At 39.2% G+C, this 61,703-nt stretch overlaps 2 protein-coding genes and 1 pseudogene across 5 annotated transcripts; 1 reads left to right on the top strand and 2 right to left on the bottom strand.

Annotated features, from left to right (window-relative positions):
- Positions 1-2,187: 2,187 nt before the first annotated feature.
- On the bottom strand, positions 2,188-41,073 carry FAM114A2 (family with sequence similarity 114 member A2). 3 transcript variants are annotated; one of them, XM_082836842.1, is made up of 14 exons: positions 41,035-41,073; positions 37,309-37,553; positions 36,648-36,747; positions 36,143-36,235; positions 33,434-33,525; positions 31,888-32,022; positions 31,237-31,395; positions 30,289-30,412; positions 26,752-26,831; positions 18,667-18,789; positions 18,039-18,178; positions 15,047-15,119; positions 5,807-5,860; positions 2,188-3,514 (listed from the first exon to the last, which is right to left on the bottom strand). In XM_082836842.1, the coding sequence occupies exons 2-14, from the start codon at positions 37,537-37,539 to the stop codon at positions 3,413-3,415; spliced, it is 1,506 nt and encodes a 501-aa protein (XP_082692968.1). In that variant the 5' UTR covers positions 37,540-37,553; positions 41,035-41,073; the 3' UTR covers positions 2,188-3,412. The 3 variants fall into 3 exon arrangements, with proteins under 3 accessions (XP_082692968.1, XP_082692970.1, XP_082692969.1); XM_082836844.1 differs by lacking the exon at positions 41,035-41,073 and adding an exon at positions 40,710-40,752; XM_082836843.1 differs by lacking the exons at positions 2,188-3,514; positions 5,807-5,860 and having other exon boundaries at positions 15,064-15,111; positions 18,035-18,178.
- Positions 41,074-41,151: 78 nt separating this feature from the next.
- On the top strand, positions 41,152-58,577 carry MFAP3 (microfibril associated protein 3). The gene is made up of 3 exons (XM_082836027.1): positions 41,152-41,190; positions 51,072-51,535; positions 54,438-58,577. Exons 2-3 carry the CDS (start codon positions 51,241-51,243, stop codon positions 55,229-55,231), a joined length of 1,089 nt encoding a protein of 362 aa, XP_082692153.1. The 5' UTR covers positions 41,152-41,190; positions 51,072-51,240; the 3' UTR covers positions 55,232-58,577.
- LOC309960283 (large ribosomal subunit protein uL30-like) lies at positions 47,793-48,742 on the bottom strand (annotated as a pseudogene). Its single transcript has one exon. The product of its transcript is annotated as a large ribosomal subunit protein uL30-like (transcript).
- Positions 58,578-61,703: the final 3,126 nt, after the last annotated feature.

Below are 61,703 nucleotides of genomic sequence, written 5' to 3'. Positions count from 1 at the left end.
GTATCTCTCCCTTACAAGAGTCAGCCAGTCAGAAACTTAGACGTCTAGAAAATTCAACATTCATGCGTGAGGGTGAAGTTGATCAGTCACTGCAGCCTTCCTTTACCTTTAGCCTAAAGGACATTGTTAGTTCAGACAATATTCTGATTTATAAAACAATTTCCCTGAAGAGTTGATTGGGGAAGTGATAGACATGAAGGGACTTTGGGATTTGGCCAGATGATGTAGTGACAAGAAAGGATGTAATAACAAGGGTCACAAGTAAAACAGGGAGGAACGAGTGACTGGTTGGTACGTGAGGAACAGGTTGCGGTTGAAAAGGGACACTAATGGGCGAGTTTTCCAAATTCTCCTCATGTATTAGCCAGAGAACTCGATGACATATTAATTAAGAGGTTTGTTATTTTTAGAACTTCCTCATTTCTCAAATGCTTCATTCTAAATCATTTATGAAAATGAGCTTCACATTGCAAAGACATAATAAGCGATTTCAACCTTTGACATTTATGAAGAAATATCATGCTTACTGAGAGCCCACTGTGGGTACAATTTTATCTGGGTTTTTCCAACCTGAAGAGTACACTCGCCTTTAAATTCGGAAAACATCTAAAAGTGTAGAAAAATGTCTATTTCTCAACTGATGGCATCAATAGCAACTACTTATAAAACATCTCTCCCTGAAATAGGCCTTTATATAAAAACAAATTCAAAAGAGAGGGTCCTCATTCAAGCAGAACCCACAAAATCTTGTTTCCTGATTGTAGGACTGGAAAATTTACATTTGTGCATCAGCCCTGATTTCAGATTTGTGGTAATGCCACCGATATGAATTACAAATTCACATTTCAGAGACCTGTCAATCTAGGCGTCTAACCTTAAAAAAAAAAAAAAGAACCACCTATCAAAATCAAGTAAGGAAAAAATAGCTTGTCCTTAACATGTTTCCAAGGTACTGTATAAAGGAAAAAGGAACAAGAATTAGTTCATGGAAATTTCTATTTCTTTTAGATCAAATTAATAAAGTCTCTTTTAATCACAGCCTTTAAAGATCCCAACAGTAGGAAGAGAAACATTTAATCCAGTAAAACCTGAACATTTAACCTATCAAGGTGTTAAGTGAATTGGGAAGGGGAGGTAGCACATACTATGACACAGCAGTAAATCTTAGGTACCAAAAAATTTAAAGGAATTAGCACCAGAAGAGTAGGTATCATCAAGAAACTACATCATGTACTCACCCCAAATGGAATAATGAAGCATGCACCATCCAAAAACCATCACCATAATCCAACAGGTTCCAATGAGTCCCCTGAATCTACCTATTCCACCTATCAATGAATGTTTATGCTCTTACTTCCCTTACTCTACTGAATCAAAGAACTTTCATTCTTTTTCATTATATTCTAGGTGAAAGGTAGGTAACTGTTACTCAGAATTCATTGGTCCTTTCATCATTTCATTGGTGGTCTCCTAAATCCACTAAAACACATGTGAGTGGGTAGGCAAACCTGATGAGAGGGATAAGAGAGAAAGAAGAGACAGTGACTCACAATGGCCTTTTGTAAGGTCTAATCTAAAACAGGTGAAACTGAGGGCTGCAATCTGGACAGGCATAAAAAGTCACTGTTCTATCCCCCACATCTATACCCCTCTTCTTAAAAGAAAAACCTTAGATGTGTTTCCAGATCAAAGAGTAAAAACTGCAAACTGCCCTTATATGAGAATCTGAACAGGTAGTAGGTAGTGTGGCCAGTTTCTAAACCTTACTCAAGAAATACCACCCTCAGGGATCCAGGTTCAGACACAGCAACTGGGCCTGAGGCACAAATTAGGGCTGGGGACACCAGCTTTACTTACCACAACACAACTGTTTTTCTGAAATTACAGAATTACTCACTTTGGGAAGGGTTAAATGTTTCTATAAAAAGAAATATTCAAAACCTTTTCTCATCATGTTAGAACAGAATATAAGCAGAGTAACATTTTAGTGATGTTGGTGTATCTTTTTAGTCCAAATCTACTTATTTTCCTCCTTGCTAACAAACTGCCCCCTACCCCACATAAGGTGATCACATAGAAATAGTCTTGATATCAACCTGTTATAGGTTCGCTTTGCTATTTCTGTGGTCTGAGAAGATATCAGGGCTCACATTTGCAAAACTAAATAAAAGGATCAACTGACATGATTATTATATTTTATTTAAAGATTTTAAAAGATAAGGGGCAGAGCTCATAAAAGTTACCTGAATCATTAAAACCCACAAAGTTGGAGAATTTTTTTTTAAAAGAGTGGATACCAAAATAGCTTTCAGGAAGAAGATAACCTATAAGTCTTTTAGATTGTTGAACAAAGCAAAAGAAGGCTTAAGATATGAAAGATAAAAGTTATATTTATAAACATGCTAAAGAATACATTAAAAGAAACAAAAAAGAATGAGGAAAAATAAACTGTCTTAATCTTGTTATACATAAACATCATTTCTATGGGACTCTACAGTCCACTTCAACAATATTCAAACAACAAAATCCCCATCATTGAAAGAGCTTCAACACTCCTTTGGAGTTGGCTATTACAGAATTTATCCTGCATATCGGGTATGCATGAAAAACATCCTGGAGACTCAGAATATCTGCAAACATGAAACTGTTTCTCTAAATTGCATTTATTGGTCATGAATCCCGTAAAGGGGGGTCAACTACAACTTGAAGCTTGTCATCTTGAGGTGGGAAAGCAATTTGAAGCCAAAGGGCACCTTGCTATAGTTCATTCATGTGGCTCTAAGTATATTCTATAAGCTTCTCTTCAATGCCAAATATCTACTGAGAATTAAAGAGGAGATGAAACTTTCTAACCAATTCTAAGAATTCATGTAATAAAGGGTAATCATTACAGAGTTTATATATACTCGGTTTTCTTAAAGCCATAGATTTTATTATAGAGAGGAGAAAGAAAATGGCATTAATAGATCAAGCACATGAATTCCAGAATACTGAATTCCTTTTCCTCTTGCTTAACAACCAATTACATCCATGGACTGCAAAATTACAGCCACTGCAAAATTTTTAGTGTTTTGCATCTTGTCAAAGAAAGACTAATATTTTTGCCTGAGTGTCCCCTTAACCTTATGAGCTATTATTTTTTAACTTTGTATAAAACTTCTTTTCAAATAATTTATTAATTATAACAACTGGGAAGAGCAGTGTGAGGACCTGAATACTTCAACCAAGCACTGAAGGCAACAAACTTCCTTAAACATGCTCTTCTGCCTGGATTTTTATATATTAAAATAACCTTTCTCCCTCACTTCTCCAGTGGTACCCAGAAAAGAGTGGCATTTGTTGGCCATCACAAGTCTCAGCTAGAATCTTCTCTGTTCTTCAGTGTCCTGACAAAGGCCTCTGGACCTGTAGCTCATGCCTCTGGTAATTCAGTCTTGTTCTCAATAAGAGAGATCTCCAGCACAGGTAGAAGTAGCTGAAAGGCATCCTGAATGTAGGAAGCACTGTTTGATGCCTATAAGGATAGGGATTGAAAAATAAGAAAAAGAAAATACTGCAGTCACTTAAAAGAGAAAATATATTATAAGACAACAAAAAAAAACAAATTAATTTTTACAATCTAACTATATCTGTAGCCTGGCAAATAAGAATACATACTTAACCATTTCACTAAACTTATAGGGGAAAGAATGATCTAGCTCTTTTTTGTTTGTTTGTTTGTTTGTTTTGATCTAGCTCTTAAAATGATATGACAGCACCAAAAAAGAATGTCACCATTTTTGTCCAACTTGCCCATTAGAGTGATAGCCATTCTTTGGCGTCTTGCTCAAATACGGCATTCAAAGCTTATTTATTCCTTGATTGAATGGGTAGATCCTATCAGAGCATTTTAGTCAATTACTCAAAGAGGATTTCAGAAGGCTATGAATCCTACATCAATAGGATTTCTAGTCCATTGTGATTGTTCTTCTTCCATGGACTCAACGTAATCAGTGAACATGCGACAGGTGCTCACAAAGATAAAGAAGGAATACTGCTTTTAAAGATGATAAAGTACAGATATGTTTCTGTCTACTACAAGAGACATATGAAAAACTTGGAATCATTATGCTCAGAGTTTGCCAGACTTCATTTATATCTGACAAGTTCTGACTTTCCAGAAGCATAAGAGTTCATTACCTTAAAATAAAAATGTATAATTTCAAGGACAAGAGTGTTTCAAATCTGTAAGCAAGAACAACCAACTAATAACAAAAGGGTAACCATATCAAGTGAGCTTACCTTGTTTTGATTTATCAATGGCAAGAACCCCTGTTTAAACTTCAGTGTGATGTTTGATACCAAGTTTTGCAGCCAAAAGAGACCTCACAGCACATCTAGTTAAATCTCTTATTTTGTATATAAAGATAACAAGATTGCCAAGAAGGTAAACCCCTGGTCCATGGTCATAGTGCAAATCAGGGGAGACCTAGGACAGGACTGGGCTCCTGGTTTGCAAACTTCTTTCATCTCTACCACTCTGCCATCTACTAAATCATACACTTATTTTTTTAAAATTGCTTAAGTGATCAGAACAATTTCCCTGACTATTAAAGGAAAACTATGCAGTTAAGGAATGAAAGGCATTTCTTCATCGGTAATTTTAAAAGAATCTAAAACTAAAGAAGTAACACTCTGGTGGCAAAAATTTTTTTTCAATTCATATTTAAAACCTAACTGATTATCAAATATATTTTCTCCCCTCAGACTTAGATAAATATGTTTTAAACAAATCATCAAACATCTAAATTTCTGCACAAAAAAAGATAGTTCTTTTTTTTTTTTTATCTTTCACTTTTTCTGCCTTCTGTGGTTTTCTCTTTTTATCAATATAAATTTATTTATTTATTTTTGGCTGCATTGGGTCTTCATTGCTGCACGCGGGCTTTCTCTAGTTGCGGCGAGCAGGGGCTACTCTTCATTGTGGTGTGCGGGCTTCTCATTGCGGTGGCTTTTCTTGTTGTGTAACATGGGTTCTAGGCATGCAGGCTTCAGTAGTTGCGGCACACAGGCTTAGTAGTTGTGGCTTGCGGGCTCTAGAGCACAGCTCAGTAATTGTGGTGCACAGGCTTATTAGTTGCTCTGCTTCCCGGACCAGGGCTCGAACCCACGTCCCCTGCATTGGACCAGGGCTCAGACCTGTGTCCCCTGCATTGGCAGGTGGATTCTTAACTACTGTGCCACCAAGGAAGTCCTAAGATAGAGTTCTTAAATCATGGAATCCAGAAAGCATCATACATGGCAGCAATATAATCCATCCATGGACTTAAACCACCTACCTTCTTAAATCTAATGAACTGACACGGATTATGTAAACACAGGTAGCTTTTTGACATAATAAAGCAAATTTCTGCGCAAGAAAATGACAAAATGTTTTGTTTTCTTTTGTTTTGTTTTGTAACTAATCTCCTCTGCATAAACCTTACTCCTTTGAGGAGCACTGCTAGCCTATTTGTAATTTTCAGCGCATCATGTTTACTAGCTAGTCTCCAGAAGATGTTTCATTAATGAGAATTGTCCATTAATTACAAAGGGGTAGTACTAAGTAATGACAGCCTACCGCTTCTTCCACTGCACTTTACCTGGCACCTTCATCTTTATGGTTTATAATTAATTAACAGGAAATATGATAAAATATACACCATTTTGGTCATATCTGCATCAACACGCTAAACTAGTGAAAAAAACAAAAAATGAAAACTTAAAGAGTTATTAATACATAATGCCCTAGAAGTTAGAGACTTAAAAAACAATTAGTACTACTAACCTCTAGAAATACTGCAGTGATTAACGGATTAAGGACGTCTGCCTTTTCCTTGACCTAGAACAAAGGATAATGTGTTAAGCGAGCATAGCACATTAAAAAACAATAGGTAAAATATGATGATTGGTTCAAGATGGCGGAGTAGAAGGACATGCTCTCACTCCCTCCTGCGAGAGCACCGGAATCACAACTAACTGCTGAACAATCATCGACAGGAAGACACTGGAGCTCACCAAAAAAGATACCCTACATCCAAAGACGAAGGAGAAGCCACAATGAGATGGTAGGAGGGGCACATCACAATAAAATCAAATCCCATAACTGCTGGGTGGGTGACTCACAAACCAGAGAACATGTAACCACAGAAGTCCACCCACTGGAGTGAAGGTTCTGAGCCCCACGTCAGCCTTCCCAACCTGGGAGTCCGGCAATGGGAAGAGGAATTCCTAGAGAATCACACATTGAAGGTTAGCGGGATTTGACTGCAGGACTTCGACAGAACTGGGGGAAACAGAGACTCCACTCCTGGAGGGCAGACACAAAGTAGTGTGTGCATCAGGACCCAGGAGAAGGAGCAGTGACCCCAGGGGAGACTGAACCAGACCTACCTGCTAGTGTTGGAGGGTCTCCTGCAGAGACGGGGGTGGCTGTGTCTCACTGTGAGGACAAGGACACTGGCAGCAGAAGTTCTGGGAAGTACTCCTTGGCGTGAGCCCTCCCAGAACCCGCCATTAGCCCCACCAAAGAGCCCGGATAGGCTCCAGTGTTGGGTCGCCTCAGGCCAAACAACCAACAGGAAGGGAACCCAGCCCCACCCATCAGCAGACAAGCGGATGAAAGTTTTACTGAGCTCTGCCCACCAGAGCAACAGCCAGCTCTACCCACCACCAGTCCCACCCATCAGGAAACTTGCACCACCAGTCCCACCCATCAGGAAACTTGCACAAGCCTCTTAGATAGCCTCATCCACCAGAGGGCAGACAGCAGAAGCAAGAAGAACTACCATCCTGCAGCCTGTGGAGCAAAAACCACATTCACAGAAAGATAGAAAAGTTGAAAAGTCAGAGGGCTATGTACCAGATGAAGGAACAAGAAAAAACCCCAGAAGAACAACTAAATGAAGTGGAGATGGGCAACCTTCCAGAAAAAAACATTCAGAATAATGATAGTGAAGATGATCCAGGACCTCAGAAAAAGAATGGAGGCAAAGATACAGAAGATGCAAGAAATGTTTAACAAAGACCTAGAAGAATTAAAGAACAAACAGAGGTGAACAATATAATAACAAATGAAAAATACACTAGAAGGAATCAATAGCAGAATAACTGAGGCAGAAGAACGAATAAGTGACCAGGAAGACAGAATGGTGGAATTCACTGCTGTGGAACAGAATAAAGAAAAAAGAATGAAAAGGAATGAAGACAGCCTAAGAGACCTCTGGGACAACATTAAAAGGAACAACACTCACATTATAGGGGTCCCAGAAGTAGAAGAGAGAGAGAAAGGACCCAAGAAAATATTTTAAGAGATTATAGTTGAAAACTTCCCTAACATGGGAAAGGAAATAGCCACCCAAGTCCAGGAAGTGCAGAGAGTCCCATACAGGATAAATCCAAGAAGAAACATGCCGAGACACATAGTAATCTAATGGGCAAAAAATAAAGACAAAGAAAAATTATTGAAAGCAGCAAGGGAAAAATGACAAATAACATACAAGGGAACTCCCATAAGGTTAACAGCTGATTTCTCAGCAGAAACTCTACAAGCCAGAAGGGAGTGGCATGATATATTGAAAGTGATGAAAGGGAAGAACGTACAACCAAGATTACTCTACCCGGCAAAGATCTCATTCAGATTCGATGGAGAAATCAAAAGCTGAACAGACAAGCAAAAGCTAAGAGAATTCAGCACCACCAAACCAGCTCTGCAACAAATGCTAAAGGAACTTCTTTAAGTGGGAAACACAAGAGAAGAAAAGGACCTACAAAAACAAACCCAAAACAATTAAGAAAATGGTAATAGGAACATACATATCAATAATTACCTTAAATGTGTGAATGGATTAAATGCTCCAACCAAAAGACACAGGCTCGCTGAATGGATACAAAAACAAAACCCATGTATATGCTGTCTACAAGAGACCCACTTCAGACCTAGGGACACATACAGACTGAAAGTGAGGGGATGGAAAAAGATATTCCATGCAAATGGAAATCAAAAGAAAGCTGGAGTAGCGATATTCATATCAGATAAAACAGACTTTAAAATAAAGAATGTTACAAGAGACAAGGAAGGACACTACATAATGATCAAGGGATCAATTCAAGAAGAAGATATAACAATTATAAATATATATGCACCCAACATAGGAGCACCTCAATACATAAGGCAACTTCTAACAGCTATAAAAGAGGAAATCAACAGTAACACAGTAATAGTGGGGGACTTTTAACACCTCACTTACACCAATGGACAGATCATCCAAACAGAAAATTAATAAGGAAACAGAAGCTTTAAATGATACAAGAAACCAAATAGATTTAATTGATATTTATAGGACATTCATTCCTAAAACAGCAGATTACACTTTCTTCTCAAGTGCGCACAGAACATTCTCCAGGATAGATCACATCTTGGGTCAGAAATCAAGCCTCAGTAAATTTAAGAAAATTTAAATCATATCAAGCATCTTTTCTGACCACAATGCTATGAGATTAGAAATCAATTACAGGGAAAAAAACGTAAAAAACACAAACACATGGAGGCTGAACAATACATTACTGAATAACCAAGAGATCACTGGAGAAATCAAAGAGGAAATCAAAAAATACCTAGAGACAAGTGACAATGAAAACATGACAATCCAAAACCTATATAGCATGCAGCAAAAGTAGTTCTAAGAGGGAAGTTTACAGCAATACAAGCCTCAAGAAACAAGAAAAATCTCAAGTAAATAATCTAACCTTACACCTAAAGGAACTAGAGAAAGAAGAACAAACAAAACCCAAAGTTAACAGAAGGAAAGAAATCATAAAGATCAGAGTAGAAATAAATGAAATAGAAACAAAAAAACAATAGCAAAGATCAATAAAACTAAAAGCTGGTTCTTTGAGAAGATAAACAAAATTGATAAACATTAGCCAGACTCATCAAGAAAGAGAGGGAGAGGACTAAAATCAGTAAACTTAGAAATGAAAAAGGAGAAGTTACAACAGACACTGCAGAAATACAAAGCACCCTAAGAGACTACTACAAGCAACTCTATGGCAGTAAAATGGACAACCTGGAAGAAATGGACAAATTCTTAGAAAGGTATAACCTTCCAAGACTGAACTAGGAGGAAATAGAAAATATGAACAGACCAATCACAAGTAATGAAATTGAAACTGTGATTAAAAATCTTCCAACAAACAAAAATCCAGGACCAGATGGCTTCACAGGTGAATTCTATCAAACATTTAGAGAAGAGCTACCACCCATCCTTCTCAACCTGTTCCAAAAAATTGCAGAGGAAGGAACACTCCCAAACTCATTCTATGAGGCCACCATCACCCTGATACCAAAACCAGACAAAGATACTACTAAACAAGAAAATTACAGACCAATATCACTGATGAATATAGATGCAAAAATCCTCAACAAAATACTAGTAAACAGAAACCAACAACATATTAAAAATATCATACACCATGATCAAGTGGGATTTATCCCAGGGATGCAAGGATTCTTCAATATATGCAAACAGATCAATGCAATACACTATATTAACAAACTGAAGAATAAAAACCATATGATCATCTCAATAGATGTAGAAAAAGCTTTTCACAAAATTCAACACCCATTTATGACAAAAGCTCTCCAGAAAGCGGGCATAGAGAGAACCTACCTCAACATAATAAAGGCCATATATGACAAACCAACAGCAAACATCATCCTCAATGGTGAAAAACTGAAAGCATTTCCTCTAAGATCAGGAACAAGACAAGAATGTCCACACTCACCTCTATTATTCAACATAGTTTTGGAAGTCCTAGCCACGGCAATCAGAGAAGAAAAAGAAATAAAAGGAATATAAATTGGAAAAGAAGAAGTAAAACTGTCACTGTTTGCAGATGACGTGATACTATACATAGAGAATCCTAAAGATGCCACCAGAAAACTATTAGAGCTAATCAATCAATTTGGTAAAGTTGCAGGATACAAAATTAATGCACAGAAATCTCTTGCATTTCTATACACTAATGATGAAAAATCTGAAAGAAAATTAAGGAAACACTCCCATTTACCACTGCAACAGAAAGAATAAAATACCTAGGAATAAACCTACCTAGGGAGACAAAAGACCTGTATGCAGAAAACTATAAGACACTGATGTAAGAAATTAAAGATGATACAAATAGATGGAGAGGTATACCATGTTCTTGGACTGGAAGAATCAATATTGTGAAAATGCCTATACTACCCAAAACAATTCACTGATTCAATGCAATCCTTATCAAATTAGCAATGGCATTTTTTACAGAAGTAGAACAAAAAATCTTAAAATTTGTATGGAGACACAAAAGACCCCGAATAGCCAAAGCACTCTTGAGGGAAAAAAATCAGAGCTGGGGGAATCAGACTCCCTGACTTCAGACTATACTACAAAGCTACAGTCATCAAGACTATATGGTACTGACACAAAAACAGAAATATAGATCAATGGAACAGGATAGAAAGCCCAGAGATAAACCCATGCACCTATGGTCAACTAATCTATGACAAAGGAGGCAAGGATATACAATGGAGAAAAGACAGTCTCTTCAGTAAGTGGTGGTGGGAAAACTGGACAGCTACATGTTAAAGAATGAAATTAGAACACTCCTTAAACACCATACATAAATATAAACTCAAAATGGATTAGAGACCTAAATGTAAGACCAGACACTATAAAACTCTTAGAGGAAAACATAGGAAGAACACTCTTTGACATAAATCACAGCAAGATCCTTTTTGATCCACCTCCTAGAGTAATGGAAATAAAAACAAAAATAAACAAATGGGACCTAATGAAACTTAAAAGCTTTTGCAAAGAAAACTACAAACAAGACGAAAAGACAGCCCTCAGAATGGGAGAAAATATTTGCAAATGAATCAATGGACAAAGGATTAATCTCCCAAATATATAAACAGCTCATGTAGGTCAATATTAAAAAAAAAAAAACCCAATCCAAAAATGGGCAGAAGACCTAAATAGACATTTCTCCAAAGAAGACATACAGATAGCAAAGGAGCACATGAAAAGCTGCTCAATATCACTGATTATTAGAGAAATGCAAATCAAAACTACAATGACGTATCACCTCACACCAGTCAGAATGGGCATCATCAGAAAATCTACAAACAACAAATGCTAGAGGGTGTGGAGAAAAGGGAACCCTCTTGCACTGTTGGTGGGAATGTAAATTGATACAGTCACTATGCAGAACAGGATGGAGGTTCGTTAAAAAACTAAAAATAGAATTACCATACGACCCAGCAATCCCGCTACTGGGCATATACCCAGGAAAACCATAATTCAAAAAGAGTCATGCACCCCAATGTTCATTGCAGCACTATTTACAATAGCCAGGTCATGGAAGCAACCTAAATGCCCATTGACAGACGAATGGATAAAGAAGATGTAGTATATATATATATACAATGGAATAATACTCAGCCATAAAAAGGAACGAAATTGGGTCATTTGTAGAGACGTGGATGAATCTAGAGACTGTCATACAGAGTGAAGTAAGTCAGGAAGAGAAAAACAAATATCGTATATTAATGCATATATGTGGAACCTAGAAAAATGGTACAGATGAACCGGTTTGTAGGGCAGAAACTGAGACACAGATGTAGACAACAAATGTATGGACACCAAGGGGGGAAAGACGTGGGCGGTGGTGGTGGTGGTGGTGTGATGAACTGGGAGATTGAGATTGACGTGTATACACTAATATGTATAAAATGGATAACTAGTAAGAACCTGCTGTATAAAAAAATACATTAAATAGAATTCAAAAATTCAAAAATAAATAAAGTATGACTCCACTTTGAAACACACCCACACATACCCAAATATAAATATAAGCATAGACAAAGTCTGGATCAGACTCAAGAAGGGCTTTAAATTTCCTTCTATCCAAATTGAGAGTGTATGCCTTTGTAGTTTTTTTGTTTGTTTGTTTTTGTTTTTCGGTACGCGGGCCTCTCACTATTGTGGCCTCTCCCGTTGCGGAGCACAGGCTCTGGACGCGCAGGCTCAGCAGCCATGGCTCACGGGCCCAGCCGCTCCGCGGCGTGTGGGATCTTCCCAGACCGGGGCATGAACCCGTGTCCCCTGCATTGGCAGGCAGACTCTCAACCACTGTGCCACCAGGGAAGCCCTGCCTTTGTAGTTTTTACTAACTTTAAAAAGTATATTCATTTTGGAAGGGAGATAGAAATGGTATATTTGACCACAAAAACTTTAGAAAAATTTTAAAACAAAATATACAGATATGAAACACGCGCTCAAAATACTCAACTCGTTTTTAAGATGGGCTGTTTGGAAAATGTGGAGACAAATAATGCAAATTTAATACTTGCATGTGTTAGCATCTTAGAGTTGACTTGCTGGGTTAAAGTATCTTTATGAAACACATGGAAAACTTTAGTCTCAGAAGATTAACTTCAGGAAACCCAGAAGCTCTTTTAAAGAAAATACTAAGAGGAAAAGAGAAACTATATCACAGAATTTTCCCTTATAGGAAAAATCTAAACTCGAAGTGAGAAGAATTAATTTGGGCCATGCTCTTACCTAAAATAAATTTAAGGGCCCAGAATAACTTTGCTGCCACACTGACCCTTATACCCTTAACTACGAGCTGATTTTTTTTGAGGTATAATTGACATACAACACTATACTAATTGCATATGTACAAACTAATGATTTACTATCTGCATACATGGCAAAATGATGATAATAAGACCAGTCAACATCCATCACTATACACAGTGAAGTAATTTTTTTTCTCATGATGACAACTTTTAAGATCTACTGTCTTAGCAACTTTCAAATAGGCAATACAGTATATTAACTATAGGTATCATGACATACATGACATCCCCAATGCTGTACATGCTGTACGTTATTTATTTTATAACTGGAAGTTTGTACCTTTTGATCCCCTTCACCCATTTCACCCAGCCCCCACCTTTGCCTCTGGCAACCACCTATCTGTTCTCTGTATGCATGAGTTTGGTGTACTACAAAGTGATTTTTATCTGTCCATTTAAAATGCCCTTGATTTTATGCCAATTCATGATTACTGATGTCTGAATCATCTTCCATAGTTCACACACCTTCAGTAAATTTTTACAATTCCTTAAAACAGAACAAAAAAACTTTAGCTTTAATTACAACTCTCCTACTGGCTGGCAACTGCAAAATGTGAGAGTTGCCATAGTCTAAGTAAGGCGCTGCCCCTTTAAACTAGAATCCAACTTTGGGATTTTTATCTTATCAAGGTCTACATTCTCAGTACAGGTCTTGAGAGCAAGCAGCACAAAATATACTGAAGACTGTATAAAAAAGAACAACGAGTTGCAAAATTCAGTTAGACATAGACAAACTGATCCTAAAATTCATATGGAAATGCATAGGGCCCCCAATAGACAAAAAAATCTTGAAAAAGAAGAAGAAAGTTGGAAGACTTACACTTCTTGATTTCAAAACTTACTACAAAGCTACAGAAATCAAGACAGTATGGCACTGGCATAGGATACCACAGATCAATGGAACTGAAATAAGAGCCCAGAAACAAATCCCTATGACTATGGTCAATTGATTTTAGACAAAAAGGGCCAAAACAATTCAACAAGGAGAAACTTTTCAACCAATGGTGCTGGGACAACTGGATATCCACATGAAAAAAAAAAATGTTGGGCCCCTACCTCACACCATACACAAAAATTAACTCAAAATATATAATAGACGTAAACATAAGAGCTGCAACATAAGACTCTTAGAAAAAAACATGAATAAATCCTCATGATCTTGGGTGAGGCAATGATTCTTTAGATACAATACCAAAAAACAAGTGATAAAAGAGAATATTGACAAGTTGGACTCTATCACTATTCACTATCAAGAAAGTGAAAGGACCGCCCATGGACTGGGAGAAAATATGTGCATATCATATATCTGGTAAGGAACTTGTATCCAGAGAAAATAAAGAACTTCTATAACTCAATAATAAATAGTAAATAATAAAAAGACAAATAATTAAAATCAGAATAAATTATAAAATAAAAAACCCAATTTATAAAATAATAATGAAAAGACAACCCAATTTAAAAATAGGCAAAGGACTGGAATAGACACTTCTCTATAGAAGACATACAAATGGCTAACAAGCATGTGAAAAGATGCTCAACATCATCAGCCATCAGGGAAATGCAAATAAAACCCATAATGAGATAACACTTCATACCTACTAGGTCTGGTAAAAGTTTAAAAAACAAAAACGAAACCAGACAATAGCAAGTGTCAACAAGGATGTGGAGAAACTGGAACTCTCATACATTGCTGGCAGGGGTGTAAAATGGTGCAACTACTTTGGAAAACAGTCTGACAGTTCCTTAATGGTCCATATTACCCATATGACCCAGAAATTCCACTCCTAGCTATCCATCCAAGAGAAATAAAAACATACATGCATGCTCATAGTAACATTATTCATTACAACCAAGAAGAGTAAACAATCCAAATGTCTATCAACTGATGAATAGATAAATGTGGTATATATCCATATGATAGAATGTTATTAGGTAATAAAAGGAAATACCGATACAATGTGGATGAACGTCAAAAACATTATGCTAAGTGAAAGAAAACAGACACAAAATACCATAATATTGTATGATCCCATTTATATTAGATGCCCAGAATAGGCAAATCTATAGACAGAAAGTAGATTAGTGTTGCTTAAGGCTAGAAGAATGTGGAGGGGAAGGGAATGGTAAGTGACTGCCAATGGTATGAGGTTTTCTGGGAGATGATGAAAACGATCTAAAATTAGATTTTGGTGACTGTTGCATGGCTCTGTAAATATATTAAAAACCATTGAAACGTACACTTAAATGGGAAAAATTTTATGATATGTAAACTATATCTTAATAAAGCTGTTCTAAAAACAAAACAAAACAGACATTAGCCCAATAAAAATCATGAATTCTTACCCCAGCAGTTGTTAGGCAGGTGGTGAACTCTTTAGACAGAGAGGACAACTCTTTACACAACACAACTGTCATCCTAGGAAAGAAGGGAAAAAAGGAAAAACAGGTCCTAGGTCCCCATATATGTTCCAACAGGTCCTAGGTCCCCATATATGTTCAACTACATATATGGGGACCCATGTTATAGGAGGAGAAAGTTCAGTCCTTAGAGAAATACTTTTCTACAAAATTCTCTAGAAAATACTATGCTTTCAAATTAAATCAAAGGAAATACCTAAGATACATTTTAAGGAGACAAGGTCGTACTTAAAAGATCCTACATTCCATTTAGAAATATAGTTAAATTAAATATTTATTCATTCATTCGACAAATACTTACTGAAAGGCTTCTATGTACCAGGTACTTCTGAGCACTGGGGATATATTAGTAAACAAGCAAAGCACCAGTTTTCATGAATACTAACTTACTTGCTGATTGACAGGGATACTATAAATATAGAAAGAGATGGATGTTTGTATATGTTTATAGTTATATATGTATACATTTATACACACACAGAAGTATACATATATTTATATATATAATATGTACTAGATGGTGATATGTAAGCAAGTAAAGAATTCGAAAATGTAACAGGGAAATGCAAATCAAAGCCACATGAGGCAGCAACATGGATGGACCTACAGATCGTCATACTGAGTGAAGTAAGTCAGACACAGAATGACAAATATCATATAGTATCGCTTATATGTGGAATCTTAAAAAAAAGAGTAAAAATGAACTTATTTACAAAACAGAAGTAGAGTCATGGATGTAGAAAACAAACTTATGGCTACCAGGGGATGTGGAGCGGGGGGGTGGTGGGGGTGGAGCGATAAACTGGGAGGTTGGGACTGGTGAATACACACTACTATATATAAAATAGATAACTAATAATAACCTGCTGTATAGCACAGGGAACTCTACTCAATACTCTGCAATAGCCTACATGGGAAAATAATCTCCAAAAAAAAGAATGGATGTATGTATATGTACAACTGATTTACTTTGCTGTACAGCTGAAACTAGCACAACATTGTAAATCAACTATACCCCAATAAAAATTAAAAAAACAAACAAAAAAACACATGAGATATCATCTCACACCTGTCAGAATGGCTATCAACAAAAAGAACACAAATAACAAATGTTGGTGAGGACATGGAAAAAAGGGAACCCTTGTACACTGTTGGTGGGAATGTAAATTGGTGCAGCCATTGTGAAAAGTAGTATGGAGGTTTCTCAAAAAACTAAAAATAGAACTACCATATGACCCAGCAATTCCACTCCTGGGTATATATCAAAAAAACAAGAACACTAATTCGAAAAGATACATGCGCTCCAATGTTCACAGCAGCATTATTCACAATCGCCAAGATATGGAAGTAACCTAAGTGTCCATCAACAGATGAATGGATAAAGAAGATGTGGTATATATACACAATGGAATACTACTCAGCCATAAAAGAGAACGAAATTTTGCCATCTGCAGCAACATGGACGGACTTGGAGGGCATTTATGCTAAGTGAAATAAGTCAGACAGAGAAAGACAAATACTGTATGAAATCACTTATATGAGGAATCTAAAAAGTACAACAAACTAGTGAGTATACCAAAAAAGAAGCAGACTCACAGATATGGAGAACAAACTAGTGGTTACCAGTGGGGAGAGGGAGGGAGGGGCAATATAGGGGTGGGGAAGTGGGAGGTACAAACTACTGGGTGTAAGACAAGCTCAAGGATGGGGAATATAGCCAATATTTTGTAATAACAACATGGGGAATATAACCAATATTTTGTAATAACTGTGAATGGAAGGTAACCTTCAAAAATTTTATAAGACATTTTTTTATTAAAAAATAAATTAAAAAATAAAACAAAATAAAAATCCTACCCTTGAGGAGGTTAAACTGATCAATGTAATAGTGAATTAGAGTTAGAGAAAAGAAAAAAAGAATGAGAAAATGGTAGAAGATAGTATTAGATAGGGTGGTGAAAAAGGACCCTCTAAGAAGTAAAGGAAATTCAGTGAAGGAAAGAGCCATGACTGGAAGAGCATTCCATGCAGTGGAAATAGCTAGTTTTCTAAAGAATAGTCTGCTTTGGGATTGTGAATCCCTCATCCTAAGGATGTTTAAGACAAAACTAGGCCCCTTCTTACGGGATGTTGTAGAGGGGCAGTGAAACCGTAGGTGAAGAAATGGCCGAGAGAACATCAAGGGTCCCTTCCAATCCTAACACACTAGACACTCTCACTCATGTTTTTTCCTCCAATGAAAATTCTCATTATTTAATTAGGAGATTTATTTAGAAAACAGTTAAGAGTTTTTTTCCTCCTGTGACTACCTACATTCTATCATTTTTCAAATTTTTGTTCAAAACCAGCAATATACTGGAAAAATACGGTTTGAAACTTAGATAGACCTGGGTTTAAATCCCAGTCTGCACAACCGGGGCATAATTTACTTAACTTCTCTTATGTTTGTGTTTCCTCATTTTTAAAGCTGGACTGATTATTTATCTTGAGGGTTGTTTTTAAAGATTAGAAATGATACACATAAATCCCTTAGCATGGCACCTGGCATATAATTAGCACTCAATAACCAACAACTGTTATTAAGAACTGAGGTTATTAGAACTACTTTCTGTTTTCACTTAAGCAAAATTCTACTTCAATTAAGGTCAGTGATCTGAAAAAAAAAAAACTAGTTTTCCGAGTATGAGTTGGTTAATAAAAAAGGGCAGATTTATAATATAGATTTATGGCTCAATGAAAATAAACAACACCCTTGGCTACTTATTAACTAAAACCCAAAATGAACAAACCTCTAAGATGTGAATGGTGCAATGTGAACAGCATCTTACTGAGAGGAAAGTTTCTAAAACTTTGGAAAGAAACTGAGAAAGCTCTTTCAGCAAACTGTATCATTTAGAGGGATACTCATTACACTTACTGGGAAAGGGCTCTGCTCCTTTCTATGGCTGTTACTTCCTGCTTCCTGCCATGCAGAACCAGAGCCGCTGTTTTGTGAAACAGTTCAATTGAGCAGGCAGTCAGTTCTGCTAGGCTCCTGATTGCAAATGCATGGATATCCTGGACGGAAAAACAAAACAAAGCATAACAACACAGAGCATTGTTTTTTTTAATACAAGAGGAAATGACACCACCTTGCTTCTTCCATACTGAAGTATACAATATCTTGAAAGCAACAGAGACTAATAGCTGCCCTTCAATAAACCTCCTCTTCTTCCATAGTAGCTATATAATTTTATAACTGGGCTCATAGCTATAAAAACAGAGGCTCCCCTGAAGTCAGGTGTGACCATGTGACTAAGTTTTAGCCAAAAGATTTGAATAAAAAGTGTCATGTGCAGCTTCTGGGAACCTTCTCATGACACCACATACATGCACCCTTTGTCTCTTTTTCTTCACTCCTTGCATCCTATAGTCTAGAACTAAGATGTTGCGATCTTGGATCACAAGGTAGAAATTATGGATAGCAGTACAACAAAATAGGTGCTTACGTCCCTAATTGCGATACCACATTGAAAAAAAAAAAAAGCCTTAGTTGTTTTCATTACCTCTATTGAATTGTTATTGATTTGCTCAATTTTTTCTGCTTCCAACTGTTTTTTTCCTTCTTCCTTCTCTTCTAATGGTTTGGCCAGAGATGTCCTGATCCATTCACAGGCTGTATTTCTTGCCTAAATAAGAAAAAGATTATAGTTGGCCCTCCATCTACACAGCTTCCACATCTTCAGATTCAACCAACCACAGTTTAAAAATATTCGGAAAAAAAAAAAAATCCAAAAAGTTCCAAAAAGCAAAACCTAAATTTGCCAAGTGCTGGCAACTTAAATAGCATTTACATTGTATGTACAACTATTTGCACAGCATTTACACTGTATTAGGTATTATAAGCAATCAAAAGGTGATTTAACATATACCAGAGGATGTATGTAGGTTATATGCAAATACCACACCATTTTATATCAGGGACTTGAGCATCCCTCAATTTTGGTATCAACAGGGGGCCCTGGAACCAGGATACCTCTGAGGATATCAAGGGATGACTGTACAGTCCATCAGCAATTCGATTCAGCTCACCAAGATTACTGTGCACCCACCAGGAACATTTTAGCATCATGGAAGTCAGTGTTCTTGTTCTCACCCAAACAAACATACCATCTAGCTTTTCAGTACTTAACTTACTAGATCTCCTTACAACACTTAACATCTGTGACCACACATTCCCTCTAATCCTTTGGCTTTTTTTAAACTGAGGTGTACCTTACACACAGTAAAGTGCGCAAATCTTCAGAGCATGACAGGTTACATGTGTATATGCCTGTGTAACTGTGACCCAGATCAGGATACAGAACTTTCCCGTCACTCTAGGAAGTCCCCCATACCCCTTCTTAGTCCCAAATAGCAGCCTTGGCTCTCTACTTATCTCACCCTACTCCCTCCCCTCTCCAACGATCCTATTTCAGTAATTTTAACTATTTCCTACCTGCTGCTGATTCCTGAATCCTTATTTCCAGCACTAACTTCTGAAAACAACATATTCCAACTCCCTTCTGGACATACGCATCAGGATATCCTATAGGCATCTGTCTCACATATAACATGTGCAAAATTTAAATTCATCATCTTTCTCTCCCTATCCCTAAATTTTTCATCCTCTCTTATTCCCTTGAGCTTTAGAAGAACCACCATATACCAGTCATCCAAGCCAAAATACACGAGCCATCCTAGATTCTTCCTTTCCAATCACCAAGATAGTCTGATTTTACCGTACGTATTTCTCCACTTTGCTCTTCCTCTCTATTACCACCACTTAAGTTCAAATCTACTCTATGGCAAGAGCACTCTGATTGGTCTCCCTGCTTCTGATATGGCTCCTCTTAAATCCATCTTCCATAATGGTACCAGTGATCTACCTAAGCCCATAGCTGATCACTCTGCTTTTCTTCAATGGCTCTCCATCCACTAGATCATGCTCTTTGACATGATCTAAAAAATGCCCATGACCTACTCTACCTACTTCTCTAGCTTCATCTCTTACCACTTCCCACTTTATGATCTGGTAATAATGACCTGTAATATGCCTGTTCTTTGTTCATGGTATTCCCTTAGTCCAAAGTGTCATTTCCATTTTTTTTTCCCCTAAATCAAGGCAACTCATTTTTTTTTTCAGTCCTCCACCCAAACACTGTCTGCTCCAAGTAACTTTCAAAGGCATCCCAGGAGATTGGGCACTTCAACAACCCTTTTCTGTACGTCCACAGTCCTCTAAGTACACCTTCAACTTAGTACTTACCAAAATACACTGGAATTAACTATGTGTTATCTCCTAAATAAACTACATTATTACAGAACAGTGGTAGTATCTTATTTGGATTAGTGCACCCAGATGTTCCCTATAGCGTTGAGAGATATCTACTGTTTTTACCTAGTTGGCATATATATCTCCTTTCTTTTGGTAGTAAGTTCTAGATTTTTCTCAGTTCATGTGGTTTGGATGGGGTTACTTTCATCCTCTGACTCCAAGGGTTGGCAAATGATTCAGGTTTAGCTACCAAGAAATTAATCCCCCTGTCTATACAGTAATTAGTTCATGGATGGAAAAGTGACCCAAGCTAGGTCAATGGGCATCAGCCTCAGGACATGTCATAAAATTACTGGGAAAGGGAAGTCCTCTTTCTGTTGGAGTTACTCAACTGGAAAAAGTCTCCTGAAGCTGCCAGTAATCATCTTACCATCATGTGGAAAAGCATCCCTAAGAATGAACAGAAGAAAGCAGAGTCAAGAGATGGAGAAGGGACAAGTTTGTGGGTGGAGAGCCATGCCTGAAGCCAGTGTTGCCCCTTAGTTTTCTAGTTCCATGAGCTAATAAATGTGCCTTTTTCTTAAGCCAGTCTGACTTGAGTTTCTATCATTTGCAACTGAGAAGAGTCCTGGTTTCTAATGAAATGTTTACTGTCATTAAATTAAGTCATCCACTTGACTAACTTTATATACACAGAATGTGTTCAGAGCTGTAACCAGGCAATAGGAATCCAGAGAAGACGTTGAGAGTCATTCCAACTGAAAACTGAGAGAATCACAGGCTTTATTACAGACATAGTATTGGGGCTGAGCCTTTAAGGATCAATAAGTGGGGCTACACCCAAGGGTACAACATGAATGAGCTAGAGCACAACCTATGAACCCAGACAAAAAACAGACATTGATTTACGTGAGATGGAAAAAAGAAGAAAAATAGAGAGATATAAGGCCACATAAAACAAAAAGAAATCTGATACTATAAATTTAACTTACTTGGAGATATTTTAGTAGGCATAATACATACTCAAAATAACCTCTCTAATAAATATATTAAGTTATTATAATCTATTGTGCCAACTCAATGTAATTTATCATCCCTTTCAAAAAATACCAATGCTTGGGACTTCCCCGGTGGCTCAATGGTTAAGAATTTGCCTGCCAATGCAGGGGACACAGGTTCGATCCCTGGTCTGGGAAGAACACACATGACGCGGAGCAACTAAGCCCGTGCGCCCCAACTACTGAGCCTGCGCTCTACAGCCCACGAGCCACAACTACTGAGCCTGCGTGCCACAACTACTGAAGCCCACGCACCTAGAGCCTGTGCTCCATATAAGAGAAGCCACTGCAATGAGAAGCCCACACACTGCAATGAAGATGAGCCCCGGCTCGCCGCAACTAGAGAAAGCCTACACACAGCGACAAAGACCCAACGCAGTCAAAAATAAATAAATAAAATAAATTAAAAAATAACCAAACCAAGGGCTTCCCTGGTGGCGCAGTGGTTGAGAGTCTGCCTGCTGATTCAGGGGAAGCGGGTTCGTGCCCCGGTCCGGGAGGATCCCACGTGCCGCGGAGCAGCTGGGCCCGTGAGCCATGGCAGCTGAGCCTGAGTATCCGGAGCCTGTGCTCCACAACAGGAGAGGCCACAACAGTGAGAGGCCCGCGTACCGCAAAAACAAACAAAACAAAACAAAACCAATGCTAGCCACCCTCCACACTCAGAATTCAATCTGGAACGTCCCACTGATGAGATCTAGAGACTTTGGAATTAAAAGGCACCTTTGAGCTTAGCTTCTCCAACAACATATTTTCTTTTTCCAGCTGAAAAAAATGAGGCCTGGAGAACAAATGAGATTTGCCTACATCACATGTGAGAGTCACAATAAGAATCAGAACTGTGTTCTCAGACTTTTGCTTCACTGCTTTTCCCCTGCATCATACAGACTCTCATATAAATTCCTGGAAATAATCAGGCCCTGATCCTTAATCATTCTACATCTTAAGTCTCAACACCCAAAATATAAACAATACAAAGGGGCTTCCCTGGAGGCGCAGTGGTTGAGAGTCCGCCTGCCAATGCAGGGGACAGGGGTTCGTGCCCCAGTCCGGGAAGATCCCACATGCGGCAGAGCGGCTGGGCCCGTGAGCCATGGCTGCTGAGCCTGTGCATCCGGAGCCTGTGCTCCGCAACAGGAGAGGCCACAACAGTGAGAGGCCCGCGTACAGCAAAACAAAAAAAAAAACAATACAAAGATTGCTTTTAGAGAATGACTAGGACTACCAGATAGGTAAGGGGTTACTTTTTAAAAACAATTTATTTATTATGATGACCTATTTGAGCAGAGAAACTATGTCTCTTTCATTACTGTTTCCCTAGCACCTAGCAAAATAAAGGTTTATTGTATATATGTTTATCGAACATCTAAATGTATAACATACCGAGCTAGCTTCTTTAGGACCATAAACAGTGAGTATTTACTATGGGCCAGGCACTTTTAAGAGCTCTGTGTGTATTAACACATTAAATCCTCACAGGAACCCTACATTATCCCTACCTCACAGACAGAGAAGCTGAGGCACAGAGAGGTTAAGCAACTTGCTTAAGACCACACAGAAAGTAAAAGATGGCAAAGCTGGGATTTTAAGAACTGATAAAGCACAGAGCCAGCCTTGAAGAAATTTAAGTTTTAGAATGGGAGGTAAGATACACACATTTAAAAACAAACAAACAGGGGCTTCCCTGGTGGCGCAGTGGTTGACAGTCTGCCTGCCAATGCAGGGGACGCAGGTTCGTGCCCCGGTCCGGGAAGGTCCCACATGCTGCAGAGCAGCTGGGCCCGTGAGCCATGGCCGCTGAGCCTGCGCGTCCAGAGCCTGTGCTCCGCAACGGGAGAGGCCACAACAGTGAGAGGCCCGCGTACCACAAAACAAAACAAAACAAACAAACAGAAACCAATGATAATTTTATGAAAATACATTTGCACACAGTTAAGTGAATAAAGTGCTGAAGAATACATATATCAATAGTAATGTTAACTTTTATATAAGAAGGAGATAAGAAAATATATCTGCTTGTCTTTAAAATATATCTGCTTATCTAAAAAAGAAACACAGGAAGGATATGCTGGAAAACAAGAAAGTTTAATATCTAAAAGGAGAGGGGAGAGTGAAGTGGGTGGGAATTGAGAGGAAGTGACACTTCTGAATATATTTGTTGTACAGTTTTGACTTTTGAAAACATATTAATACTCTATATATTCAAAGATGAAATTAAATTAACATGGGGAGACAATAAATATATCATAAATTTTTTTATAGTTTGGTTTTATAGTAGTATGGGCAAAGCAAGGGAAACATTTCAGATGCATTACAGGACAAGGGAAATTAGGAAATGCAGTAATGTTGTTGGGAGACAGAGTTCTTACTATGAAAAAGAGATACAAATGTATAATGGGGAGAGGCAAGGAAGAACCTGTAAGAATGGACTGAAACTGGAGTTATCAGTGTGAACTCATGATCTCTAAAATATGTATGTGAGCATATACATGGACATGGAGACACACACACACACACACACACACAGGTGCACGTATGTGTACTTGAATACATTTCCTAGGCCAACAGGGCCTAGAAGCAAAGATACCCCAAGCGATGAGCACACCTGGCATCCAGGTTTTGTCCTGTAATATCAAAAAGGAACCATGGCTCCTTGAAGAAAAGGTTCATTCTGGAGAGAAATATGGAAGGTACAAGATCTCGTTATGCCAGAAAATAAGGAAATATTCAAATAACGGGGGCATGTCACACAGGATTCAGCCTGAAGGACAATTAGAACAGCAAAATAATTAAGGACAGTAATGAATTACAAACAAATGGGGGAAAAAATAGAAACCCATGAGACCATATCAATAACAAACAGATAATAAAGAGATAAGGGGAGAAGGGAGAGCTCTTAATTCTAAGTAGAATGCCGAGAGCTCACTGGTAAATGTGGAGCATGTACTGGGATTGAAATAAATCATCATTCAGCAACCATCACAGTAAAGACTGGTGCAGCAAGAATCATGAATAGTTGCTAAATCTAGGATGCTAAATTATGAGGAGCAGGATATTTGTATGGTCTTAAAATGTCTCCCCACAGAAAGCTCATTAGCAGCAAAGGAACAAAATCATAACTATACAGTGAGAAATCAGACAACACATCACCAATAAGGGACAAATGGACATCGTGTGCCTCTAGATATGGTACCCTGTGCAGGATACAACATCACTTACAAGAATGCATAACCTGATTTTAATCATGAGAAAACACCAGAGAACACTCAAATGAGGAATACTCTACCTTTATAAAGGGGGAAGGGGCTTGTATTTCTCAAAAATGTCAAAATCATAAAAGACAAAGCAAAGCTAAGGAACTCTTCCAGATTAAAAGAGACTAAAACAAACAAAAAAACAAAACAAAGCAAATACAGATTAAAAGAGACAAAGTACGTGACAACTAAATACAATTCGCAATCATGTACTGGCTCCAACATTAGAGGAAAAAACTGGATATGAAGGACATTATCATGTCAATTGACAAAACTGGAATGTGGACAACAGATTAAATAAAGTATGGTATCAATGTTAAATTTATTGCAGTTGATAATTCGTGTGGTTATAGAAGGGAATATCCATATTCTTAGGAGATACATATTGAAATATTTAGGAGTACAGGGCTATAATGCTTACATTTTACTCTCAAAAAATAGTCCCAGGGACTTTCCTGGTGGTCCAGTGGTTAAGACACCACACTTCCAGTGCGGGAGGGCATGGGTTCTATCCGTGGTTGGGGAACTAAAGATCCCGCATGCCACATGGTATGGCCAAAAAAAAAAAAAAAAAAAAAAGTCCCAATAATAGTAATAACTTGTGTGTGTGTGTCTATGGGGGAGGTGGAGAGGAAGGGATAGGAAGAGGGAAGGAGAACATATTTGCAAGCACAAATGATGAAGCAAATGCAGTGAAATGTTAATAGGTGTATCTGCATAAAAGCTATATGAATGTTGTTTGTACTTTTCTTGCAACTTTTTTCTAAGTTTGCTATTACTTCCAAAACAAAAAACACTATATAACACAAGCTAGAAAGTGCCATAAAGTGCTACAGACAAGATGAGGGAGAGGAGCTGCTGACGCAAGGTTCTGAAAAGCTTTCTTGGAGAATGCAGTGTTTTTAGTGGGCATGGGAGAGCAGGGTAACTTCCCTGAAGCATCCTATTCCTTACCATGGGGTACGCAAGAGGTGACTCTGATGACTATACAATGGCTATCAGCTCTCCCTGGCCAGGAAGCAATGTGTGCTGCTGCTAACTGATCCTAAGATATTTCTCGAGAAGAGGGTGAAGAGGCAGCAAGCAGCCCAAGACCCAAAGAATACTGTCCCAAGAGCTGGCACTGGTGTATATGCTAGGTGGGTACTACCCTGGAAACAGGATCTCCCGACGCACTCTGAGCTTTGACTGAAGACAGCTCAGGCATCACTACCAAAGACCAAGGCTCAGGCCATGGACTCTCTCATTTCCACAAGCTAAGTGGTCATTATCTGAGTTACTGGGCTCTGGGAAATGGCAAACTCCAGCTACCTAAAGGCAGGGGCCACATCCCATCATCTCAGAATCACTCAGAGCCCTGAGAACAGTGAGCCCTCAATAGAGAACTAGCCCATTGGTATCATGATGGCTGATGAGTGCTGCCAACTTTAACTGACCAATGCTATGGCCTAACTTAAGCTTTCAGACAAGCAAAGCATTCCAAATGGAAACAGGTGAGGATGGCAGATGTGTTGGGGGGCTGGGGGTAAGGGGGTACAGTGTGAGTTTAGCACACTAACCTGCGAGACCAAGAGGGAGACAGGAGGTATGGAACTCAGAATATACCCGCGGTTTTGGTGACATCCTTGCCAGGAATTTACAACCTTACATTCTTTTTTTTTTTTTTTTAAAGTTTTATTTATTTTATTTTTGTCTGCGTTGAGTCTTTGTTGCTGTGCACAGGCTTTTCTCTAGTTGCGGAGAGTGGGGGCTACTCTCCGTTGCGGTGCGCAGGCTTCGCACTGCAGCGGCCTCTCTCATTGCTGAGCATGGGCTCTAGAGTGCACCCTCAGTAGTTGTAGCGCACGGGCCTAGTTGCTCTGTGGCATGTGGGATCTTCCCGGACCAGGGCTCGAACCCGTGTCCCCTGCATCGGCAGGCGGACTCCCAACTACTGCGCCACCAGGGAAGCCACAACCTTACATTCTTTATCCACTAAATATATATGTAAAAAATTGAAAATCAGCAAGAAGGAAAACTTACCCTAGTAAGCTTCTCTGGTTTGGAGGAGACATGCAGCTGGGAAAATACCTCTGTTATCTCTTTGGTAAAGTCTTCATCCCCTAGAAAAACAAGTCCCACATAAAACACTGCAGAAAGACTGGTGAGGATCATTGCAGGGAGAGAGAAGAGGAATGATAGTAGCAGCTGTAGCAGTAAAAACAGCAGAAGCAAATTATATGAGCAAGGTGCTTTAGTGCTTACAGAATCCTTTTATGTATATTTTACTGATGAATTCTTCCAATAGGCTTCTAAAAAAAATGCGGCATTATCCCATTTTCGAGATGAAGAAACTAGGGCTTGAAGAGGTTAATTTATATCCCCAAATCTCATAACAAATAAGGAGTCAAACCTTGGGCTTCCCACCCCCAGTCCACAGCCTATGCTCTTTGGATTACATCCTAGAAGTATGAATGGAAAAGTGATGAAAGCAGAGTACTAAGTGGGTAAGAGGCATGTGCTTCCAAAGAAATGGAATTTAAGCTGGGACATAAAAAACAAGTACAAGTTAGCCAGGAGAATGGAAGAGCTTCAGGCAGAGAAAACAAGTACAAAGATCCAGAGGTGAAAGAAAGCGTGGCAAGAAGTTTAACATGGTTGGGAGTGTCCTAATGGAAGAAAGAGAAGACGGGTAGAATGAAGCTAGGAAAGTAAGCAGGATCCAGGTAATAAAGGGCATCATAAACCATGGTGAAGAATTCAAACTTTTATTAAGAGAATGAGGAGCTGCTGAATAGTTTTATACAGAGACAGGTAAGTCCAATTAAAATTTTAGAAAGATCACTTTAGCTCCTGGTGGGAATGAAATAAAAAGAGAAACATGAAGGGAGGCAAGAAGCCTGAGGCAATATTCCAGGATCCAGATAAGAATAAGGGTAGGTTATAAGAAAGGAAGAGGATTCCAGAATGTTGGAAGGATAGTAAGGAAGCTTTGGAATAAGCGTGATGAGCGATGATGTGGAACATGGAATACTTAATACCTGAGAAACATGCAAACAAACAGGTGAGTCAAGATCAAAAACAATCAACACATCCAAACAAATGACAGGAAATGGCTCTTTTCCTCTCTATTCATCTAAATTCTATCCAATCTCCTCTTTGAAGCCCAGCCCAAGTTTTCTCTCCACCAAAGACTACAGAGAGAAATCCTGTACACAGAAATCTCTTAGCACTTACAATCTATGTGAGTATTTCTTAGACACCAGTTCATGGTTACCAAGGCAAATTACTAGTGCTTCATACATGCTTTCTCCCCAGAATCCTTAGGAAAAAAAATCTGTCTTGGTTCTTCTCTCTCCATCTGCTCTTCTGTCCTCTCTCGGCATTCAAGGCAGAGAATTCAAAGGGTTTAGTGATCCCAGGTATAACATAGTTTGGGAAAAGCTGATCTCACTAAATGATACAACTGTGACCTATATAACTCATGTAAACAACTCCTAAATCATATTCTACTAAAAACCTGACTCTCAGGAAGGCATTTTGCTTTCCCAGTTAAGCTCTAAATTATGTGAGACAAGGGATGGATCTGAATCCAAGTGGGATGCAAGCACCTCAAAGGGTTCACAAAAAATTGAGTGCAGGAGGAAAAAAATGCAACTTTTACTTGTAGTCATTTATCTCATTCTTCAAGAAGTACTTTTTTAGGATGTACTTTAGAATGTAAATAATATATTACTATGGTAGTATATGTGTATAATTTATACACATTCAAATATACACATATTGGGTCTAAGTGCTCAAAAACCTTTTACTGCTAAGCGTTGATCAAAAAATGTTTGCATTTGCAACATGTATAGACCTGGAGGGTATTATGCTTAGAGAAATAAGTCAGATAGAGAAAGACAAAAATTATGTTATCACTTATATGTGGAATCTAAAAAATAAAACAAATTAATATTTAAAAAAATAATAAGGTAAAATAAAATACAGGGGGAAAAAATGGAGATCCTTGTCGTGTACTCCCCAGAGACTTGAGCATAAAAAGCAGTTGTTGCATTAGAATAAAGCATGTAAGGATGGAAGGGAGACAGGGTTAGTGCTTTGGAGGGACTCAGGAGAGAGGCTGGCACCTCAAGCAGGAAGTCTCCTAAAAAAGTGAAGGCATTGAGTATATAAGATAGAGGGACAAGGGCTAAGGATGCTGATAGAAACTGAAGATGATCAACATCACCAGAACTAGGTTCTGTGGTTTTCTCTCCCCTCTGCTACCACTTTTTTAAAAAAAACTTCATTGAGATATAATTAAATACCAAGGTCAGTGTTGCATTCTCAACCAAAATCACTGCAGAGGGCCATTGGGAAGGGTGGCATGCAGCACTCCAGTGCTATCTTTGCAGAATCCTGATCTCAGGCAAACAGGGAATAAAAATATTATAGACACAAATCCATCTGTTTAGAAATTCCCTTAGAGTCCTCTGAATGGTATTTAAAGATCAGGATTTCTGATCACTATGTGAAGCCAGATGTCAACTAAATTAAACAAATCCTGTTAGGCACTATGTACAAATAACCTTAATTAAGTTCATAAATAACCAGGGATTGTCACACCAATTAAGAACAATGGAGCAACTTAAGCAAATCAAAATTAATTTATAGGTTTCCTGCTAAGTGAGACTTTGAAAAATGAGCCACACATTAAACATAATATTTCATTTAGTCCTTATAACAAACTGAGAGGAATTAGCTACCTCTACTCACAGTTGAGGAACCAGACACTCAGGGTTAAGTAATTTCACAAAGTTGCATGGCTTAATAAATGGCAGATCTTGATTTAGAACCCAGGTCTAACTCCAAAACCCATCCTTTATCCACCATGCTTATTGCCTTCTCAATACCTCAAGACAGCTTTAAAAACTCATATTCAAAGACCATTTCATATCAGGACTCTTTTACATAGAGTAAGATACCATTTAGCAAGATATTACATAACCAGACAATTGGTTTCAGAAGATGTGGTATATATACACAGAAGGGACTACTACTCAGTCATAAAAAGAATGAAATATTGCCATTTGTACCAACATGGATGGACCTAGAGATTATCATACTAAGTGAAGTCAGAGAGGCAAACACAAATACTGTATGATAGCACTTTTATGTGGAATCTTAAAAAAAATAGTACAAATGAATCTATATACAAAACAGAAACAGACTCACAGACACAGAAAACAAACTTATGGTTACCAAAGGGGAAAGGGGAAGGGGGGATAAATTAGGAATATGGGATTAACAGATACAAACTACTATACATAAAACAGATAAGCAACAAGGATTTACTGTATAGCACAGGGAATTATATTCAATATCTTGTAATAACCTATAATGGAAAACAATCTGAAAAATGTATGTATATAATTGAATTACTTTGCTATACACCTGAAACTAACACAATACTGTGAATCAACTACACTTCAATTTTAAAAAAAGAGTTAATGTAATTGGAGAGATTTATTTCGAGGACAATCACTGCATATAAACACACCACATCCCTCCCACTCAGATGCTGGATTTCCATGTTACCTTTCTTCTCTTCCTCCTCTTCCTCACAGAACTCTGCTAGGGAAAATGCTTCTTTGAGTTGCTCCAATTCACATTTTAGAGTCTCCAATTCTTCTCCACTTAGAGAATTAAGAATAGATTTCACCTGAATTGATATAAAATAGTAAGTGGGAGTATGAGAGAAAAAGAAAAACATTCTCAAATGAAGAGGCTATGGATCATATTAAAATTAAAAGTATGAGTTCACAAGCTCTTCCTCAAGAACCTTAATACAAGAGGCAGGTCATCAAAGAAAGGTACGGAGAATTGTGCTTCCAAAAATAATATAAGCCAGAAATGTCTGGAAATTATTAGTGCTTAACAACAGCTTAGAAATTAGGAGGAAATGGAATAGTCTTGAATCAATTAAATGCTAACAGGTAACTGTATCCAAACTGGCAGCTTAAGCCAAAGAAACTTATAAAAAGAAAAAAAAAAGAACAAGATGAAGGAAAAATAATAGATATGCTATTAAGACCTCTTTGTTAACCTGTCCTTTTTTTTTTTTCTTGCGGTACGCGGGCCTCTCACTGCTGTGGCCCCTCCCGTTGTGGAACACAGGCTCCGGACGTGCAAGCTCAGCGGCCATGGCTCACAGGCCCAGCCGCTCTGCAGCATGTGGGATCTTCCCGGACCGGGGCACGAACATGTGTCCCCTGCATCATCAGGCGGACTCCCATCCACTGCGCCACCAGGGAAGCCCAATCTGTCCATTTTTGTTTAAATTTAGAGAAACAACACTTGACTCATTCTATTTCTAGCAATTAGTTCAAAAATTAGTTTTTTTGTTTATTTTGGTACAGTATTTTCAGAGTCTCAAGCCTCTACCTGACATACATTTCATCCTCCAACTGCACAAAAGGAAAAGAAACTATGCAGTGTGCTTCTGCTTAAAGACTACTCCAGTTGAAATTTTTGGTTTGGAATTACCTTTATTTCACTTTCTCGGGAGAGCATCTCCAGAGCTTCTAGATGTGAAAGGCCTTGAAATTCATCAAAGAGTAGCCCATAATGAGTTTTCTTGTCCGTTTCCATGGTAACCTCATTGATGGTCCATAGCTCTTCTTTCTCCTTCGCCTCTCTTAAAACCTGAAAGAGATCAAGGCATTACACTGCAACAAGTAACAAGAGCTTAAGGGTGAGTTCTGAAAGTCAAGGGAAGCAAACTGAGACAGGTAACACTGCCCTTTCATTCTTGGAATTGTGATTCAACTCGGATAGGCTCAGGAGCTACAGGGAAAATATAATCACATAATTTGCTCCTAGACAGGGTAAATAACACCCCAGGAACCAGGTGTTTCTCTGACAGTGGTTTAACCATTAATCTAATAACAACCCTGAAAGGGCTTGGCATCTTATATTGCACTGACAAGAGGCTCCTGTAGAAAGGAAAGAGGAGGAAAAAAAAAAGAACTGGGCATTTTTCTAAGCATTAGAGCTGTGCATCCCCTTACCAAAAACAAAACAAAACAAAACAAAACAAAAAACACTGAAAAGTCCTCAAAAGGAAATAATAAGAAGGTCCCAAATTACCAAAGGCAAAAATACAGATCAAAATACAGACAGGAATGCAAACAGTACCTGAGACAGTGTGGAAGTCCGGTTCATCAGACCCTTGGTTCTTTTAAATCCAGGATCCCCTTCTGCTATTACATCCATTGTCTTTTTCCCAATGAATTCTAAGGCATCCAAACCCCCACTGATAACACTCTTTCCCTAGGAAACACATGCAACCTCATTACAATAATACTGAAAAAAGACACCTTCATGTTTTCATTTAATAAAATAGTGGCTAACAATAGCAACCACCGGCAAGAACAAGGAGCAACTAAAACAATCATACAGTGCTTGTGGAAATGTAAAGCAGTATACCCACTTTGGAATATTATTTGTCAGTATCTACTATAGCTGAACATGTGAATATCCTATGACCCAACAACTCCACGCATGGTTAAATATTCAAAAAAATGTGTAGAGGTTCATCAAAAGACATACAAGAACATCCATAGCAGTACTATTATAAAACCTAAAAGCTGGAAACTACCCCAATACTTACCAATCCTGGAATGAGTAAATGTTACATAGTCACTCGATGGAATACAACAAAGAAAATGGAATACACCACACAAACTATACCGTGGATAAATTATATAAACATAATGAGTGAAAGAAACTAGATACACTAGAGTACATTCTGTATGATTCTGTTCATATAGCAGGGAAAATTAATCTATGATGCCAGAAGACTGGATTGTGGTTATCTTAGACGGCAAGAGGGGGAGGCACAGAAGACTGGGAGACAGCACAGGGGAGACATCTGATATACCACCCTGCTGTGTCTTAGTCTGAATGTGCTCATGTCGTGAAAATTAAAACTGAACACTTATGATTTCACTCATCTGTATACAGATTATACTTCAATAAAAAGTTAAAATTAAGGGCTTCCCTGGTGGTGCAGTGGTTGGGAGTCCGTCTGCCGATGCAGGGGACGCAGGTTCGTGCCCCGGTCCGGGAGGATCCCACATGCTGCAGAGCGGCTGGGCCCGTGAGCCATGGCCACTGGGCCTGCGCGTCCGGAGCTGTGCTCCGCAACGGGAGAGGCCACGGCAGTGAGAGGCCCGTGTACCGCAAAAAAAAAAACCAAAAAAACCCAAAAAAAACCACACAAAAGTTAAAATAAAAAAGTACTAGCTATCTATCCTCATGTAGGAAAGATATTAAGCTTCCTATTTAATCCTTTCAAAAATGTTTCTAGTCATCTATAGTTTTATAAGTATTTATCATAAACATCTCATTTTCCCTTTGCCTAAAAGATATAATTATGACAAAAATATTTTTGTAAAGCAGAGATGTTTTTCTAGGGCCACCAAACTAAGAATTCTTAGTCCATAAAATATTAGGTACATTGCCTCTCTATTACTCTGCATTTCCTGCTCCCTCTTTTACTTCTTTTAAGTTTTCAAGTTAGCTCTCACTCTACCCTAAGATCAAAGTGAATGATCTTCAGCAATTTGAACTCCCATAAGAGGAATCAGTCCCCATGACTTTTCAAGGAAAAGAAAGAGAAAGAGACAAAAACCCATTATAATCATGGAAGGAAGCAGGCCACCTTGCAATTTTTACTCACTGTGCTCTGAACAGCAGTAGAGATGGTAGAGAATACCCCAAATGGCCCACTCATTGGAGAGGAGTTTTCCTTCTCTTTGGCATTTGTCTCTCCTATAGTGGGGAAGGGATGTGTAAATATGAAGAGACAGTCCGTAAATAGTTTTGCTTTATTCGCATCTATATGAATTTTTAAAAATTAGACTTTATTTCCAACACACAAGGCCTTAGTACTTTTTGTTTTATTATTTTAAACCATTTGCCTATTTTAAAATAAAAGTTAAGGCAGTTTTTCATTTTCATTTCAAAAACAAAATCCAGTCTTTTGAACAACCTATGACATATATAACAGACTATATACTGTGTGATTCCATTCATATGATCTTCTGCACGGGTAAAACCACAGGGTCAGAAAACAGATCAGTGGTTGCCAAGAGCTAAGAATAGGTGGAGGGGAGTGACTACAAAGGGGCATGAGGGGATTTTTTTTGGGGGGGGGAATGAAAATATTCTCAAGTCTTGTCTATACAAATATAAGAAATATTCTATATCTGTATAATCACAATGGACTGTGATTACATAGCATAAACAGGACAGTATGTTTGTTAAAATATGTAAAACTATATACAGTTGGCCCTCTGTTCTATGGATGCTGAACCCGTGAATACTCATTTTACATAAAGAACTTGAGCATCTGAGGATTTTGGTATCCATGGGGGGGCTCCGGGAACCAATCCCCCCATGGATATCAAAGGATCATTGTATCTAAAAAGAGTGAACTTTACGTAAATTATAACTCAATAAATGTGACTTTTTAAAAATCCAGTCTACTTTAAACTTTATCCTGGAAAATTATGCTTCTTCACAGGATTCAGACATGCATTACAAAGATTTGTTTAAAATCTGTTCTATTTTATTAACACTAAAATCTCTTACAGGAGATCAACAAATAATCTATTGTAGGGAGGACTTCTGCTTCCAACTATGATGGATTATCTGGTGTCAGACTTGCCTTTCTACCATAGCATCTAGAAAACTGGACAAATATAAGAAACAATTATCTCCAGACATTGGACTACGGACCGTACTGTACTATGGTTCAGGAGAGAAGAGAAACAAATGATGAGAACTCTATGATTGGCTTGCTTTCCAGACCACAGCACAGGGAGGGGAAACCCAAGCAGAGCATGGCAGTCTTATTAAGTAGAAGAGACAGAGACTGGAATCTAGGAAAGCTGAAGCACCTGGAATTTGCAGGTCAGAGTACAAGCATACCTCATACCTTGTGCATGAAGCACAAGCACTTTATTGTGCTCTGCAGATACTGCTTTTTTTTTTTTTTTTTTTTTTTACAAACTGAAGGTTTGTGCAATCCTCCGCTGTCAGATAATGGTTAGTATTTTTCAGCAGTGAGGTATTTTTTAATTAAGGTATGTACATTATTTTTTTTGACATAATGCTACTGTACATTTAATAGCCTACAATATAGTATAAATTTTTATATGCACTGGAAAACCCAAAAAAGAATTTGTGAGACTCGTTTTTTGCGATATTCACTTTACTGCAGTGGTCTGAAACTGAATCCACAATATCTCCAAGGTATGCCTGTACTGGAGAGGAGGGAGATACAGAGGTAAAGAGTTCCAACTATCTACACAGGAGTGCCCTTGAGTCTTTGGCTGAATACTACGCTGTTCCTGCACTGGAAAACTCCACGATACTGGGCAAAGAACTGCCATGGAGCTGTAAACTAAACAATGCCCAAAGCTCATGCTAGGCTGAGAGACATTTGACTTCCAACCAATCAAGTAGAGAGACCTAGTTAAACACCTGGAAATTAGGTAGAGACCTCAGAAGGGTCAGAGACTTGGTAGTTGATCTAAACTAGCACTTAACAATAACGGCTACTCTAGAAATCCCCCTCAAGAAGTTTAAAATCGAGACCAAAAGATCAATCTAAGCTACAAATATCTTAACTGCCTTCCAAACAAAACTCACACCCTTTAAAGGACTACAAAATCCACTCAGCAAGGTAACATTTCTAATGTGCAGCATCCAATCAATGAAATGAAAATGTTATCTCTAAGCAAGAAAAAAAAATGGTCAATAGAAACAGATTCAAATGACAGAGATGACAGTCAGGGACACTAAAATATATACATGAGGAGGTGAGAAATGGAAGACAAAAAAAGAAACAAATGGAATTTTTAGAGTTGAAAAATATATCTAAAATTTAAAAGTCACTGAATGGACTTAACAGCATTAGACACAGCAGAAGAAAAGATCAGTAAACCTGAAGCCACAACAAAAACTATCCAAACCGAAGCACAGAGAAAAAAGGCTTAAAAAAATGAACCATGGAACAGCACCAAAACTAACACATTAAAACATTTTTTCATGCCACAGTAGATTCAAATTCAGCTAACTCTTACTGGGCTCTTACTCAATTGTGCCAAGCACAAAGCGAGGCAATTTTTACAATCTACATTCATGGCTTTACTTATTTAATGTTTGTAACAGTCCTCTGCAATATAAAATATCACCCAATTTCATAGATGAGGAAAGTAAAGAGACACCTGAGTGGTTAAAGCCAAAGATTCCAAATCCCATTTCTCATCAGCCCCATGATGCCCTGAATATCAGACAGTCAAAAAACATCTACTGAAAAAAATAAGCTTAACTATTCCATTTCAGTTTATAATTCTAGGCCTTAATGTCTCCATATACTGACCTGTTGCATACTGGACTTCAGATGAAATTTCACTGGGACTAGGGATTCCAAGGGAAGTCTCTGCCTTCTCAATGACATTTGAAATACCTTGTCCTAATGAGAAAAAATAACATTTTTATATTTGAATTTATTTGCTACTAGTCACCAAAACTGAAGAAACAAGTTGAAAATTAAAACCACAGATTTTAAAATTCATTACAACCAGAAGACATGTTATTTTGACGATATATAACTCATCTTTGGGAGTGTATCCTTACTAAAGGAAAAAAAAATTGATTCATTATCACCAACGAATAGTTTTATATTAATTCCTAAATGTCAACCTTCTAATGAAATACGTTACCAACTCTAGTGGCAGTATAAATCAGCCCATCATTACTAATGTATCTTCAAACTATAAAGCCTTTTGAGTAATCATGGAAGAAGAATGATTAACAAAGTCGTTTTGAACACAGATCTGTAGCAAAATGCACACAAAAATGAATAAAATGACTGATGACCTTACCTACTGTGGCTACTGTAGCTGAGGCTGAGGAGAGCAAGGACTTGCCCCAACTTCCCCAATAGCCCCATCCGGTCTGGGGTACATCTTTGGAAACAGTCTCCTATTTTTCCCAGTAGCCAGAAAAACAAAGGCAAAGAAAAATGGAAAAATTAGAGGAAAATAAGAGTGCATATACAAGGTAGCTAATTATTGGCCAAAAGTATGGGTGAACAGATACATATTAGTTAGCTCAAAAAGTGTATTGCTTGGCTGACAGATGTATGTTACCTTCAATGTAAGCACCACATAGCAAAGGCAACCACTCATAAAAGCATTTATAGAACTGAGAAAATTGTTTTATGGTTATAAAAAGAAAGAAATAGGTGCAATCCCAATTTGGTATTGATTCCGTATTCCTTTTAACCCTAATACTTTTTTTTTTTTTGCTGTACGCGGGCCTCTCACTGTTGTGGCCTCTCCCGTTGCAGAGCACAGGCTCCAGACAACGCAGGCTCAGCGGCCACGGCTCACGGGCGCAGCCGCTCTGCGGCATGTGGGATCTTCCCGGACCGGGGCACGAACCCGCGTCCCCTGCATCGTTAGGTGGACTTTCAACCGCTGCGCCACCAGGGAAGCCCTAACCCTAATACTTTTTAATCTCCATTTTTAATAGATACTTTACTTTGCCTGCAGCCTGTGATGTCTGAACAGGGAGAACGTCTGAAGTCTCAAGGTCACTGGAAGGTTTGGACTCTGGTCTTTTCCGAGTAGAAGCTACAGGTTCTGATTTACTCTCTGACTTGGCACTTTGGTCAACTGACTCAAAATTCTTGGTTGGCTCACAGTTCTCATCTTCAAGGATGGAAGTTGCTTCAGTTATCACTTCAGTCTCAATATCATCTTTATCCGACATGATTAGATCATTGCCTGGTAAAATAAAAGCCCCCCAACCCCAAAAAATTAATTATATAAGCTTGTTTTTGGTAAAAGTAACTTGAATAAACTTTTTGAGATTATTGAGTCACATGCAGGTGTAAGAAATAGTACAGAGAGATCTAATATACCCTTCACCTAGTTTCCCCCAAGGGAACAATTTGTGTAACTATAGCATATCACAACCAGGATGCTGATAAGATACAATCCCCCAACATTACTCAGATTTCACCAGTTTTACATGCACTCATTTGTGTGCGTGTAATTAGTTCTATGAAATTTTATCACATGCACAAATTCATGTGATACAGAATAGGATTACCACAGTCAGGATACAGAATAATTCAATTACCAAAGTCAGGATACAGAATAATTCAGTTACAAGGATCCCTTGTGTTATCTATTTTTAGCCATGTCCCACCCTCCTCCTAACCCACAGCAACCACTGATATTCTCCATCTCTATAATTTTGTCATTTCAACATGTTATATAAATGCAATCACACAGTATGTAACCTATTGAGATTTACTTTTTTCACTCAGCATAAGTCCCTCAAGATTCATCCAAGTTGTTGTACCACTAGTTTCTCCCTTTTTATTGCTGAGTAGTGTTTTTTGGTATGGATGTATCTCAGTTGTTTCACCATTCACCTGTTGAAGGATGTCTGGGCTGTTTCCAGTTTAGGGCTATTACGAATAAAATGGCTATGAACATTTGTATACAGGTTTTTATGGGAATATAAGCTTTCATTTCCCTGGAATAAATGACCAGAGTGCAATCGATAGTATTTGCTTAATTTTATAAGAAGCTGCCATACTCTTTTCCAAAGTAGCCATACCATTTTACATTCCCACCAGCAATGTATGAGTAATCAAGTTTCTCTTCATTCTCACCAGCATCTGGCAGTGTTATTTTTCATGTGAACCATTCTGATATAGGTGCACTATGACAGCTTAATATGGCTTTAAGCTTTAAGCTGCATTTCTCTAATGGCTAATGATATTGAACATCTTTTCATGTGTTTATTTGCCATCTGTATATCCTCTTCAGTGAAACAGCTATTTTTATCTTTTGCTCATTTTCTAATTGGATTTTTTTTTTTACTGTTAAGTTTTGTTTTGTTTTGTTTTGTTTGCGGTACGCGGGCCTCTCACTGTTGTGGCCTCTCCCGTTGCGGAGCACAGGCTCCGGACGCGCAGGCTCAGCGGCCATGGCTCACGGGCCCAGCCGCTCCGCGGCACATGGGATCCTCCCGAACCGGGGCACGAACCCGTGTCCCCTGCATCGGCAGGCGGACTCTCAACCACTGCGCCACCAGGGAAGCCCTACTGTTAAGTTTTGAGAGCTCTTTTTATATTCTAGATTCAAGTCCTTTGTCAGATATGTGGTTTGTAAACATTTTATCCCAGTTTGTAGCTTATCTTTTCATCCTCTTCATAGAGCTTTTCACAGAGCAAAAGTTTTTAATTTCAATTTATCAACTTTTCCTTTTTTGACATTTAAAAAAAATCTTATTACTCATTAATCATTCCTACCTCAATTTTTCAGAGAGAAGATTATGAAATTTAAGCTACCAGAATAAGATTTACATCAGACCAGCTTTTGAACAGCGATGTTAACAAATTCAATTCCTTCCAGAAGTACAGCTCTTTGACAATTAAAGTCAAGATATTATTAGTGTTTTTACAAGGAGGAGATGCTGGTTTCCAGGATAACCAAGTATTACCAGGGGAGAAATAAACGTATCCCACACATACATAGACACACACATACACCCAGACCTCGGTATGTATAAGCACATGTTTTTACCAATATATACTAACCACAAAATTAGACCCAATCCATCAATGCCATCAAAACATTTCTAACATACTAAAAAAGAGACATACTAACAACTAAGGCAGCCTGGAAGTAGCACTATAACTGAGGTACACACAAAATGTTAAAAGAACAGAGAGCAAGGAAAAGTATGCTAGGATCAGGAAATAACACTCATGAACTTTAAATACTTCAAAAAAGCATAAAATAGTGATCACAAACTGGGATTTTGAGTCCCAAATCCAGCCTACAGATTTTTTTGTTTGGCCTGCACAGTGCTTAAACTTTTTTCTATACTAATTGGTAACATTTAAAAATCAGAGTTTGTTTACAAATAGAAATTTCTAACTTCCGTTGTAAAACTGAAAGATCTGGCGACACTGGGCCCACATTCGACTTGTTAATAACTAGCTCATGCCAAATATTTGCTGGGGATCTTTTAGACAGGGTAGAGTAGTGCTCTCTAGTTCCCCGTAATCTCTACCCAAATTCACTTGACTCGTTTATGTTACCTGATTAGCCCCTGTAGGCATCTGAACTTGTAATACCTGCCTTAAAGGGCACTTAGGATTCTGACAGATGAAGATGCCAATGAGAGAATTCAAGGGTGTGTAAACAACACAGGGGAAATCTCAAAGGTCTGAGGTATGACAGCGTGGAATACAGACAGATACCAGGAGTAGTTAATACGGCAAAGAGAATGATGGGGAGGCGTAAGGCTAGAAAGGTAGATTTATATAACATCCTGGATCCTAGACCATATGGTATATGATATACATACGTTTCCGAAACACATAGAAAAAAAACAATCTAGATACAACTATCCATAAACATAAAAACCAACTGTGAAACACTCATTCATTTACTTGCAAACATTTTTTTTGACTACCTGTTGCATGCCAAGCTCTGGAGACTGAGAACTAATTTAAGACACTATTTCTGCCCTACTTACTCCAGAGGCCAAATAGGAAAGGCTACACAGTTCCTGCACAAAGTTCCATCGATGTTTCGTGTAGCTGAAACATTGATGGAATATTTTTTTGCTCTCCTTATGCTGTCTCCAAGTTACAACACACGGTAATATGCATGTAACATACACATTATATACTATATATAATATGTAGTTAGGCTGACACTCTTCCAACTCTGTACTTGAGTGACTGTGAGAAGTCAGTTCACCTATCTGCGTCTCCGTTTCTTCATCTGTAAAACGAGGAGAGTACTACCTACTTGCCAGGATTCCTGGAAAGACGAAACGACCCGGTGCATGTGAGGGGTTCGGAACGGAGCCTGGCACGTTAACCCCTCACGGGTAAAAGCTGCTGTTAGTACCTGGTGGTTGTCTGGAGGGAGCATTACTATTTTCACTAATATAACGATTTGTCTCGAGATGTACAAAATCCGTTCTCCCTTCTTCCTAATTACAAGAACAGGTGCCAAACCGGAGTTCTGGTGTAAACCTGTGCTCCTAAGTTCTCCGACGCTGACAACGACGAGAATTCCTCACGCAAGCGGAGCGCTTCAATAACCAGAGCACTTCCGCAGCCTCAGCGTCCACCGCCAGGCGCCCGCCCCCCAGCCCCAGGCCGCTTCCTCCCCTTCCGCGGCGACCCCGAGACCCCGCACCCGGCCTGCCTCCTCCCAGAAAGCCCCGTACCCAGCCCGCCGCCTTCCGCACCGCCACCACAGCCGCAGAGAAGCCACTCCCTACTGCCCCGGAAGTCCTCCTTCACGACGGAGAAGGCCTTGCCTACCTGAGAGAACTTCCGGGTCAAGCAGCCGGTCCAGCCGGAAGGAGCTTGGCGAGGGTCCGGTGAGTGAGGGGTAGTCCGCGGTCGTTGTCTAGGGCTGGGGCGGGGTGGGGGTGGGGGTGGGTTACTAGCGGTGTCGAGGCGTGGGTTTGAGCGGTGGGTTGGGGTACAACGTGAAGGAGGGTGGGGTATCCGCTGCCCTTTTGCAAGCCTGGCCTGGGCTGCAGGAGTTCGGCCGTCGTATATTTACGGAGCTCCACATACCTGCCAGGCACTTCTTTGGGCGTTTGGGACATACTGGTTTACGAGCGACTGTGGCTTTGGTCACAAGTAGTTGACAGCCTAGCGGAGGAGACCGACTGTAAACAGGTCAACAAACAAACACGATTATCTAAGACGGTAGTGAGTGCTTTAAAGAAAATTAAGCAGAATAAAGTGACGGAACGAAGCGAGGGAGTAAACCTTTTGAAGATCTGGTGAAGAGTATTAGAAGCAGAAGGAATAGCAAGTGCAAACGCCTTCTTGTGGGAACAAACCGAGCCAGGCCAAGGAAGAGGAAAAAGGCTACTGTGCGTGGAGCAAAAAGAGGAAGATGAGACCAGAGACTTAAACTGGCCAACCCTTGTAGGGGCTGTGAGCCAGGAGAAGGATTTTGACTTTTATTTGGAAAGCAGTGGAAAAGCACTGAAGGTTTCTGTGCCCAAGAGTGACATGCTGTGATTTATGACTTTAGGTTACTCCTGACCCTTCATCAGAAAGATGCACCTCTTCACTTGCCCTTGGACAGTGGAATGCATGAAACCCAAAATGACGGCCAGAAAAGCATTAGAGACACCCTCCCTGTAGAGATGTGAAAAACTAAGTCCCAGAGAGGTGAAGGCACCTGGCCTTTTAAGAACCAACGTCTTCCAACTCCATTTAATGCTTTCAGAATGACCATTTTAATGTCTATACATAATTGTCACTTCCTAAAACTCTTCAGATGGTTTCCTTTGCTTTGATGGTGCTTCTCTAAATTTAGGGGCATCAGTATCACCTGGGAGCATGTTAAAAATGCCTGTCCCCAAAAAAAACAAGAACACTTTAAGTATAAAATAGGTGTTTTCCTCTGATTTTCTGTTGTAATGGAAATGCATAAAATTGGAGGTTTAAGAATAGAATCTTGGCAAGCCACTTAACTGTCTTATCCTTAAAATACTGCTGATGATAATTATAATAGAAAGTGTTCAAACTTTTTGGTCTTAGTATCCCTTGACACTTTTAAAACTTATTGAGAACGTCAGAGAGTTTTTGTTTGTGTGCTTATAACTGTCAATATACCATTTTTCCCCCTCACCCCTTCCCTCGCCCAGAGTTCCCTCATACCCACCCTCACCCAGCACTCCCTGACACCCTCCCTCTCCCAGAGTTCCTCAGTATGCCATTTTATATATCAAAACAGCTTTTCAAAAATTGTTAATTTATTTAAAATGATACATTCATTACATGTTAACATAAATAGCATTTCTATGAAGAATATTTTCCAAAAAAAAATTATGGGAAAGAATGGCATTGTTTTACATCGTTACAAGGTTTTTTTTAGTATCTGGCTTAATAGAAGACAACTAGATTCTCATATCTCCTTCTGCATTCACTCTCTTGTGATAGCATTCATTATGTAGCCTCTGGAAAACTGCACCATATTGTGTGAGAATGAGAGAGAAAAGAGCAAATAATTTTCTAGTATTAATACGAAACTCATTTTGAAAAAGTCTCTGGGACCCCCAGAGGCCCCTGCACCACACTTGGAGAATTGCTGAATTACAGTAAGGTTTTGAAAATCAAAGATACATGATTTGTAAGTCATTAAAACTACATGCACGGCAAAGATGCAGATGCCCAAGAAATCTACATCTTTATTTTTTTAATAAATTTATTTTATTTATTTATTTTTGGCTGTGCTGGGTCTTCGTTGCTGTGCGCGGGCTTTCTGTAGTTGCAGTGAGCGGGGCTACTCTTCGTTGCAGTGCACGGGCTTCTCATTGCAGTGGCTTCTCTTGTGGAGCACGGGCTCTAGGCGCGCAGGCTTCAGTAGTTGTGGCTTGTAGGCTCTGGAGTGCAGGCTCAGTAGTTGCGGTGCACGGGCTTAGTTGCTCCGAGGCACGTGATATCCTCTCGGACCTGGGTTCGAACCGGTGTCCCCTCCATTGGCAAGCGGATTCTTAACCACTGCACCACCAGGGAAGTCCCACATCAGGCACTGTAACGCCAGAGTCCATGTTCCTGACCACATAGCCATGATGACACTGTAACTTTGATCTTGCAAAACTGGAAGAATTGTACTGTGTGGCTATCGTTTGAACTATGTATATACTGGACAGGTAGATCTGAGCATGAGAGTGAGGAGTTCTTTTTTAGTTATACTGAGTTTGAGATACTGGGAGGGTGCGGGGGCAGGGGGAGGTTCAGACTATAGAGAAAAAAATGGGCAAGGAGATCATAAGTCTAAGCTTGTCATATCTATGTCTTTGTGTAGCTTCATAAGCAAATGCTTATGGCAAAAATGATCAAAGTCAAGGGCATAACAACTAACCATGGTTTGAAGCACAGCTTCAGCAAATACAGAGGGTGTTCCTCAGTGTACCAGAAAATATGCTGACATTTGAGCCAAGTGCCCAAAGGCCAGTGATGAGGTGTGTGATGGCTCTAAGATGCTGTTGGGAGCATAAGGGCTATTTAGAAACTTTTTGGAAAATGACCCTCAAAATGATGATTTCTGTTTGCGTATTACTAACCTTTTAATGTTATCTATAGCAGTGGTCGAGTATAAGCACAACAGCTTTACATTTGTTCTCTGAAAGGATAGAGGAGTGCTAACAGCCTGCTCTTCATTTTTTTTTTTATCCCCTTTGCCAATTCAAAATGCCACTCTGACCATTTGTGTGCCTCGTGTAAGGAGCTTCTCCATTTTTCAAGTGTAACAGTGCAGGCTGAGGAGAGTGGATAAGCTGTAAATACAGCCTTGAACGCCGTTAGCTATGGAGAATGAACCGTTAATATCCCAGTATACTTGGAGCAAAAACCAATACCATCTGGGCATCAGTGTTTTTCCTTCCTTTGAATTATCCCAGAACTATTTCTGCAAACAGCTGTTTCCTCAGCCAACTTAATATTGAGCCACAAGAATGGAAGTTAGCCACATTACTTCCTTATTTACTTCTGTTGAAAATTGGAAGAGAATGGAAATATTTCTTCTCTCAGAATTTGGCAGGAACAGCAACAAGGCAATCTGTTAGGGATGATAGCTTAGGCGCTTTTCTTTCTTTTTCTTTTTTAATGATATAGCCAATATCCAGAATGATTCTGGAGGGTAAAATCATCTACATTTCTGATTATTCATGATCCTAGAAAAGCTAACGTTTTAGTGTACCTGAAAGATGAAAAAGCAGTTAGATTAAACTTAAATATCACACTTTTCAGTTATCCTATTCATGCTGAAGAAAGGTAATAAAACATTCTACCAAGTAACTTCATCCACAAGCATAGCATAGCCCCTTTTAACTGTTTGCAGGAAGGTGGCACTTTGATTTTCCTTTTTGAACTCTTTCTTCTTAGCCTCCAAATGTCAGCTGCTCCATTGAGAATAGCAGGCATGATATTATGCAAAGTCCCAAACTTTTAAGTGAGTTGCATTTCTAAAATTCATGAAGTCCTCCTTTCTCTTGTGTTTTCACAGCACAGTTACACTTCTCTTCAGTACTTCTCTTGTATATAGTTAGCTGTCTCTGCCCCTGCCTTCCAGGTTTTGCTGAACTCAGTCTTTTTTCTCCCACCTGACCGTTTCTCCATTTCCTTCATTGTTTGCACAGTCAGCCTTCATTTTTGTGGTTTTAATTTTGAATAAAATTAGATAAAGATGTTTATTTCTTTTAACATCTTTATTGGAGTATAATTGCTTTACAATAGTGTGTTAGTCTCTGCTGTATAACAAAGTGAATCAACTATACATATATCCCCATATCTCCAAGGTGTTTATTTCTCAAAAAAAAAAAAAGGGCTTCCCTGGTGGCGCAGTGGTTGAGAGTCTGCCTGCCGATGCAGGGGACACGGGTTCGTGCCCCGGTCCAGAAGGATCCCACATGCCGCGGAGTGGCTGGGCCCGTGAGCCATGGCCGCTGGGCCTGCGCGTCCGGAGCCTGTGCTCCGCAATGGGAGATGCCACAGCAGTGAGAGGCCCGCGTACTGCAAAAAAAAAAAAAAGTCATATTGAAGCCAGGAAGTAGAATTCTATCAGGAGCCGGAGCAGCATGTGTGAGTCCCTCTTTCTCTTACCCTCTGCAGCTCTTTCCACCACCAGCAGCCCCTATCTCCTGTCTCCTCTCTCTTTCCCTTCTCCACCCCTGTTGTCCTTTCTCTAACCTGATTGCCTCAGCTCCCTATAAGGCTTCTCTTCCTCAATCCAAATTCCAAGAACAAGATTCTTCTTAGCCAGTGGGTTGACTTCCTCCTGGGCCCAAGAAGGCAGGGCTCCAAAAAGGGAAACACGGGCTAGGTAGATCACAACAAAAGCTCTCTACCACAAGCTCAGGACACATTAAAAACAATGTAATATAATGGTTGGGCTCCAAGGTCAGTTTACAATTCCTGTTTGATTCATATAATTGTAAAATATTTATTTGCAATGAGAAAAAGAGGAGTGTGAAATTTAAAGACTGAAATTACCTAGTGGTGTTTCCCCTCCCCCCTCCATGATTTTTAAATGGTTGCATGGTATTCCAAGTAAAAGTGTTTTATTTATCTTAAATAATGGCTTTGATGTAAGGTGTAGATTTCAGCACCTGAAAGGACCATCAACAATAATAATATCTAGAGCTTATTCAGTGATTATTATTACCAGACTCTGTGTTTTTTATATACTGTCTCATTCAGACCTTGCAATAGTCCTGTGAAAATACATGCTATTATTTCCCCTGTTTTAAAGATGGGGGGACTGAGGCACAGAGAGATTAAATCATTAACAAAAGTCGTAAGGCTGGTTAGAGTCAGAGCCAGGATTCGAGCCCGGGAAACCTGGTTCCAGAGTCTGTACTCTGAACTTCTCTGCTACCCTGCCTTTATCAGAGGCCAGCAAGTATGATGTTCCAGGGTAAACAATCCAGAATGTAATCTGAGTAATAGTTCTCTCGTATTGGAAGTGTTCAGACAGTCTGGAGCAGGGCTGTTGTAGAGGAAATGAGGAAGTATATTAGTGATTGCTAGTCCATGGACCCTCTGCCTCAGAATCACCAGGGAGCTAATTAAAACCCATGAATTCCAAAGTCCAAACGCAGAGGTTCTTATTCATCAGGTCAGTAGGTCTGGGGTGGAACCCAGTAATCTATATTTTTAACAAGTTCTCTAGGTGATTGTGATATTCAGCCTGGCTTGGAAACTCTGGACTTGGTAATCTTTAATTGCCACCATTATCTCCTAGGACTAGATGGTAAATGAAGACTTTGAGGGTTAGTGGTTGGTTCAAGTAATGCGTTTAGGCATTATGCCTTTAGGATCTTTCGAGATTACAACATTGGTTCTTTTTGTCTCAGAGAATATAACAAGTGCTAGTAAATGCATGTGGGCCTGAATAATTATGATCCCTGTCGTATACCATTCTTCAATTTACAAAGATCCATAACATACTTGATTATATTCAAACTATTCTCTATCAGTAAGTATTTATTGAACATGTGCGAGTTACGAAACATAGCATCAAAAAAATACAGTCCCTGTGCTTAAAGGGCTCATAGGTGAGATGGTGTAGACTGCCTGGTAGTACAGAGCAGCATATACTAGAGCCAGGTGAATAGTGTAATGGTGAGGGCTACAGGGGTCAGGGAATAGCCATCCTGCATCCAGGTATACTCTGGATCCATATGGGAGGAAGAGCCAGGCCTTGAGAGGAGGCTCAGGGAAGCTGCATGAAGAAGGGATTCCATTCAGCAGTAACACTGCCAGGACACTATTGCCCTACAGCCCTGTCACGTGGAGGCTGTCACGTGGAAGCTGTTCATTCCCCTGAAGCTCCTGATCTCAGAGCAGGAAGAGTGAGTCCATTTCTTCTATTTCCAGTGTCTTCTACCTTAGCTGCCTTGATCCTGGGGGGACATTAACACCCCCTTACATGAGGTACCCCACTTTTGAGCCTCTCAGTTCTTTGACTGCTTCCCCTTGGACAACTATCTCTTTCACTCACTTCAACCTGCCACTCTAGTTCCCAAAGTCTACCTCCAGTTTTGCTGTTGGTCGAAACTGCTCCCCTCCAGAATCAGGAATCAGACCCATTACTCTCTGACTACAACTTGTAGCTCTTTTTCCTGAACACCTTCTAACCAGTGACCCCTCTGCTTTTTCCCTGCCCCCATCCCTTTACCTAGATGGCTCTCTTGCATTCTCGATTCCCATTTATCCTCAGGCCCTATTGCACACCTTACTTTCTCAGGGAGGCTTTCTGCGACATGGTTAGCTCTCCATGTTGTGTACTCCTGTGGCATCCTGTACTTTCCCTTGGGTAGCATTTAGTGTATTTTGTATGTACTTAGTGTCTATGTCCTCTACCTGACTGAGCTCCATGAAGGCAGAGACGGTGTCTGTGGTAGAGTAGGTTGGCACAAAGTAGGTGCTCAGTAGACACAGTTGAATAGATTAAAATGTATACCTCTGGTCTAAAATAGTAGGTTCTAAACTCTGTAGTAAGAAGCGGTGGGGAGCAAAGGAGTGGCAGAATAAGAAATGAGGTGGTATTAGAATAAAGTGGAGTTCTGGGAGGTTTGTTTTGTTTTTTTTCAGTTTGAAAGCAGTCACTGTTTATTAACTGACCAGATTACAAAAATAATCGTGGTAGATACTTTAGTTCATCCTTCTAATAAGCCTGTTGATCTGGTCTTCCCTGTTGCCAGCATCTCCACCTTCTACAAAATGGGTGGTCTTTTTCTTCATTCCACCTCGTGGAGAAGACAATTTGAAGGGCCACAGGAAGTTGTTTGCTTCTTTGAAACGTTTTCCAACGGTATAGATCTCATGAATCAGATCCTCCATGCAGATAATACCGTATTTGCCAAGAGATCGAGCAATCAACACGTTATCCATCAGGGCAATTCGCTTCTTGTTGATTTTGCCATAACCACGCTTGTAGATCAGTTCATTTACTGACTTCAGGTTTGGGTACCCCCATGCAATCAATGTATGGTTCCACGATTCTCATCATGTTAATTGAAGCCTCCTCGTGCTTCACAAAGATGCCATTGAAAATCTGACGGAGGCGAAGAAGCTGCAACACCTTTCAAACCTTTGGGCTCACACCATTGATACCTCTGATCCTGATGACAAATGCCAATTTGGGTTCCACGGGTACGTGGAAGTTGCCAGCTTTTCTTGCCATCCCAGCCGTTCGAATTTCAGTTCTGTACATCTGCCGGTATTCCCTGTGATAGTGCTTAGCTTTTTCATAGATCAACCTCCTCCGTGCCTTTCGAAGCATCTTTTGGGCAAATTTCTTCCTCAGGCACTTGATCTTAAGCTCTGTGAAATTCACTTTTTCTTAAGGGTTTCTGGCACAGCAGGAACCTTCTTTTTCTTCTCTTCTGCACTCTCCATGGTTCCAGCCAGGAGAGAGCTGTTTTGTTTTTGTTTTCTCCACAAAGAGAGCAGGCCTCTAGCTCAGAGCCTTCAACAGGTGGCAGTATCTCTAGAAGTTAATAACATGACTTTGTTTGCATTGTGCTTATGTGTACAGTTACTTTTATCTACAGATGTGATACAGACTTTCCTTTTAACATAAATGTATGAAAGAAAAATGAGTTTTTTTAAGAAAAGCATAACTAATAATAATTTGGTTCATGGATATAGCAAAAAAAAAATCATAACGGTAGAAGAAATGAATGAAATTTGGGAAATGCCAACTTGGATGAAGCCACAGGTACTCGTTATGGAAGTCCTGGGGAAAACTTGGAGCGCTTTTTCAGCACACTCATTTCCTGTCACTGTTGAGAACCACGAGTCTAGAATAAAGGACAAAAATCACATCTGCCAATTGTAGTGAAAAAGTTGGGAGCTTACATATATCAAGCCCTAGCACAGTGCCTGGCTTACTTCAGTCATTTAATAAATGATATTTCCATTGTTTCCACCCTCCACTCCCTCCTAATAGAGACCAGGATTCTCCTGCTAACTTATAGTATGCTCTTAAAGAGCAAGTCACAGTGAAGAGGTTAGACCAGATCACTTCTATAATCCCCTGCAGTGCCTAAGTGCTTTGTTTCCTTTAGTGTCATTTTAGTGGGGTTTTGGAAAGAAATGGAAACAAGCACCTGTGTTTATCTATTTATGTATAGCAAATTCTGAAGTTCTTTGTTTTACTCTAAATAGTCCATACTTAAATTTGAAAGAGAAAATTATTGTCATCATCCAACCATCCTTTCAAGGTCTAATGAAGATTAAGTGATATTTACAACTTAATGTAATTTAGACTTTGAGTAGTTTAATGGCAAAATACAATGATCAATTGATTTTTATGTTGTATGATCAAGCAGCTTTCACGTGAGTATACAGGGGAGTAAATGTCATTTCCAAAACTAATTATTTTGGGCCCTCATAAGAAATAAAGGTAGGTGTTTCATCCCATATTTTATAGAAATAGAATTTGAAATATTTCTTTAAGAGTCAGTGATTTTAGGGGCTTCCCTGGTGGCACAGGGGTTAAGAATCCTCCTGCCAATGCAGGGGACACAGGTTAGAGCCCTGGTCTGGGAAGATCCCACATGCCGCAGAGCAACTAAGCCCGTGTGCCACAACTACTCAGCCTGCGCTCTGGAGCCCATGAGACACAACTACTGAGCCCACGTGCCACAACTACTGAAGCCGTGCACCGCAACGGAGAGTAGCCCCCACTCACCGCAACTAGAGAAAGCCCGCGTGCAGCAACAAAGACCCAACGCAGCCAAAAATAAATAAATTAAATAACTAAGTTTTTTTTTAAAGAGTCTGATTTTAAAAGAGGAATCAAATTACCAGGAAGTTCATCATAATCACATAGATTCTTAGACTGGGATATCATTTTGCTTTTATTTATGATATTTTACTCTTCTTTTAAATGTGTCTGACAATCTTTCCCTGTAGTTTACATCTGTATTTCTACCAACTAGACATTTAAGGTGTCAGTTCCTCCCTTAGCTAATTTTATAGACTTTGAGCTAGAAATCTGGTATTCTTACAAACTTAAATATACTGAATTTTGTTTCTTGATATTGAAGAAATTATTAAAGGAAAATTCTTTTGTCTAACATTCTTGCCCAAGAGGGAGGTTCTATAGCCTCAGAAGTCAGTAACTATTTATGTACATGTAGTAGTGCAGTTTTCTTTCTGATGTTAAAACAAAAAAACTACTTCAGGTAGCCCTGTATTATTTATATCTTATATGTCTGTATACTTGAATTACTCAAATTTTGAGCTTCATGGTTATGATTATAATGTACCAGTTGATTTAAATTATTGATATAACAGCATTTGGTAATGGTACAGGTGGAATAAAAGATCATTAAGCTAAATATTTTAACCTTCATTGGCTCCCTGTTGCTTGGAGTTTGTCAGAGTGAAATAGAATCACAGCATTTCAGAACTAGAAGGGCCCTTAGGGATTGTCTTATCCAGTCCCTCATTTGACACATGAGAGAACAAGCGCAGCTACTTGCCAAGGACCTACAGCTAGTTAGTAGCAAAGCTAATACCAGAATCTAGGTCTGCCGTTTCCCAATTCAGTGCTCTTTCAACCGATTCCGTTGGGATTTTTAGGTGGTGTTCTCTCTGTTTCACTCCCTAATGTTGATGCCAATTATTCTAATCAGTTTCACATCTGTTTATTTTTAGGACATAGAGTTTCACCCCGTTATGAGTCTTTCCTGGTTAAACTTTATATCTGGCTTTCTTTTAGGTTGGTCTCCACTCATCTCTTTTAATCTTGAAGACTTCAAAATATACCTGGATCTACCATTTTTTTTGAAAACTCCAATACCAAGCAATCAATGACCCACCGTGCTCTTGTTATAATATAGAAGCTTTTCAGTTCTCCAACTCTAAACAAGATTTTCTCCCATTTTCCCATGAAGCCACATTGTTGTTTATTCACTTTAGTTGTGAGTGTTACTGTGCCAGCTGCTTTTGCTTTGGAAGATGTAGGCTTCAACCAAATGACCCCTCTGGGAGCAAATCATAGTTCTTCCAATGCATCATTTCTCCCAAGTTTTGAACTCTCAGCAGATTCCCACTCAGGTGATGATGTCATCATAGCCAGAGAGGGAACTAGTGTTTCAATTGAGTGTCTTCTCACAGTCGACCACTATGAAGGTGTCTATTGGTACAACTCAAAAGGACAGCAGCTGGATAACAGAGGCAGAGGTAACTATGCCAGAGTATAATTAATCAAGGTTACTCATTTCCTATTACTTCTTTCTTCCTGGTTTTAAGGCATATTCAACAAGAAATCTCTAAGATGAGGTACTACAGTAAATAGTTAAAACTTTGGAAGGCCTGGAGTATTATACCTATCAGAAAAAGCAAAATAATGGTAATTACTTAACCAGAAGAAAATAAATAGAGAATAGTTATAAATTTAAAAGGTGTTCACATAATGATGGTGAGCTATTTTCTCTCCTCTTGGTGAGCTGGTTTCCTTCTTCATTCAAGGTAGAGTCCATCAGGGTTGCTGCATACAGCTGTGCAGGCTACACGCTGCACAACTCCGGGGGCGCCATTCACCTAGACTGTAATGTGAGTAGTACAGAGTGCTGGCCCTGTGTGAATACAGCAAGAAGGATTTGGGTTAGACTTAGAGTCATAAATAAAAATGTTTTGCTCAGAAATGAGTTACTAAAAATGTTGGAGGAAATCCAGGATGTTTTTAAAAATAGTTATAAAGATCTGTGCATAAAACTTTAAGTCCCTCGGAATCAGAAGGGCACTGAGGAGGAACTCTATAAGCCCTTTCTATTCTATACCTTAATTTACTTGAAAACAGGAGAGTTTCCCTTGTATTTTTTTTTTTGTCTGTCAGTCTTAAAAAATCACACAAACATCATAATAATGTGACCAAGGTCTACTTTTTGACAGGTTTTTATTTGATTATGCTGTTTATGAACCCGTAAACACATCTTAATCAGAATACTATTTCCTTTAATTAGTGTTCTGTTAGAAAGATTATTTTTTTTGAAGACTACTTGTGTTAAAACACCTTAGGAAGAAATCTCCATGAAATATCAATGGGATAAAGATTAAATTCTGGGATCCTCACAAGCTACACTTTTCGGAAAAGGCCCCTTTATATTTTTTGCTAGAAAGGTAGTCTAATCTCTTGGAATATAAGGATATTTGGCTATTCATATTAGAGTGGAAAACAGAAAAGGAGACAGATGGTGCTTCCTTCTAAAGTATACGCTAAACATTTTAACCTTCTGCAAACTGAGTAACTGGCCACCAAGGGATTGAAGAGTTTGAATGTTAGAAAGAACAGAGCTTCTTAAGAATATAGACCTATTAAATCAGAATCTCTACAGTGGTGCTCAGAAATCAGAATCTCTAGAGTGGTATTTTGAACATGATTTGGGGTTCCCTGTTTGGATCCACTGAACTAGACTCTTACCTCGTTTGGCTCTAGGGTCCTAACAAACCCATTTAAGATGTGGGTTAATCAATATGATTATTACGGACTGACTGTATAGACAAAGCTTCGGTCAGGATAAGACCAGCCAAGTGGAATGATAGTTTTATTTTCCTATTTTGCCCTTACTTTGAAAACCACTAACATCTGTCATTGATGCTTTCAGCAGCAGCTCTGGACAATTATATTAAATTTTATGAATCTCAAGTGAGAAGAGTTTAAAGAGCATATTAGTCTAGTATAAGGTTCATAAATCTTGAGCTATTATCAGCAAGTGAGCTAGAGAGTTCAGATTGTGGTTATAGTGGCTGATGAATGGAGTCTATGTAGTTCATCATACCGTGGATTCACAGGGTATCCTTTTCATAGCTCCAAGTTTATAGAACAGAAGTTTATAAAATAATGACTATATTCATAACTACATGTTTTCCTCTTTTTACTTTAGTAAAAATATAACTAGAATTTAGATAAATTTTGATGATGATAAGAATGGGCACAATCCACAGTACTTACTAATTGATGTGCCACCCAAATAATCCTGAACCATAGAATCTCAGGGATGAAAGAGATCTGGAAGATTAGACATTGAAATGGTGCTTAACAAGCAGTCACCCAGCCTCCTCTGGGACACCACCTCTAGGCATTGGGACTCATACCTACACCGCACATCTATCCCATCTTTGAATGGCTTTCATAGTTAAAGCACAGGGTACACTGAGAACTTACCACAAAGGTGAGAATTGTGCAGGCAGAGCCAAGTTGTTTTTTTTTTTCCAAGTTATTAAAGGATGTTGAATCACGGTGGGTGGTCAGTGTGCTTTGTTTTTCATACTCATGTGCTTTTGTATACGCGTTCCCTGAATGAAGATACCTTCACGTATGGAAGAGAAGCAGCATGTTTTAGGTTTAAAACAAGCCTAGGCATCTTAAGGGCAACTTTTTTCTCTCTCCCAAGCTGGTCATTTAGCCTCGCTTGTGAAACATATCTTTTGGCTTGTGCTTCATTTACTCCTGCCAGAAAAACAAGATACTATCATCAACCAACCTTTTCTAACAAGACAAATTAACATGTGCAAGGCATGCCAGATTAGCCACTTAGTAATTGAAGAAATGCATTAAATTGGTAGGGTTTTTTAAAAATAGTTTTTGTCTTAAATAAATAAGTTCATTATTGAAAGTAAACAGTTTAAAAGGAAGTAAAAATTACTCATAACCCATTATAAATAACCATTGTTTTATATTTCTGAGGCACATCCTTCTATTTATGAGAAAGTCTAGGTAGAGACTGTGATATAGACACACACACACACGTAAATATTTCTTTTTAAGTTTAGTCATTTAGCATTATGTCGACACACCTGTCTCCCTGAAAGGCTTCTTACATCTGGCAGTGAAAAGGTAGTTAGGATAATCATTAGTGTCAGGAAGATCTTGATTCCCTTTTTTAAGTCCCAGGCTGTTTAAATTCTGACTCTGAACATAAAAAGTCTGCCCTTTCTTACATCTTTTAAGGAAATAGCAGAGCCTAATAGAAGAGTTGATTTAAAGTACTCTCATGAAGAGGTGGAATATTGATAAGGCAGTTGGCATATTTAGCAATAGTATTCTTTATGCTGTAATTTTTTATTTCTGTTGGGTTATCAGGTGGAAAATGGTTGGTTTCTGATAACTTCCTGAATATCACCAACATAGCCTTTGCTGACCGTGGGCTCTATACATGTTTTATCACGTCTCCGATCCGTGCCTCCTACTCGGTCACCCTGCGTGTTATCTTCACCTCGGGAGACATGAGTGTCTACTACATGGTTGTTTGCCTGATTGCCTTTACAATCACCCTCATCTTGAATGTCACACGGCTGTGCATGATGAGCAGCCATCTTCGTAAAACTGAGAAAGCCATCAATGAATTCTTCCGAACTGAAGGGGCAGAGAAACTTCAGAAGGCCTTTGAGATCGCAAAACGCATCCCCATCATCACCTCAGCCAAGACTCTGGAGCTCGCCAAAGTCACACAGTTTAAAACCATGGAGTTTGCTCGTTATATTGAAGAACTGGCAAGAAGCGTCCCTCTGCCACCTCTTATTCTAAACTGTCGGGCCTTTGTAGAGGAGATGTTTGAGGCTGTGCGAGTGGATGACCCTGATGACATGGGAGAAAGAATGAAAGAGAGACCTGCCTTGAATGCTCAGGATGGCATCTTTGTCATTAACCCAGAGATGGGCCGGAGTAATTCACCAGGAGGAGATTCGGATGATGGTTCCCTGAGTGAACAAGGCCAGGAGATAGCAGTTCAGGTTTCTGTCCACCTTCAGTCAGAGACCAAAAGTATTGATACAGATTCTCAAGACAGCAATCATTTCAGCCCGCCTGATGATACAGGATCTGCTGAATTGAACTCTAACTACAAAGATGGGGCATATGAAAGTTGCCAGCTGTGAGCTACCCCAGTACCTACAAAAATGGCTCTCAGAAAAGGAACCTGTTTCATGCAGGAAATAACATTTTTACCAAAAGATAAGTAGGACTTTCCCCTTGCTCATATTAAGCACATCAGGACATGAATTGTTACCAAAATCTTTCTAAAAATTCAGTGTTTTCCCTATCTGATCTTTCTCAGTCATTTACCGTGAGCTTGATTAAATGACACATGTTGAGATTTAAAGGGGCCTGAGACATCAGCCTAATGGGGAAAGTACCACACCCAGAATTACATGGCTTCTCTTCTGGTCATGGTTCTTCCATTGTTAGGGCTGACACTTATCTTTAGGCCTCAGTTTTCCCACTAACAAGATGAGGGATTTGCACTGGATGATATCTAAAGACATTTCTGGCCCTCTAACTTCTTACCTGCCACCTTTAAACCAAAAGAATCTTCAGCCCATTTCTGAATAAACGCTTCCCTAGACTTTGAGTCCCTTTTTATGGAAAGGACCAAGCTGAAACTTTGTGATTTGGATTCCCACACCAATGCTATGCATAGAGGTGTGGGTGTTTTTCAGATGTCTTGCTGGTGGAGCATACAGTTGTATATGCTAGGTTGAATGTCTCCAGTGTAGCCCATGTCTGTATCGTTATACAGGTACCAGGGAGCTAACTGCTCATTAGTAAGCTACTTTCCATGAGTAAATTGGAACTTGTGGGGGTGTATCATGTCTTTTTAACTTACTGAGGCATCATTTAGCTCATTGAGCCGGCAGTGATTTCCCAACTGTTCTCCAAAAGTGAACAGTTCGTTCCTAAAGAATAATGTCTTCATTGTTTTTAGAATAAGAAACAATGTCAAATCATCTGTGTCTGGTAAATTAATGGATTTTGACATTTCTGTTCATAGAATTTCTCAGGCTTTCCCTGTTTAAAAGTACTGGACTCTATGAGATAGTTCTGTGTTTGGGATCCCATTCCAGGAGAAAACCCACAGCTGAATTCCTCTTTAGACCTCTGTCAACACTCTTGCCCTCCGTGGTCTTTAATATGGTGCTAAAGGTTGCATGCCTCCTTATCTTGTTCATCTTGTTTATATTTTATTGTTGAGGTTTTTATTTTTGTGTACTTCAGGTGTAGAATTTTGAGCTAGGGCTGCTTTTGCAGCCTTTCCGAGAAGCACTAACCTGAAATAAGATTAGATAATGGTGTGTGGTGTATGTTACTATATTAAATATATAGATACTAATACAGATGGATATATATATACACACATACAGATGATCTAGACATAAAGAGGGAGAAAAATTATGAGGGATGCCACCTGATTCAACTGTGTATAATAAACACTTAGGACAGTATTTCTTGCCTGGCTGAGATCTGATATAATGGAATTGTACATACTCTTCAGAATAATTTCTTCAGCTACAGTAAGCTTGGCGTCATATAATTTTAAGAACTTGGCAGTGGAGCTCCATGTGCTTCACGTTTCTTCATTTGGCTTCTGATTACTGAAGCATTACTTGAACAGAGGTTCCTGAGAGAAATGTTTGGGGGAGGTTTTTATCAGGATTTTAATTTCAAATGGAGGAAGGCAGGAAATTCGAAGTGTGACCAGATAGAACTCCTTTCTCCTTTGTGAAGGCTTATCAGAAGTAATACATCTGCTCTCGATAGCATGAATGAATCGATGTGCAGGTTTATCAGATGGCATTACAGATAATGATAATGCTGCCTTTTCTGTCTCTCAGGCTGTTTCCATGGAAACCTCCAGAGCCAAACAAAAGCTACCCGTCATTTAGCCAAAGCTTGTCTTGGCTCATAGACCTGTATTTCTTTAAAGAACACTGTTTTCATACATTTGGCTATGAGAGCAAGGGCTCTTGAACATGCCCTAGATTATAGAACACTTTTTCCCTTCCCAGAATGTTTCTCTTGAAAATGTAAAAAATTTTTAAATCCCTTGTCTGAGGTCTGTCCCCTGAATGTCCCTCAGATCTTTAGATAGCACCTTGCAACCTGTCCCAATATAGCAGGTTTGGGGTCATTTTTAGAATGTATCTTGTCACATTAAAGAGAATGGATTTACCCCACATGTTCTCATAACAGACATGGGCATTTGGGACCTTAATGTAGACATATTTAATGATCAAAGTCCTGAGAAACAGGGCTTTGGAAAAATACAAGAAATATTGGGAAAAAAATAAGTTTGCACAATACTATATAACAAGTATAGGCTACTCCAGTGTATCCTAGATAAATCACTTTAGAAATGTAACGGTGTCTTAATTCGGTGGCCAAAGTAACTGGATTACTTTGAGTATTCCAGGTTAAGGTGCCACTGATAAGGAATTAAAGTAGGTCAAAATTTAAGTGGAGCTGGCATTACTTACTAAATCTAGTTGTTCAGAGGAAGAAAACCACACTCACTAACATTTTCTGTAGCTAATCAAATACTCTTCATATATTATTAATACTCATGCTGTCTTTTTGTAAAATCCTTAACCTTTTGAACTTAAACTCCAGTAACAGTCTTTTGACAATAGTGGTAGTGTAATTATCCTTCTGTCTTGCTAGATTTTATGGTTAGTGAAAATGCCTTTACTCAACAAACTGTATCTGAAATAGTTATGTCATCTCATTTACAAATTCTGTCTTGTATTTTGATTTAATGAACCTTACTGTCCTTATGAAATGAAATGGTGGCTTTGTGAAATAAATTTACCAAAAATAGACATGTGAACATTTTTAGAGATTCCTTACCAGCTGAAATCAGACAGACAGGCATCTTTTGAGCTGATACCGCGATTAGTTTATAGGCAGTTTGATAAGCCTGTCCTCAAAGTCGCATCTGTTCTGATAGTTTAGTTCTTGAGTCTGGCCCAGTGAGCGTTTATATTTCCTACCAACTACCTTGATATAAATATCTTGGGAGTTGCTGACCTGGAATGGTTGTGAGGAGGCTCCCGGCTTCTTCACCTCACTTACCACGTATTTTAAAGTCGAAATACCCAGCTTCCCTTTTGTCCTCCAGCCACAGTGAACCCCTTGGCACAGTCCTCTCCACGCCCTGCATGTAGTTTCAACCTAAATCAGAGTTTGTATTCTGTGTCACAGAGCAGCATGGGAGCGTGAATGCTTGTTTTCCAGGGCCCGGCCAGTCATGGGTGCTAGCCTTGCCTCCTCACCCAGCTACGGTAACACAAGTGTACCAGATTTCCTGAATCACTATTAAGAGAACACAGTCTTTTGTCCCCTACGCCAGCAATGTTAGAAGTGCTAAGCCTTGGGCTTCCCTGGTGGCGCAGTGGTTGAGAGTCCGCCTGCCAATGCAGGAGACACGGGTTCATGCCCCGGTCCGGGAAGATCCCACATGCCGCGGAGCGGCTGGACCCGTGAGCCATGGCTGCTGAGCCTGTACGTCCGGAGCCTGTGCTCCGCAACGGGAGAGGCCACAACAGTGAGAGGCCCGCGTACCACACACACACACACAAAAAAGTGCTAAGCCTTATGCATAAACTCCTAGATTCTCAACACATTTCATAAGAGTAAATGAGTTGTTTAATATGGTTCAGATGATGTTTAAATGGTTACCATGTTAATGAATACTTACATTATAATTTTGTCCTTTTTTTAAAAAAAGTTGTACTTGAATGTAATGTATTAAATGTTCAGTGGAGTGTATTTCATTTGTCTGAAGTCTTCTATAGAGATACATTCTTTTTTTTTTTTTTTTTTTTTTGTTTTGCGGTAGACAGTCAAAGTCTGTACCTTTTTATCAGGAAGGCGATAGCTTTCCAGAAGCCTCACCTGACTTCCACTATACAGCTTCCAGAACTAGGTTACCTGACTACCTGCAGTAACTGTAAGAAAGCTTGGGAAGATGAAATTGTATATTTTTTCACTGGACATATTGCAGCAAAGTGTTTTATTATTAAGAAAGTGAAGAATGGAAGTTGTAGGCTACTGGTAATGTGCAACAAGGTCAACTTCACTTGAATTACAGGAGCAAAATGTGGTTGTGTGGTGGATATAGTTGCAAACCATGTTCCTTGAAGATACTCACATGTATGGATGAAGAACATTGTGTACCATATCAGTAAACAAAGGATGTTGCAGCCATCAAGCCATCAGCCACTACAGCCACCCTGACTGTGCACCCTGAGGGGATTCAGGATGGAGAAAAACAGGATACCGGCCTAGATAGTTAAGGTGTACATCAAAGGAATGGTTTCGATGAGCCCAGGCTCTTACATCTTCCCATACATAGAGAAGTATTAAGTTCATTAACTTGAGATGTCTGGTTTTTCTTTAATTAACTAATCTTTTGCTGTTCTGACTACCTGTTTTTTGTTGCAAAAATTCATGTATATCCTGGCTACTCCCTTACCTCTTCAGAACAGTCCCTCAGAACTATCTGAAAGGCCACTTCCCAGGCTTAAGTCCTCAGTATGTCTGCCGAATAAAACATAATTCTCAACTTTTAGGTTGTGCATTTTTTTCAGTCCACACATGCATGAACAAAGCAAGAATCAGAAGCATTAAATCTTAGGTTAAATCTTCAAGCCATCACTTATGTAGTCTCCCATACACGTGGCTCAAGCAGCAGACAGACAAGTTATGGGATTCTGCTGGGGCATAATTGGCTTATCTTAACCTATTTATTCATTATCAGATACGTACTGGCCACCTGCTATGAGCAAGCAATAACAAAGTTCCTAGGGGACAACAAGGTTGGCCTATTGGAGAAAGAGAAGAAATAAGCCTGTGTGGCTGTGAGGGGAGAATGTCAGAGAAGCAGGCAGGGGCCGGGAATAAGGTTAAAAGATTTCAAAGCTCTTTTTGGCTGTCCCCAGCAATGTGTTTCTTAGAAGAAATGCTAGCAGTGCCTAATTTGGAAGAGGAGATTTACCAATTTAGGGAGGAAAGTTTTATCATTCAGTAGTACTATTCGTTTTGTCCTGAAATCATCTGCAGCTAAAAAAAACAAAACACAACTCGATTGTCCTAATTTTCTTTAAGGAATCAAACTCCTTCAGAGCCCCTTAAATTCCAATCATGTCCTCGAGTTTTCATGTTTTCACTGGAACCTATTGATTAGGAAATATATATGTAAATATACATATGTTGCTCCATCTGCCTGGATGATCGAGGCTGCTGCCAGCGTGCTGCTTCTTCCTGACAGTTGGAAACACTCTGCTTTGCCTCCTGCTTAGCCGTGTGAGAAGGAGGACTCAAGTGTCCTAAGTGATGATAAATCAGCCTTCAAGGGGGCCTTCTTACAATAGAAGAGCCACCCCCTGGGAAAGAGTTTGTCCCTAAGCAGAAGGGAGGTTTATCAGGAGGAACTCCCACTGAGGGGTAGTTTTGCCATGTGAATTTCATTGCTCTTTCAGAAACTACAGGCAGTTGGACCATGCCTGAGTCTACTCTGCTCAAGTCCCTTAACCCTTTGAACACCTAAGGCTATGCCTATTCAATTTTTCAACAGATGTTTGTCACACATAAACTAGGGACATTATCATGAGTAAAATCAGAGGTGGTCCCTGCTCTTTAGGAACTGACAGCCTATGGGAAGACAGATCCTATTCAAAAAGTCACACGCAGGGTAGATAATTAAAAACTGAGAAGTGTGCTAGAAAATGATTCTCTGAGAGCTTGGAACAAAGGAATCTGATCTCATTAGAGGTCAGAGAAGAATCCCCTGAAGAAGTGACACTAGCAGCTGCAGGCATTGCTTGAGGGCTTATTATGTTTCTGTCCTCAGCCAGAGACAGAAACGTAATCGAATGCTGCTTAGAAGGAATTTATAGACCTGTTTAAAAAGTAAGATGTTCCTACAAATAAACCATCTGAAAGAGACAGTGTGGCATCAAGTGCTAAATGGATTAGCACTAGATAATAAAAGCTTAAGGAGTTAAAGATGAAAAGTGAGTGGTAGCAGAGGGTGGGCAATACCTTGTGGATGGGGTGAGATTTGAGCCAGGCCAGGAGGATGAATAAGCCTTGGACAGTGAAGGAAAGGTGTTAATCTGGTCATGGAACTCAGAAATCTTCAATGGTGCCCTGCTGTCTTAGCAGTAAAAAAAAAAAAAAAAAAAAAAAAAATCCAATTTCTTGACCCTCCATGACCTGCTCCCAGCCTATCTTCCCAAGTTTACCTTTTAAAGACCCCTGCACTCTCTTGGAAATACAGTAACATTCTACCTTTTATATTATAGTTACTCCTTCCTTACAAGTTTATGAGCAACTTGAGAGATGGCATCATGTACTAGTCACCTGTATTTGTAGCCCCTTATTCCTTAGGATAACACCTTTTGTATAGAAGAGACAGTAAATGTTTGTTTAATGGGATGGGAGGGGGGACTAAACTGTTGTGCTGTAGTATAGGACCACATTGGTTAATGTGGGACTTGTGGGTGAGGGCTCAGGAGGTGTGGCTGCCCCTTTTCCAATAGCACTCTCTTCCTTGGAGATACCACTGATTTT

The sequence above is a fragment of the Leucopleurus acutus genome (genome assembly GCF_964270905.1).
Source record: "Leucopleurus acutus genome assembly, chromosome: 3".
NCBI lineage: Eukaryota > Metazoa > Chordata > Mammalia > Artiodactyla > Delphinidae > Leucopleurus > Leucopleurus acutus.
This window is presented reverse-complemented; position numbering and strand designations above follow the sequence as displayed.

What these genes read in the sequence shown, in the direction of transcription:
- FAM114A2 (XM_082836842.1), bottom strand. Translation starts at nt 37,539, where the DNA reads ATGTCGGATAAAGATGATATTGAGACTGAAGTGATAACTGAAGCAACT. An exon ending in TGAAGTCCAGTATGCAACAG is followed by an intron (nt 33,526 to 36,142) that starts GTCAGTATATGG and finishes TCCCCACTATAG; the next exon opens with GAGAGACAAATGCCAAAGAG. An exon ending in AGAGGAGGAAGAGAAGAAAG is followed by an intron (nt 26,832 to 30,288) that starts GTAACATGGAAA and finishes TTGTTTTTCTAG; the next exon opens with GGGATGAAGACTTTACCAAA.
- MFAP3 (XM_082836027.1), top strand. Translation starts at nt 51,241, where the DNA reads ATGAAGCCACATTGTTGTTTATTCACTTTAGTTGTGAGTGTTACTGTG. An exon ending in GCTGGATAACAGAGGCAGAG is followed by an intron (nt 51,536 to 54,437) that starts GTAACTATGCCA and finishes TTGGGTTATCAG; the next exon opens with GTGGAAAATGGTTGGTTTCT.